This window comes from Micromys minutus (assembly GCF_963924665.1).
Source record: "Micromys minutus genome assembly, chromosome: 10".
NCBI lineage: Eukaryota > Metazoa > Chordata > Mammalia > Rodentia > Muridae > Micromys > Micromys minutus.
In genome coordinates this window covers 47,250,771-47,319,632 of record NC_137979.1, presented here as the reverse complement: position 1 = coordinate 47,319,632, position 68,862 = coordinate 47,250,771, and the positions used below count along the sequence as shown (strand labels likewise).

The window sequence follows — 68,862 nt, the reverse complement described above, 5'->3', positions numbered from 1 at the left end:
TGAACGGTGAGTTGACAAAGGAGCCAGCCTCAGGAAACTCAGTGACAGCGAAGCAAGATCTCAGGAAAGGAGAGATTCAGAGCCAACTGGTTTCAGAGCGAAACCCATTTGCGCCTTGTCTCTGTCCCCTTTAGGTTCCCTGGGCCACCGTGACGCTGCTGCTGCTGCTGCTACTGCCGCCGGCGCTGCTGTCGCTTGGGGTGGACGCACAGCCTCTGCCCGACTGTTGTCGCCAGAAGACGTGTTCCTGCCGTCTCTACGAACTGTTGCACGGAGCTGGCAACCACGCTGCGGGCATCCTGACTCTTGGAAAGCGACGGCCTGGACCCCCAGGCCTCCAAGGACGGCTGCAGCGCCTCCTTCAGGCCAACGGTAACCACGCAGCTGGCATCCTGACCATGGGCCGCCGCGCAGGCGCAGAGCTAGAGCCACGTCCCTGCCCTGGTCACCGCTGTCAGACCGCCACCGCCGCCACCGCTTTGGCGCCCCGGGGCGGGTCCGGAGTCTGAACCCGTCTTCTATCCTTGTCCTGATCCTAACTTCCCCCTCTGCTCACGAGTGTCAGTCTCTAGGTAAACGGCAATAAAGACGATTCTCTGTTGGTTGGCGTGACTAATCTTTGCTCCTGTGTGTCAAGTTCAGACCTCCAGGGGGCAGGAAAGCATCTTGAGAATTGTGATGAGTCTAGGGCCTGGAAGGACCTTGTGTTTCTAGTCCGAAATACTTGGTGGGGAAGAACCCAGCAAAGAACCTTGCAGAGCCCTGGGGTGTGTGCTGCGCACTTGGGAGGGTGGAAATGAGGTACTATGCCCTTACTTTGTTCTACTACCCACTTTATTTATTTGGAAACGGGGTGTTACATATCCTAGGTTGCCCTCAAAAGACCAGAATGACCTTAAACTTAAATGTCCCGATCTTACTGCCTTTTTCTCCCTGGCGGTGTTGATTTTGCAAGGGTATTCCACCACGCCTCCTTTATGCAAAGCTAGAGGACTGACACCTGATCTTCATGCATATTAATTAAGCAATCACCTTATCAACTGCTATATCCTCAGGCCCTACTGTTTTATAATAGGAACTTATGCAGAGAGGTCCTGGGAAATTGCTCAAAGGCAAAGAATCCAATCGGCAAGGGCTGAATGTAAGGTTGCAGAAAAGGCAAGCTTCCATGAGGAGCCTTCCAGAGCATCTGTAGTGTGGACCACTGACCCATGGAGTGTGAGCAATGCTACACTAGAAAGGAAGTGGGTACGTTTGTGCAGCCATTGCATATAAGCAGCAGATTTTACACCTTGTGATGGTTTGTATATGCTCAGCCCAGAGAGTAGCGTGATTAGAAGGTGTGGCCCTGTTGTAGTAAGTGTGTCACTGTGGGTGTGGGCTATAAGACCCTCACCCTAGCTGCCTGGAAGTGAGTCTTCCACTAGCCTTCAGTCTTCAGATGCAGATGTAGAACTCTCAGCTCCTTCTGCTCCATGCCTGCCTGGATGCTGCCATGTTCCTGCCTTGATGATAATGGACTGAACTTCTGAAACTGTAAACCAGCCCCAATTAAGTGTTGTCCTTATAAGACTTGTCTTGGTCATGTGTCTGTTCACAGCAGTAAAACTCTAAGACAGAACTTGTTAGAATGGGAAGTCTGGGGATGCTCTTAAACAGAGAATGGGTAAAGATTGGTCTACAGCTCCAGCCAAAGGTGCCTCTTGCAGATTGAAGTGTGCCCCCCCATTCACACACTGCAAATTTAACCCCTCAGAATTTAGGAAGTAGCCTTGCTAATGTAGTCAGCTAAGGTGAGATAGATAGGATCTGAGTGTGGTAAACCTGTAATCTGGTATAAATAGTGTTCTTACAAAAAAGGGGGGTTACAGTACACACAGAGAAACAGGAAGAATTCACATGATCATGGAAATAAAGGCTAGGACAATGCACCCTCCAGCTAGGAAATGTCAGAGGTCACCAGCAACCCCATTAGAAGCTGGCAGAGAACATGGAAGAGATTCTACTTCACAACTTTCAGAGGGACCCAGCCCTGAGTTCACCTTGAACTCAGATTTCCAGACCCCAGAATTGTTTAAGCCATCTGCTTGGTGTCACATTGCTGTAGCAGCCCTTCAACAATCAAGTAAAATCTTAAAGTAGAGAGAGACACTAGGGCTGGCAAGATGGCTCAGTGGACAGAGATCTTGCTGTCAAGTCTGAAGAACTGAGTTCGATCCTAAGGACTCACAAAGCGAAAGAAGAGACCTGGCTTCGGAAAGTTGGCCTCTGACCACCACACTGGCACAGGCGTGTACACACACATATGCAAAATAAATTAAAAACAACCTTTCTTTCTTTCTTTTTTAAGAAGGAAATATCTCAACTCCAGCAGGCGGCAGTGTCAACCAAACACCAGCCCCAGCGTGGGCCGCGCGGGGAAACCCGTGGGGTAGAGCTACCGGAGCAGCCAGGGAACCACGCGTAGGGGCGTGATCACCCTGAAAGAAGGGCGTGGCCACCGTTCGAGTCCCACCTCATCACCTCAAGCCTGGATGGTGGGCGTGTCTCCGAGTCTCTCCCCAAGAGACACGCGTGGGCCGCTCCCCTCTGGGAGGAGGGCCACAGAGGAGGGTTGCCGGTGTCTCTGGCGGCCCCTCCCGGTGCGGAGCCACGTGGTGGGCGCGGGCCGAGCCCTCCGGGAAAAACCTGACCCGTGGGGAGGTGGGGCGGGGTGGGGTGGGGGTGGCGGCTCCCGAAGTGCTGCGGAGCAGAGCTTAGAACTAACAGGTTCAGAGCACACAGGCAGCGGCGACGAGAGGAGGGAGGAGGCAGGCCGGCGCATGGGGCGCCCCGGCCCCGCCGGTAGCGCGCCCCCTCCGGCCAGGCCCCGCTGAACGCAGCCCGCGCAACGCCTCGAATTCGTACCCGGGGCCATGCCGGTCATGAAGGGGTTGCTGGCCCCGCAAAACACCTTTCTGGACACCATCGCCACCCGCTTTGACGGCACGCGTGAGTTGGGCCGAGCCTGGATCAAGTCTCCTTGGGACAGGGTGGATACCTGGATGTTGTGAGATCAGAGGAGAGAGAATGGGGTGCTGGCTCTCCTAAAACTGTGGGAAAGAAACGGGGTGCAGAGCCCTTGAGAGTGGAAATCAAGACATGGAGCTGGGGGGGGGGGGGACAAGGTTAGGGGGTGTGACTCAAGGCAAAAGCGACTCTTTGTGCCACAGACGGAGGAGGGGCCTTGGGAGCCATCCACTCCAGGGTAGAGCTGAGCTGGGAGTGTGTATAGAGGTTTCTGAGGCGTGGAGATGGGACAAAGTGGTCTGATGACTACAGCTGCCTCTGCCCCAGAAAAGAGAGAGAACAGACTTCGGCGAGACCTAGTCTGCATTAAGGTCACGCTCCCCCCAAATCGTGAGCTAACCGTGTGTGAGGTGGGTGAGGCAAAGCGGGGGCAAGTAGTTGAGATCGATTTAAAAAAAAAAAAAAAAAAAAACTCCTTGCTAGCCCACCTGAGCTTGGTTCCCAAGTTCAGCACCCTGGACAGCCGCACCGCTCCTTCCCGGCCTCTTCTCCCGCCATTCCCTCTCCCAACTCTGGAAACCCCAGGTCTTCCTTTGTCCCTCTTTGAAACCCTGGCCGGCATTAGGAGGGTGGGGGAGCGGTAGCCGAGGGCGGAAACCGAGCCGCCAGGGCCCTACCTCCCCCCCCAACCTCCCTTGTTTCCATAGCGCCAATCACCGAGGCAACGGGCCCTGGGATGGAAGAAGTAGGCTGTGCCCAGGACCCAGTGCTTCCTAGAAATCCTCAGTGTCCGGATCAGACACCCCATCCCCTAAAAGTACCCTCTCCTACGGTCCTTGGACTGTTTGTGTCTCCTACCCCATCAACTAAGCCTATCCCCACATGTCCCCCACCCCCAAAGCTCTAATCCACTGAAGCTAGAGGGAGCCAACTCAGGTCTGGTGCTGGGGTGGCTGCAGCTCACACCTCAATATCTTCTCCAGTGTGACTTTGAGCATAAGGAACAGATCCTTTGAAACTCCTTAAAAATATATATCAAAAAAGTCAGCATTTCCTGGAAGGCAAGAAAGAGGGATATGTCTCCTACAGCCTTCCCCTCACTTTAAGCACATTTATGAGTTTGGAAATTTTCTGCCTTTTTTTTTTTTTTTTTTTTGCTTTGTTTAATGATAAGAGAGTGTGATGTCATTAGAATTTTTGTCCTGCTCATTAAAAGAGGATGCTGGGGTTTATCCAAGAATGTGCTTCCGAAATTGAGTGAATGGGTCGGGGGATGGGGGGTTTGGATGCCTTGTCCTCATCAGAACATCTCAGAGGGAGATAAGGAATCTCCTGGAAGCTTCTAGCTCTCTGATGTCTGCCCAATACTTGAGGGAACTGTTGTTCATGTAAAAGTTAGCTCTCCTCTTGGCTTGGGCCTGACCTCGACCTCTCCCTCCTGTAGACAGCAACTTCCTTCTGGCCAATGCACAGGGCCCACGGGGTTTTCCCATTGTCTACTGCTCTGACGGCTTCTGTGAGCTCACAGGCTACGGTCGCACCGAGGTCATGCAGAAAACCTGTAGCTGCCGGTTCCTCTATGGCCCAGAGACCAGTGAGCCAGCCCTGCAACGGTTGCAAAAAGCCCTGGAGGGACACCAAGAACACCGAGCTGAAATCTGCTTCTACCGAAAGGATGGTAAAAAGCCTGACATCTGCCCGCATCCCAGGCTTCACTCAGAAGAGTCTACTAGGCACAGAGAGGCTGATGGGCTTACCCTTCCATGGCCGCAGCTACCTGTAGGACTAAGATCCTTTCTGGGCCTTGGTCTATTTGTAAAGTGAAGGAACCAGATGACAGTTCTCTGGGGGTGTCTCCCAGCTCTAAACGTTCTCCAAAGCCTTTGACAAATTTGAGAAACCTAGGAAACTCAAAGGGTTGCACAGGGATGTTCATGTACCTCTGCTTTCTCTCTCTCTCTCTCTCTCTCTCTCTCTGTGTCCACAGGCTCAGCCTTTTGGTGTCTTCTGGACATGATACCCATCAAAAACGAGATGGGGGAGGTTGTGCTCTTCCTATTTTCCTTCAAGGACATCTCTCAGAGTGGAGGACCAGGGCTGGGCTCACCAGGAATCCATGGAGACAATAATCATGGTAACTACAGGTCCGGGTTGCAGTAGACTGCACTACACACAGCCTCTTAGGATGCAGCACCCCCCCCCCAACTTATCTCTATTCACTTTTTTTTCCCCAATAGAAAACTCCCTTGGGAGAAGGGGAACTAGCTCAAGACTTAGGTCCACAAGGAGACAGAACCGAACTGTCCTACACCGGTTGACTGGCCACTTTGGTCGCCGGGGCCAGGGAAGTGTAAAGGCCAATAGTGTGAGTTCCACCCCCGACTGATATTACCATGTCCCCCTGCCTTGATTCCTTGCTACCTTTTCCCTATTTCCCTGTCTGTCCGTCCAGTCTCCTTCTGTTGCCTTGTCCTTCTGCCCACCCATTTTCCACATACTACTTTCTACTTCATCACATGTGCCTCCCACAATTCCTCCTCCAGTCCCCACTTCTTTTCTTTAGTAGGTGATTGACATTGTTCTGGTGATGTCACAGAGGTGGGGCTGTAGCAGTAATCCTCCTCCCCCCGCCCCGAGTTTAAGGGTTGTATCATGAGGGATGAACTCACAAGTTGCTGTAATCTTAGGGGAAAAGCCCCTGTTGTGGACCTGGCATCTCACCCTATGTGCCACCCCCAAGGTTCCTGACCAAGCCAGGGGATGAGTTCCCCACCCACTTCTATAGTCTATTATAGGCCAAAGGAATTGGGTCGGCAGAGTTAACTTCTTCCCTGTGAGAGCATGCTCACTCCTCACTAAGTCCCTAAAACTTAGAAAGAACTACAAAGAATTTACGACCCTTCTGTTTGTCTGATTGTCATTAGACAATCTTCAAGTAGGGTGAGGGCCAGTCCATACACATGTTGCTGATAAAGCAAGATTTCTTTAGAAGCTACCAGAGGATGCTTTGTAGAGATTTAACTGCCTCGAACCAACACAGCCTCTGAGTTAGGACCCTGAGCTACAGCCTGGTACAGATGCTGACCTGAGAATTCCCCGCCCCCAACCCCATATCTTCCATCTCCTTTCTGACTACCCATGCAATACCAACCTTCCCCTTTCCCCAATCCCCAGACTCTTCCTTCCCCCAGCCTTAACCTTTCTTTCCCCTAAGTGTCTCCAACCACTACCCTTCTCCCTCTAGAACGTGTTTGAGCCAAAACCATCAGTGCCTGAGTACAAGGCGGCCTCCGTGGGGGGCTCCCGCTGCCTCCTCCTCCACTACAGCATCCCCAAGGCTGTCTGGGATGGTCTCATCCTTCTTGCTACATTCTACGTTGCGGTCACCGTCCCCTACAACGTCTGCTTCTCGGGTGATGACGACACCCCCATCACTTCCCGACACACCCTTGTCAGTGACATTGCTGTGGAGATGCTCTTCATCCTGGGTCAGACCCTCTGCTCTACTGACCTGGAGGGCGGGCAGTGGGGACCCACTCTGGCAAGCCTCCCTCCATCCTGGGTCTGCAGGGCCCTTCCTTAGCTTAAAGAGACTTCTCTTTGTAGTTCTGAGCTCTAGAGACCTAGTAGGGGTGAGTATGCCCTCAGAGGGGGAGGAGGCTTACCCCCCAGGACACTGTAAGTCCTGTAGTACCCAGTACCCTGCAGCCTTCAGCCTTGCGGCCTCTTCTTCGTATAGATCATCCAAGAGTCTCAGCTTTCTTCATTTTGCCTCCTCCTCCATTCTGGGTCTCCAATGCTCACTCCTAGCTTGCCCCATTCATTAGCTACCTGACCTGAGAGTTCAGGCTATGATCCCTAGTAACAGCCTCTTGCATTCCTCAGACATCATCTTGAACTTCCGCACCACCTATGTGTCCCAGTCCGGCCAGGTGATTTCTGCTCCTCGGTCCATTGGCCTCCACTACCTGGCCACCTGGTTCTTCGTGGACCTCATTGCTGCTTTGCCCTTTGACCTGCTGTATGTCTTCAACATCACTGTGGTGAGTGGCCCCCATCCCATCGTGCACCCTAGCGTCTGAACGCCAACCCAGCCTCTCCCATTAGAGGAGCAACCACAAACCCAGCTCCAGTCCTATCCATTTATATGCAGATAGATGTTCCTCCGACCCTGCCATAGGCATAGCCCTGAGCCAGGCACTGGGAAGGAACCCAAAGGGTCTATGCTCTTGGAGAACTCAGCTCGCAGTCTTTGAGGGAAGCGGAGAGAACCGAATGCTAACTATGGCTACCAAGGCGGCGTTGGTCTGACGCCAAATGAGTGGTACTTTTCACATTTTTTTTTAAAATTTCACAAACAACTGATGAGCATTTAGCTGTCTGCAAAACACTATATGGGGTCTGGTCACTATGGTAGACAGAGACAAGGAATTGGCCCTCAAAGCCCCCTCAGATTGGTGAGACGGGCAGAAATATGGAAAGAGGACATTAGACACAGACTTGCTGAATAGGAGATGGCAGTCGCTGCATGGTAATGCTGCACAGGGTCTGGGATGGTCTTTGAGATCTAAGCTGGAACGCTGGTATATGCAAAAACATTCTGAAATCAGGCCAGCACCTGGGGGCAGAAGCATTCCAGCTGGGCAGGGGCTGAGGTGGTCTGGGAAGGAACTGTTCCTGGGGGAGGCAGGAGCAGAGCCAGGCCTCCAAGAATGAACAGGATTTGGCTAGCAAAGGATGAGACTCCAGAGAAAGAGAATAGTTAAGCCAAGCCAGCGAGTCAGAGGCTGGGCAGTGTACCTGGACCAGTGTCTTCACTTGGGACTGCCTGGAAATGCCCTGAGTGGTCAGTATGAAGGCCAGATAGTAGGTCTGTTCTACTCCAAGGTGAGGCACTCTTGCCCTGTGTCCCCAAGCCCCCTTGCCATTGTGGGGGAGGCGAGGTGGAGAGCAGTTTTCCTGTGTGCTCTCCCTGCTGCACTCAACTATAGCAGGAAACCACCTACACGAAGCCGGATTTAACTAGCCGCCAACGGGCTGTGGGCCCCTTCTCCTGGTTGTGCACATGTGTGTGCATGCTCCTACACACACACACACACACGTGTGTGTGTGTGTGTGTGTGCGCGCGCGTGTGTGTGTAAGTCTGCCCTGAAGTCCTAGCCATTCAGAAGACTGACTACCTGTCTTCAGGCTTGCAGCCATTCATGCCTCTATGCCCACCAGATAGTCAGCCAGGCACACAGCTGTCCTTATGAGAGAGGTGTGCTGCAGAGAGCCATCAGCTCCTCCTCTCAAGATGGGGAGAGGATGTCCCCTCTCCTCTGTTGTCTTCAGGAGTACTTTACAGACCAGTACTGTACTTTCACACATGTGGAACCCTTCAGGAAAGGTTCTTACATCTCTTATATGTTGATATGAAAGCTCAGTCAGAACTAGATCTCTAGACTCCTGGTCTAGTATTCTTTCCCATTTACAACTTGCTTCCCAGATAAGAAGGATCTCCAAATGTATGATGGCTTAGGGAAGATGAGGAGCAGTACCAGAAACTTCAGAGAGCTGGACACTTAACAAGAGTTAAGTAGAGTTCAAGGAGTCATGCCCCTGGCATTCTGAACAAAGGACAATGAGAGAATGGTCCTTAAAGGTACAGGCTGAAGATTGGTGTGTTAGGCCTTTAAAAAGATCCATGTGGGGAACCAGGGCTTCCTCCTTTCTAGCCCCTTTGTGAGGTAGTTCTGAAGCAGTGTGATGCTAGGGCCCTGGGGTAAGCTCTTCTGTGCAGCTCCCTGAAAGGGTGGTGAGAGCCTTTCTATCAAGCCCTAGCTGACAAGCTGTGTGTGGGTAAGGAGTGGATACTTCTTGTTTGCCATATTAGAAGGCCTAATTGAAGTGCTAATTATTTTAATAAAACCAGCAGATTTGGGAATGTGGCTTCATGGTTTAGAAAGAAAGGAAGAAAGAAAGGAAGGAAGGAAGGAAGGAAGGAAGGAAGGAAGGAAGGAAACTTGTCTAGAATGTATAAGGTCCTGGGTTTGATCTCTGCATCTCTTTCCCCATAGCAGTAGAATTAACAAATGTTTTCAGGAACCTCCTAGACACGTGTCTCTAGCTCATAGCAGGTGTCCTTAAGCCCTGCTTTCCTCCTCACCTGTAGCTGATCTACAAGCAGAAAAGCCCCTTGACCTTTGGCAGTCTTCAGGCCCCTTATTCAACCCCATTCCGTTCATTACACTTCCCCATGGTAGTTGCTAACCCTGGTTGATGGTATCTAGGATGGTGGAGCTCTGAGCAGGGATCTTCAACAGATCATTCGGTTTACCCCCTCTCTGCCAGCTCTGACCAGGGTTTGCTTTTGTATCACTCTGTATAATTCTATGAGGCAGCTTACTCCCAAATAGACTTGGTGTCCATCACCTTGAGTCTGAGTTGCAGCTCTGTTATTTTCTTGGTCTGTGACCTTGGAGCAAGTCACTCGTGTCGTGTCTGTGAGTCTTATGCAGTTCATTCATTCATCAGCAAACCAGGCTCCACCTGGGATAATAACTTGAAAGGTTGTTTTGTTTATTTTAATGAGGACTATAAATGCTGAGCTTAGTGGTGGAACAATGCAAAAGAAGTCCTCAGTGGCTAAGTTAATTATTCTCTCCTGATGCATTTTAAAGTCACTTTCTCAGGACAGCAGGGATAGTTTTTTTTTTTTTTCTTCTTTGCAGCTTCCTCTGGCTCCAGGGTGTCTGGTGGGGACAGGACGGGCCTGGGTGGAGGTGGGACTATGTGAGAGCTCTGGGGAGGTGTGCCTGCTGACAGCCTCCCCCGCTGCCCTCCTGCAGACCTCACTGGTACATCTGCTAAAAACTGTGCGGCTCCTGCGGTTGCTGCGGCTGCTGCAGAAGCTAGAGCGGTACTCACAGTGCAGCGCGGTGGTACTCACACTGCTCATGTCCGTCTTTGCACTCCTTGCTCACTGGATGGCCTGCGTCTGGTATGTCATCGGACGCCGGGAGATGGAGGCCAATGACCCGCTGCTCTGGGACATTGGTGAGCCACCAGCCCTAGACTTCCCAGCCCCCACCCCCTATCCCCCCACTACTCTTCCCCCCCAACCCCCTCCCATACCCCACTTGCTACCTCTCACCTCTCCTATCTCCAAACTGCTGCCCAGAACTCAACACCTCCTCATCCCATAGTCCTCTAGCCACTGGATAAAATGCCCTGCGTTCCTTCTGGGTTAAGTGTGGAGACACTGGTTTGAAGACAAGGGCTCTGCCTAGGGGGAAACTTTCAGCCTAACAGGGAACAAGATCAGTGGTAGGGGAAAGACATTGATGGAGAAAGGGTATCCTGGACAGAGGAAGCAGCGTGTGTAATGGCTTAGAAAGAGCTTAGTCAGCTCAACGCCATCATCTGTTCCTCCTTAGATACAATTAACGGAACCACTGTGGAGGAGGCAGACCCAGGCCCTCAGTGTTTCCTTGGAAAGTAGGTCAGATCCTAGGTGCTGTTTTTTTTTTTATATATATAATTTATTTAATTTCTGTCTTCAGACACACCAGAAGAGTGTATTAGATCCCATTCCAGATGGTTGTGAGCCACGATGTGGTTGCTGGGAATGGAACTCAGGACCTCTGGGTGCTGTTCTTGACACCTCCCACTCTGTCAGCCCACACTGTCCCACCACTTGGATCTATCATGGTCCTTCAATCTCTACTACCTTGTCCGGTCTAATCCACCTTCCTCTCTCTATGACTCCTACAATGGACTCAAAGGTTAAGAGCATTCGTTGACCTTGCAGAGGACCTGGGTTCAGTTCTAACACCCCTATGATAGGTAGCTCATAGGGGATCTATCTCTCTTCTGACCTGTGTAAGTGCCCACCCCCACAGTACTAATACATAACATGCTGGTGAACACTCATACACATTAAAAAAAATCTATAATAATAATTAAAAAAAAAATTAGACACTGACCCCATTCCCTGCTTCTTTCTACTTGGGCCCATACATGACATATTAGCAAACACTAATACATTTAAGATGAAATAAATAAATCTGTAATAATAGTTTTAAAACATAATAGACACTGACCCACCCCAGTTTGACCCTGGCCTTTACATAAGCTCCTCAAACTCCATGCTGTGGTCATGTGTCCGAGGCAACCCTGTGTGATCTATGTCCCCACCGTCTTCTCCTGTACAGCCTGTGTACACTACCTGCCCTCCTGGACCTAGCAACCGCTGATTTTTCACTACGCGCTTTGTACATGTTTTCCTCTCTGGTAGGCCCAGTGTTTCTTTTTTTCCCCAAGGTAAATTTTCTAATCTCTCTGTCTCCACCAAAAAAAAAAAAAAAATACCATGTCCTAAGAGAGTGATGCCCCTAGGATCCATGTTGCCCCTGCCCCTGCTATGGTTTCTTTTTCTTTTTAAGGTGTATTTTATTTTATATGAGTACACTGTAGCTGTCTTCAGACACACCAGAAGAGGACATTGGATCCCATTACAGATGGTTGTGAGCCACCATATGGTTGCTGGGAATTGAACTCAGGATCTCTGGAAGAGCAGTCAGTGCTCTTAACTGCTAAACCATCTCTCCAGCCCTATACACTTTCGTTGCTTGCCTTCTACCTGTAATGGCTTGTTTCTGTTTCCCCTTGACACAGTTTACAGGTGATGGCAGGGGCAGCCCTGGCTGGGTCAGGTCTCAGCATTTTCCCTACCACACACACATACAGGAAACACACAGTAACATATCAGAGAGTTGAAGGGACCCCTGTGGTCAACGGTGTATGGAATGGGTAACCTTGGAGTCAACTGTAGGCAATTCTTGGCCTCCAGGCCCAACCACCTCTGCTCAGCACACTTCCTGTCTCAGTGGCTACAAACTGACCCTCTCTGTAAATATGTATCCAAGGCCAAACAGGCAGATCAGGGAAATGCTTTCTCCAGCGCTGGGGTAGCCAGCCATATTTTCTTCCATCCCGCTTTCCACAGGTTGGTTGCACGAGCTGGGCAAGCGGCTGGAGGAGCCTTACGTCAATGGCTCGGCAGGTGGACCATCTCGGCGCAGTGCCTACATCGCCGCTCTGTACTTCACGCTGAGCAGCCTCACTAGTGTAGGCTTCGGCAACGTGTGTGCCAACACTGACGCTGAGAAGATCTTCTCCATCTGCACGATGCTCATAGGCGGTGAGGCCAGACCCACTATTTCCAGGGAGCCTGTGAATCTGGGCTTGTGCACAGGGAAATAAGTCTCAGAGAAGACAAGGTGCCCACCCAAGTCCACACAGTCACGTGTTCACTCATATTCACTACCCATGACTATGCCTCAAACAGCTGTGTTCTCTTAAAAAATACCCAAGGTCATGGCCAAGGGGGTGATGAGAGAGGAGTATGGGTATGCCCCATCTATGGATTGCCACCTACTTCCCCCTGCCTCTGATTACTAGATGTGCTCACAGGAACCCGCTAGCTCTCCCGTGCTTCCCCAGAACCTCTGAGACCCATCCAAGGCAGGGTGATTCGAGGAGCACAAGGCGCAAATGTGCGGGGAGAGCCTCTGATACTCTGGGTTGCCACCTCTGTAGCGCTGATGCACGCAGTGGTGTTTGGGAATGTCACAGCCATCATCCAGCGCATGTACTCCCGACGCTCGCTCTACCACAGCCGCATGAAGGACCTCAAGGACTTCATCCGAGTGCATCGTCTGCCCCGCCCACTCAAGCAGCGCATGCTCGAATACTTCCAGACTACGTGGGCAGTCAACAGCGGCATCGATGCCAACGAGGTAGTGCTAAGCAGGGGTTCCTGCCACGTGGCGGTACAGTAGGGAAAGGCCTCCCCAGGATTGGAACAGAGGCAACCAGGGTGCGATGAGGCACAGGGCTCTCAGCAAGGAAGAAATCCAAAGCCCTTTCTTTGGTGCTTAAACATGGAGGTTGAAAGGAAGCATAATGCTTGAGTCTAGACTTGAGTGGACACCTTGCCTTCCCTGGGCCTCAGTTTCTCCTTCATGGTAGGCTTCACAGTTTCCCCCAGTACTACAGTGGGCTGAGGTATCCTTTCCCATTGGTTCTTATGTACTAACACAGTAGAGAACGGGACGGTAACTAGAGATGACAGGCAGCCTAGGCCCTAAAGGACACCCCAAGAAAGGTGGGAGAAGGAGACCGGTACAGAGAAACATGCAAGGAATGGAAACATACAGGAGTGAGTCCCTGCAGTAGGTCAGGTCATTGTGTCTGAGCCCAGAGGGGACAAGGAAGGTGTTACAGAAATGGATACATCATGGTCAAGAGAATCAGTCTGCCATGAGACCATTCCAGGCCGATTAAAAAAAGAAAAAGCAACCTAGGTGCCTGGTAAAGCAGAGTGGATGAGTTCAAGGCTCTAAAGTAATTAAGTGAGCTCTGGAGAGGGGAGGTTGTACTGGAAGGAGCGACTGTGCCGTGCTGTGCCAGTGTTGGGGCTGAGCAGCCGAAGCCCCAAGGGCAGATAGCCTTGAGTTTGCAGTTTTATCCTGTCAGATCTCTAAAAAGGGGTGTGGCAGAGGGTGAAGGAGGAAGTAGATGGGAAACATTTGCCAGGAAAGGATCCACAAGAGCAGGCAAATTCTAGTTGGTTGCAAGAGAGCAGCTCACAGTGCTACCCTGGTCTGGCTTGGAGTCAAGGGATGAGATGAGGTCACCTCGAAGGACGACTGAGTTTGGGGATGAAGGGGAGTGTCCAGGGCTGAGCCATCAGGAGATGAGTTGCTTATGGGAGACTCAGGTGCCCATCAGGTAGTAGTTGTAAATATACCTGTGAACCCAACGTTAGGGCTTCCAGGCATGAGTAGTGGGGAAGAGGGGGCTGGTTACCATGATGTGTGTGTGGGGGGAGACATAGAAATGAGAAGTGACTGAGGGGATTGTCTATGCAAGGAGACTGGGAAAGGAATGAGGAAGGAACGCCAGAGATGTGGGGGCCAAACTGGGAGGGAGTCTCTTCCAGGGGTCCAGGCAGAATAAGAACGAGATCAGCAAGACAGAGTTGCCAAGGGGCTCCATGGTTCTATGAGGGAAATGTGGAGAGCTCTGGTAATGTTCAAGACCTAGCATGAGCCTACATTTTACAGATAGAGATACCAAGGCCCAGAGAAGAGAAGAGGGACCAAGGCCCCCCAGAAATGTAGGAGCAAAGATGATTCCTACTTCCCCAGTTCCCAGTTGAAGTCTGACCCACCAAGGATGACTCTTGACTTAGAATTGACTAACCAGAATCTATGACTGTTCAGCGTGTGCAGCCATGTGTGGTATCCAGAGGGAAGACTTGGTCTCTGCCCAGGAGTTAGATTTGGTGATCAACATAGTAAAAAAAAAAAAAAAAATTGAGGCTACACAAGAAGTTTAAGGTCCAGTGGGAATTTTAAAGAGAGGGCAAGTTGGCACCCTTGCCTTGGGGCTCTCCAATTCATTTGTAGACTTGAGTAGTGGGGGCTAAGGAGTTGGCCAGAATAACCTCTGCCTCTTGTGACAGTTACTGCGTGACTTCCCAGACGAGCTGCGAGCTGACATCGCTATGCACCTGAACCGGGAGATCCTGCAGCTGCCTTTGTTTGGAGCAGCTAGCAGGGGCTGCCTTCGGGCCCTCTCCCTACACATCAAGACCTCATTTTGTGCTCCTGGAGAGTACCTGTTACGCCGTGGGGATGCCCTACAGGCACACTACTATGTCTGCTCTGGCTCCCTTGAGGTGCTCCGAGACAACATGGTGCTGGCCATCCTTGGTGAGAAACTTGTCACCTCACACTGCCCATCCTAAGACCTTCTTCAGAGACCTTGGGGATAGCCCGGGGAATGGGAGACCTCTAACAAGTACCTAGAATGCCTACTGAGCAGTAGTCTTCCTCAATCCTTTGACCCTATTACATCCCCCTTTATTACAGTTCCCCCTTGACCATTCCTCCCACTCTGCCCCAACTCTTTGGCCACCTGTTAACCCATGGGCCCTTCATCAGTAACTCCCATTCATACCAACTCACGCTTTTATATTGCATCATCTTCTGGTTCCACTGACCTGTTGCCAAAGGACTCTAAAACCTGTTGATTTTTACCGTTTAACTAACCCCTCTGGCTAATCTTTATTGATCACCCAATTTTATTGGTCATTTCTCCAGCACTATAAATATCTCCCGCTGGCTGCTGCCCAGCTTCACCTGCCATTCTCCACTGACCTGTCACAAGTTCCCCGATTCCCTCTTCCAATGCACTAACTCACCTTCAGCCCTCCTTAAGTACTCTGACCATCTCTCAGGTGTGCTGATCTCCCACTGATATTTCATCCATCCCAGTTGACCGTCCTCTTCCTCTACCCACAGGAAAGGGGGACTTGATTGGGGCAGACATCCCTGAGTTGGGGCAGGAGCCTGGGTCAGGGGCAGGTCCCACATGCGTGTTGAAGACCAGCGCTGACGTGAAAGCACTGACTTACTGTGGCCTGCAGCAGCTGAGCAGCCGAGGGTTGGCTGAGGTCCTGCGGTTGTATCCGGAATATGTGGCTATCTTCCGGGCTGGCCTACCCCGGGACCTAACCTTCAACCTGCGCCAAGGCTCAGAAAACAATGTATGTAGACAATGTATGGCTGCCACCTCCACCAAGGTACCTCCTTCCTTCAAAACAGATATCTTGCATATTTCTCCTCCCTAAAAACATCATCTCTAACTCCAACTACCTCCTTCTATTGCTTCATATCTACTCTCTTCCCACCCCACTCCACTTGGGCCTCACCCAGCCTCTGGGCAATCTCTTACAGCCTTCTACTATTGCCCAGTACCTCTCAGCCTTATCTTTATGAACAACTCCTTCTTTTAGGTCTCCCTCTGAATTGGTGCCAGTCCCCCAAAGTCCCTCTCCTTTGCTATTGTCTCAGTGGTTCCCACTCTGTTTTAGGCTGATGTGTCTTTTGCTACTTTGGGGTTCAATTTGTCATTCTGAATTTCCCTGAGTTGGAATTGGTGGTCTGGCTCAATTCCATAAAAAGGTCCCATGTACTCAGTCCTTTAACACTGTTCAGTAGAGCGAGGAGGGGCTGTACCAGAGGAGTGAAGAGCTAGGAGTCAGCTTGCGTTCCCACTGTCTCCACAGGGCCTCGGCCGCTTCTCACGTTCTCCTCGCCTCTCCCAGGTAATCGGCATTTCTGGGTGGGGCGAGGTTGTTCTGTGGAGAGGTTGGGAGGCAGGCAGCTTTCCTAGTTCGTCTGCCACAGGCAGAAGGGACAGAGAGTCGGAGTAGCATCTTGTACCATGGGTTGCATCCCAGTGAAGGGTCCTGTTGTCTACTGCCCAGTAACAACTGATGCTCCCTCTTCCCACAGGCTCGCTCCGACACTCTTGGTTCCTCCTCAGACAAGACTCTGCCATCCATCACAGAAACCGAGGGTGGCACGGAGCCTGGGGCTGGTTCCAAGCCCCGTCGGCCCCTCCTGCTGCCCAACCTCAGTCCAGCACGACCTCGGGGGTCCTTGGTCAGCCTTTTGGGCGAGGAGCTGCCCCCATTCTCAGCCCTTGTCTCCTCTCCTTCCCTGTCCCCATCTCCTTCCCCTGCCCTGGCTGGCCGGGGTCAGAGTCCCTCCCCGCACGGCCCCCCCAGGGGCTCTGCTGCCTGGAAGCCCCCCCAGCTCCTCATTCCCCCACTGGGAACATTTGGACCTCCGGACCTCAGTCCCCGGTGAGATGCCAGCCTTCCTTGCCTTTCCCATATCCCTGCTGGCTTCCAGAACCTTCTTTGGGCTCCATTCCCAGCGTTCCAACCAGTGCTCCTTCCTGTCTCTGCCCCATTTGCCAACCCTGCCTTTCCAACCACAGCTTGCAATCCCATTCTGCTTTGACCACTGTTTTTCCCCAGTTTCCTGCCTCTGCTGCCCTCATTGACCTGCCGCCTACTCTATTCTGACCCCGCACCCTCTGTATGGTGCTGATGAACATTATTCTACCCTCAGGATCGTGGATGGCATTGAGGACTCCAGTAACACAGCTGAGGCCCCTACATTCCGGTTCAGCAAGAGGCCAGAGCCCACCAGAACTCGCTCACAGGCTCCCCCTTCAGGTAAGGAACCACAGTGACTTCAAATCACAGTAATTTAAGTATCTGCCCATTTATCCATCCATCCACCTGCCCATCTATATCCACCTGTCACACACCCATCATCCATCCATCCATCCATCCATCCATCCATCCATCCATCTGTCCGTCCATCCACTTAATCTATCCCATCCATCTGTCCATCTACCCATCCACTTTGTGTCACGAGTGTGACGTGCCATTCTAGGGATACACAGTTTAACTAGTTCTTGCCAAAAGTTACATACAACCAAACCAGATCCTGCCAACATTTTATCCAGGGGGAGTGGGCAATACCTGTGCACACAGATAAACAATTCTAGAATTCTGCGCCAAGTTCTACAACTGAGAGGAGAGCAAGACTTTGTGGTAGGGACTGGAAGGACACTTGGCTACTTCTTAAGTGAACTGCAAGGAGCCACAGACACAATGCTAAAGCCTCGTTAGCTGAGTGTGACCCCTAGAACCGTATGAAGGAAGGAGAGAACTGACTTCCGAAAGGTGTCCCAGCACTGTGAGATACACGTCTACACAGCTATAAATAAATACATGTAATTAAAAAGAAAAGGAGAGCGTGGCACTTTGGTAAAATGGAGCAACTGTTCCAAGGTATAAAAGCACGCACAGAAGAGACACTGTTTGAATGGCAAGAAGCCCTGTTGCCTAGAGCTGGAGAGCAGAAGACATGGAGGAAGGGTAGAGGTTGGGAGAGTCACAGAGCCACAAAACCAGCTGCTGGTGTTGGTTTCCCCATCTCTCTGACACTAGAGAATTCTATTCCTTGCTTCCTGCAGGACCGAGGCTCAGCCGGGAACTGGCCACAGAAGCAGCAGAGGAAGTGAAGGAAAAGGTCTGCAGGCTGAACCAAGAGGTGAGTTTGGTTTGGCTCTTTCCCTTCAACCCCGGAGAATATCGCCTTGGGATCTGAGAGGAGTATGCCATGTTCTAGAGCTAGCCAGACTCCTGTGTTCTGTTAGTCACACTAGCTAAATTAAATCACCCTGGGCAAGTCCCACAGCTATGCTGGGCTTCTGTTTCCTCACTTAAAAGTTAGAAAAATAAGATGTCTGTATGGGTGGTGATGGCCCACTCCTTTAATCCTAGTGCTCAGGAGGCAGAGGCAGGCAATGTCCCAGTCCAAGGTCTACAGAGTGAGTTTCAGGACAGGTAGGACTAGACGGATAAACCCTGTCTCAAGAAAACCAAATGATGGATGGATGGATAGATAGATAGAAAGAAAAATAGTATGTTCTTCCTAGAAGTGTGAGGATAAAAGTACAAACATCTGGTTCCCCCCCTCCTGCTGCATCTCAGATATTCACTAACACCTCCCCCTCCCACAATTAGGTGTCCATTTACAGCCCGAGACCATCCAACCAATTAAAAGTCTGATGCCTGGGGCTTAAGTCCTTTCCCTTTTTATCTTATCCAGTCTTAGGAAATGGTGTGTGTGTGTGTGTGTGTGTGTACATGTGCACATGCACACACTCTTTTAGCCTTAGAGGACCTATGTCCTTGTGGCTGAATACTGTCCAGGAAGAGACCATATTCTATATACTTAGGCTAGGCTAGGCACCGCCTCTACTTCTTCCCTAAGGGATCTCAGTTCTGTCGCCACACAGCTACCTAACCCAACCCCTGGGAGACACCTTCCCTCAGTTCTAATAAACAGTTTGCAGCCCAGAGAGGCAGCATCTGGGCCAGAGCAGGGCCTAGAGCTATCTCCAGTTCAAGGTTAATGGCAAGTTCTGCTTCTGCTTACTGCCCACAGCTCCAGGCCAATGATTCCCATACCTGAGTCTATATCTGTACCACCCTTAAAGTACAAGTTCCCTGGTTTGGAATGTCTAGGGTGGAGCCAAGAACTCCAATTTGATAAGTTTCTCAATAGATTCTGTACTAAAAACCACCTGTAAAGACAAGACACTTGGGCTGAGAGCTTTGCTGTGACTATGCTTTTTTTTTTTTTTTTTTTTTTCTTCCCTATATTTTAAGGGAGAGAGGCAAGGAGAATCAAAAATTCAGGATCATCCTTCCCTACATGGCCAATTTGAGACCAGACTGAGCTAAGAGACAGTCTCAGGGAGATGGTTTAATTGGTAAAATGCCTGCCACATAGGCATAAGGACCTGAGTTCTGATCCCTAGTGCACACCGAAAGCCAGGCATAGGGCTGCATTGCATGCCTGTAACACTGGCGATGGGGAAAGGATCTGGACAGAAAAATGCTGGTCAGTCAGTCTAGCTGGTTGGTGAGCTCCAAGTGAAAGGACTCTGTCTCAGTCCTTTTCCCGGCCTGTCCTGGAACTCTATAGACTAGGCTGGCCTCAAATTCATGAAGATCCACCCACCTCTGGGATTAAAAGTGTGTGTCATGGCCTAGAGAGATGGCTCAGTGGTTAATAGTACTGACTCCTCTTCCAGGGGTCCTGAGTTCAATTCCCAGCAACCACATGGTTAACACAACGACAGTATACTTGTTTATAATAAATAAATTTGAAAAAAAAGTGTGAGCCACCACCATTCAGTGAGGCTTTGTCTTAGAACAACCAAAACAAAACCAACCAAACAAAACCATAGAGAATAAGAGGAAGTTATCCAATGTTGACCTCTGGCCTAGAAGGACACACACACATAGACACACATGCACTGCACACAGACACAAATTAAATATGCAAAAAGTCAGGGAGTAGGGACAGCAGTGTCCGCTGTTACAAATAACTTTTTGGAAATGTACTAGGATGCTCATAGGCTATTATGGCTCCCTGCTCTTTCTTCTTCCCAGGTGGCTGTGACAGACTGTTAAAGAAGAATTTTGTAAACTGTAATGTGGGGGATGAGGGGTGACCTGGTTATTACTATGGCATCTGTGAGACATTTTGCTATGTTTTCAACAGATCTCCCGTCTCAATCAGGAAGTGTCTCAGCTGAGCCGGGAACTGCGGCAAGTGATGGGCCTCTTACAAGCCAGGCTGGGTCCCCCAAGCCACCCAGCTGACTCAGCTTGGCTCTCAGATCTTCCTTGCCCCCATCAGAGACCACCATGCACCTCTCCTCATATCTCTGGACCACCACCTAGTCTCCAGAATACTACACTTGCTGTAGTCCACTGTCCAGCCAGTGCTGGGACAGTGGAGATAGGGGTCACCCCCTCAGAGCTGAGATCTTCCATGGTGCCACCCTATCCCTCAGAACATGATCCTCTTGGACCCTCTCCAGTGCCAGAGGCTTCTCCCCTGACCCCAAGCCTCCTGAAGCACAGCTTCCAGTCTGAGTCAGACACATTCCACTGACCCTGGCCTTGGGCCCAGGCCTGTCTGGGGTGGGCTTTACTACCTGCCATCCAGGGAGGAGCTGGGCTCCTTGGCCTCTTGCCTTGGGGTCAGCAGCTGCCAGCTGGTCTGGTTCGCTCTGGATTCTCTGGACTTTTTAACAACAAGTGGCCACATCTAACCCCTTTCCATTTTCTAAACCATCCCCCATCCTCCTCTTCTGGGAGGGGAGTCACTTGAAGCCGTGGAATCCAGCAGGCATGAAATGGACCATGGCGCCCTGTTAGGCTACGCAGAGGAGATGTCTTACTTTCTCCCCAAGACTTGGAGGTAGGTATAGACTGGGTACAGAAGAATGGTCAAGAGCAAGGGTCTAACCTAGTAAATGAAGGCTGAGGTTAGACCAGGCAGAGTCTAAAGTGAGAGGGCATAATGTTATGGAGTTCTTCTGTCCCAGATTCTGGGTCCTTTGCAGAGGCCTCTGGGAACTAGGTCACCTTGAGAGGAGTGAGTTTGAGATTCTGGTTGTCATTTGAGAAACCCAGGACATCTTAGGCTTCCTACTAGCAGCCAAACTGAAGGAGTTCACTTCACCCCACAGCACACACGGAAAACAAACTGATGGCTCCAGATGTGGTTTTGGCTCTCAGAGCACCTTTTTTTCTTCTTCAAAATATGAATTAGTTACTAACATCAAATTCCAGATAGAGCCACCAAATATTCAGTATTTTAATTTCTCAGGAACCAAAGATGTCTGGCTACCAAGAGCCAACATTCATCTGGAACAATCAGTAGTCCCTAGTCTTAGGTGGCTTAGCCTTCCGCTTGTTGGTCATTTCTTGATGCCTAATTGGCTTCCCTTATTCTTTGGTCATTGTGGGTTTGGTTTTTTTTTTGTTTGTTTGTTTGTTTTGTTTTGTTTTTGTTTTTTGTTTTTTGCAATCCCTCTTAGAGTGGGCTCCAAAGGAGTCCCAATGTCAGCATCTGTTTCTCTTTACAGGCTGTCATGCAAGGTGGTCCCTTCTGCAGTCCCCACCTCCAAACATCGGCCAAATCTGCCCCCTCCCTCCCAACATGGTCTCAACCTCAGTGAGGGTCTGGGCAACCCACAAACCCTCTCTGGTTTCCAGCTCTCCTTTCTCACTCAACGCCCCAGGCTCACTTTTGGATAGAAAATAAATCCATATATTTTTGTAGACCTTGACTCTGGCTGTTTCTGGGGGTTAGTCTGAAAGCCCCAGGGCTTTGAAAGAGCTAACGCAAGCAGACACGCCCCACCATACCCCAGGGCCCTGTTGCTGTCTCTAGGAAGGGCAAAGGCGCCAGCCAATCCACTTGGCACCATATTCACGCCACCAGGGACTCCTAGGATAAAGGAGAAACCTTAATGAGTCGCTAAGGACCTGTTACATTCCTTCCACCCCACCACCCAGTTACTACCACAAATACACAATATCTCTAGCCTTAGAAAGAAATCCCAGGAATTTCCTTGCCCTCCTAAATAAGGAACTCTTTTTTTTCCAGAATAGGTGTTGACGTTAAGCTGGGTACAACACCTATTGGTGGGCAGGTCGGTGGAGAGAAGAGCATGCCACCAGTTAAGAACCTGCTAAGAATCCACTCTCCCAAGCTCTGTCTTCTCTCAGTTTAAATATTTCTGTGAAGGTCTGTGTATGTCATATGGTATATATATTGTTGGAAACTGGTACCTTGGTGACAAACTGAAGTTAGATGTGGGCACAGCTTTGCGGCAGGTTGTCCCAGACAGGTTTGTTCTTCAGTTCAAGCTTTCAGAGTATGACTGGTGTTGTCCTGTGTCCTGGGTACGACACGGTCTCTGGGGTGGGCTTTGATTTTATATAGGTTTTGAGTAGTATCCCTGGGAGAGCGATGTAGAAAGAGGTCAGTGTGTTGGACTTTGGGATTAAGCAGAAGTAGTCCTAACTCATATAGAAGGAATTAGAAGAAACAAAAATAGAACTGACCTGTGGTAGCAGGGGGAGTGGTTTTCATCTATAGTGATGGGTGGGGAGAACACAGGCAGTCTTTGAAGTAGAGCTAAAATTCTGATTGGGGGTGGAGGTGGCCCTTGTATGTGTGGGAGCAGAGCCTAAGGAAAAAAACTTAGTCCATCTTGGTGGTTGCACACATGTTTAATTCCAGCATGCCAGAAGTAGAGGCGAGCGGGTGTTTGTGAATTCAAATACAACTCATGTACAAAGCAAGTTCCAGGGCAATCAGAACTACATAGTGAGAGCCTATGTGGAAGAAAGGAAGAGAGAGTGAGAGCAAGTCTGTGGCAGCAGGTTTACTTTTCATCCCATCTAGTATCATTAGAGAACTCCTGGATGTAATTTAAAAATTGCATTTCTTCACGTATTTAGGGGGAGGGTGGATGAGTTCTTAAATGCCTTGGCACACACACAGGTGGATGTCAAAAGACAACTTGTGAGAGTCTGTCTTACTCCATGTGTGTCCGGGGGTTTGGTCGCAAGCACTTTTACCCGTCCAGCCATTTCGATAGCCCCCAGAGAGCCCATTCTACAGAGCTACAGAGCTTTCATCACCTTTTTCTTTAAAACCAGGAACTTACTATATAATCCTAGCTGTTAATCACAGAGGTCTGCCAGCCTCTGCCTTCGGAGCGAGCTCCATCGCCTTTCCTATAATAGAATGTCCTCAATAATCAGCCTCCTGGACCGGCCTTGGCTTCTCTAGTTGCCGAGGGCACACGACTGGTCTACGCGGCTGCAAGAGGGATTACATTTTTCCTTTCTCAATTCTGCATCAACAGCCCTGCCTACCCTCTTGGAAAGCTCAGCCACACGCCTTCCCTCGCGGCACCTGGGACTGGCAGTGACGCGATAAGCAGGCCTGGACCGGCTCCGCCCCACCGGCAGCCGGTTCCACCCTAAACCCAAGTGCCAGGCAGCCACCGGCTCCTCCCTGTGCTGAGAACTTCAAGTCCCGCCATCCCTCGCGCGCACTTGCCCTCCTTTCCCGCGTTGATTGTGGGTAGGATCGGAGTGTCTCCCATTGGTCTGTCTTTTCTGTCAGTTACCTGGGAATATAGAGAGGCGGGGCAGAGCTGAAGATCCGGATCCGGAGCGGCTGAAAGGCGGAAGTGGAGGCCGGAGCCTGGGACACCGCCGGGGGGGTGGGGAGAGGAGCGGAGTCTGTGGGAGCCCCGGCCCAAGTAACGCTGCTGTCCCGGAGCCACGGTGAGTGTGCCTGTCCCAGGGCCAGTGTCTCACCTGTGTGGAAACCTCCCTGGGATACCCTTTCCTCCTGCCCAACCTTAGCTTAGGGGGACACTGACCCCTCCCCCGACCCGTAGCCCCCTCTCAGGGGCTCACCAGGGCGTCGGGCCAAAGGGGGAAGCTCCTCTTTCCTTCGCTAACCTGTACTTCGGGAACCTTTGGGAGTCTTTTGAGGCTTTCCTCTGGCCTGTCCAGTCCACTTGTGGGAGAGAGGGACTCTAAGTTCCGCTCCCCCACCCCCTCAGCTTTCAGAATCAAGGAGTCTTTACCAGGTGTGAAGGAACCTGACTCCCTTCTCTTTTAGGGGTGGCGGAGAGTGCTGTCTCTCCTGGTTTTCCTTCCTTGTGTCCCCACAATCACCACCACCACCACCAAAAATCCCAACCAAAAAACCAGTTGTCCCCTGCAGCCCTGAAAGAATTTTTAATCTCGATTTCCTTTAGGGTGTGCGGGGATGGGGGTGTCTGGATGAGAATGTTCTACACGCACAGAAGTGTGTTTGCGCTCTTACAGTTCCTTACTTCCTCTCGAGCCTACTAGGACCTCAGCAGAGTTTGAATTCTGGGTCACTTGGAAGGAATCGGCAGCCTTCTCCTTGCGCTGCACTTTATGCCCCCAGCCCTGTCTTAAGTTCTCTCAGTGTGTGTCCGTCTTCCTGCCTCTAAAGAATTTAGCTGAGCTTTGCTCAATCCCGGCGACAGATCACAGATCAGGGAGGATCTGCCCATTCATTATCTTCTGTCTCCCCTCCTCCTCCCCCCGCCCCCCCAGCTTCAGGCTCAGCCCTGTCCTTCCAGAGCATGTGAGTGGTTTCCTTAGAGGGACTGCTGTCTGCTTATCTATAGGGAGGAGAATAGATCAAATATGAATAGTGTGAAATGGAGGGACCATCTTTTAACCACCCTGAATCACACAACACAATACACTTGAGCAACAGGTCCATTCCTCACCAGAGTCTCCACTCCCCTCTTGGCTCGGACTTTACTGTAGAGCATTTCGTCCACATCACAGAGGCCGGTTTCATTTTTGTTGGTAAAGGAATTGCTTATATGTGCCAGAAAGTGTTATCTCCGACCAAGCTGGAAGCTTCTCGTTAATGTGGCCAAAGTACAGGTCAGAGATTGCCTTCCTGAGGAGTAGCCTGAATCTGAGGCCACAGCTGACCCTTGCTGTCTGGCAGTTGAGGGAGCGTGGGAAAGCCATTCAGTCCTTGGGCATCTCTGATCAACTTAACATTTTTGAAATCTTTCCAACCCACTTCCAGACAGTTGCTGGTGTCTAGTCAGTATAACATGTTAAGCTAATTTTGGGATGCATTTATTTCATTTCTTACTGGATAACAGGAACCCCTTCCTACCTCTGACAACAGGTAGATGAGACACAATCTCTCCCCAGCCCCCACTTTCTCTCTCTTTGTGGGCTCCAAGACTCTCTCAGCCAGCCTAGTTTTCCTGATCTGTTCAGCATGTGCCTGCTTACAGGAATTGGTTTCTACTAGACTTACCTTCCAAAGAGTGGATTGATTCCTGGGCTCCTGGCTAAGGCAGACAGACCTTCTAATGGGCCTTTCTGGCATTTATCTGGACATCCCCTTCTCAGCTCTGACTATACAAGGCAGGAGGCACTAGAGTTCTGTATGATTCTACAGCCATTTTTGGCTTTCAGAAATTGTAGAGGCCCAGCAGAAGGCTGTTGCTGTTGTCAGGATAGGGAGGGCACTGAGGAGAGGAAGTCCCTCCTCTTTAAGGCTGCTGCTCACCTCCCCTCTTGCTTCTCACACCTCGTTGGCCTTTCTGCCTGTTGACTCCAGGAGAGTGTGAGAGCTAGTGCTTATAAGATATAAATCCCCAGAGTTCTTCCAATGCATATTTCTTACCTGTGTCCTGGAGATGGTGGTATTTGTATCCTTGCCATAGAGATGATTCTTCCCTAAGACCATATAGTCAGAAGTGGCCAGACCCAGTGTTTGTAGCATAGGTTCAAATGTAACCTTACCTTTTCTAAAAGCAGGGTCCCCTCCTGGTCTGGTGCTTGTTAAGTGAAGGAGCCTTCAGGAAGGGTGAACAGGGACATGAGTACAGACTCTTAGCCTACTATCTCTAGCATTTGCCTTTGCTTCCCTCTCTTACCCAACGTTCCACCGTCTTCCTTTACCCTCTTCCTTTGTCGTGGACTCCGTGACAGTTAAGAATCCAAGCCTGTACTCTTCAGGGCCTAAGAGTTTGCTATGTCTCTGTGCTATTAATTTCTCCAAAACTTAACTCATGATAGCTAGAAAACGAAAGTAAAAGTGGCAGCCGGAGAGGTCCTAGGCAGGGTTGAAAGGCTGTGCTTTCTGATTTCCCTTTGATACTACCTGCTTATTTTGAGACAGGGGTCTTACTGTATAGCCCTGGCTGGCCTGGAACTGCCTTTGTGGACCAGGCTGCTCTAGAACCCATAGAGATAGGTCCACTTGTCTTTGCCTCCCAGGTGCTAGGGTTAAAGATGTTCATCACCATGCCCAGCTTCAAACTCACAAATTCAAATAGAGCTCCACTAAGTAAGCATTCATTAAAAAGAACCTACATGTATTCATTTACTTTCTGTCTGTGTGTGCACACACATGCTACTGTGTACATGTAGAAAAGAGAAGACAACTTGTGAGAGTCAGTTCTCTACTTCTACCAGGTGGAGCCTGGGATAGAACTCAGGTTTTCAGACTCGGTGGCAAGAACTTTCACTTGCTGAGTCATCTCACCAGCTCAGAAAGAACCTTTTGAAATTTATTTTTTAAAATTATTTTATTGGATATTCTCTGTATTTACATTTCAAATGTTATCCCTATTTCCCCACTCCTCACCCCTGCTCCCGTCCCCCCTTCCCCCTCCACTTGTTTCCATGAAGGTGCACCCTCTTCCAATCACTCTCTCCATCTCAGTGCCTTGGCATTCCCCTACACTGGGAAAACACACTTTCACTGGACCAAAGGCCTCTTCTCTCACTGATGCCAGACAAAGCCATCCTTTGCTACATATGCAACTGGAGCCATGGGTCTCTCCATGAGTGCTCAACAATTGGTATTTTAGACCATGGGAGTTGTGGAGGGTTTGGTTGGTTGATAATGTTGTTCTTCCCATGAGGTTACACACCCTTTCAGTTCCTTCAGTCCTTTCTCTAGCTCCTTCATTGGGGTCCTCGTGTATAGTCCGATGGTTAGCTGCAAAGAAAGAACCTTTTTAATGGGCTGAGGATTTGGCTTAGTTGGTGATTGCTTGCTTAACATGTATGAGTCTCGCCTCTCTGCACTGTATAAACCAGGTGTGTAGGTACATCTGTGGTTCCAGCATCTTGGAGATAGAGGCTGGAGGATTAGAGTTCAGAGTCATCCTTAGCTACTTAGAAAGTTGGAGGTCAGTCTGGATTACAGAAGACTTTTGTAACCATTGCTCAGCAATCAGGAAAGCAGTATAGGTTGGTAGAAGGCCTTAGAGGCTTAGACTCAGAGAGACTTGACTTCCCGTCCTCAGTCCCTTGCTTACCATTTGGATGACTTGGGCTCATTTTTTCCATATAACAGAAAAACTAGATCTCTTGCAGAGTTAGAAACAAAGGGTAAAGGAGCCAGTCCAGTGCCATTCTAGGATAGATCTTTACCAGCGGCCTCTTCTGGGCAGGTGGGGCTTTGAAAGTTTACTTTACTTCATCTCTACAATTCTAATCAGTTTTAGTGTCAAAATCTGCTACATTGGCTGACCAATGTTTGGATGATGTCCCGTGTTTTCTCGTGTCATAGTTACTGAGCAGAATTGATACAGGTTGTAGTAATTTTTTACAGGAGGAGTGCTGGGCATGGGGGCTCATGGTTTCATCCTAGCACTTGGGAGCAGAGGACGGAGAATCTCAGTGAGTTCAAGGCTAGCCTGGGTCATAGTAATACCATGACAAGAAAGAAGGAGCATGGCAGGCTATAAGAAACCGTTAGGGGCTGGCTCAGCGCTTAAGAGCACTGGCTACTCTTCCAGAGGTCCTGAGTTCAATTCCCAGCAACCACATGGTGGCTTACAACCATCTGTAATGAGATCTGATGTCCTCTTCTAGAGTGTCTGACGACAGCGACAGTATACTTATAATAAAAAAAAAATAATTAAAAAAAAAAAGAAACTGCTAGGCAGTCACCATGATTGTCCTATTGGGAGTCATGCTATTTGTTTTTGAGGCAGGTTTTTTTCTACTTATCCTTGGCTGTCCTGAACTCACTATGTAGACTAGACTGACCTTGAACTCAGAGATCCACCTGCCTCTGCCTCCAAGGTTGGTATTTAAGGCATGCACTACCAAGTCCTTGGAATCCTTGGGCCTGTGTAATCCTAGCAGTTTGGGAGACTAAGGCAAGAGGATCCCGAGTTCAAGGCCTGCCTGTATTGTATAGCAAGCTTGAGATTAGCCAGAATAACTCAGTGAGACCTTGGAATAATCTTTTAAGGTATTCTCTGTATTGAGAACTTGACATAAAGGATTGGGTTTCAAACTACCACATCTATCCACTGGGGCATTGATAGCAGCTAACGTTCAAATTAGTTTCCTGTTTTGTTTTTTCAGTTTTCAAGGCAGGGTTTCTTGTGTAGCCCTGTTTACCCTGGAACTCACCCTATAGACCATGCTGACCTTGAACTCAGAGATTTACTGGTCTCTGCCACCCAAGTTCTAGAATTAAAGGCGGGCACCACCACATCTGGCTAAAGCTCAGCTACTGAGCTTTGCTGACTTGTACCAGGCACTCTCTCCTGAGCTCTGTGCTTACTTTTTTCATCCCTACACCACTGGAGAAAGGCCCATGTCACAGTGAGTGACAGGACAGGAGCCTGTGCTCATTCCATTGTGCAGTATAGCTTCTCCTCTCTAGGCTAAGTGTGTACTGTTCTTTTGTCTAGAGTATTTGTCTCTACCTGACCTGCTTGGAAGTGGCTTCCCCCATCTTGTTTCCAGACTTGTTTTGCAAGTCACTTTCTTGGTAAAGCTTCTCATTAGCTGAGGAGATACTGGCTCATCTTTCTCTCTACTTGAGCTTGCTTCTCAATGCTGGCTCCCTGATCATTCAATCTCAGACAGACAAGCACTTCAGGCCACAAGATGGTCATGTTATAGGTCCCTTGTTGCAGCTGCTAAAGGAAAATCAGAGGCATGGAACCCTGCCCTAAAGTACCTGTCTACCAGCCTTCTTAGCACTCTCCCTGGTTAAAGCTGGGATCTGAACCTAGCTACCCTCAGCTCATTGTAAGACTGAGCCCTCTCTTCAGCTGCTCACACATGGATACCAGAACATACCGGTAAGTAGAGTAGTTGATACCAGATGGATAATGCAGGTCAGGCAGGTCAGGGTAGAGCTCTCCAAATCTCCATTTCCTGTGGTTTTTAGTAGGAGAAGGTGGACATGTCTCTGGCTGGCTACAGGGTGCTCCCCCTCCGTCTGCTTCTGCAGGAGTGACTCTGATAACAGGACAGTATTCTGTGCTTTGTGCAGTTGTGCACAGGGTGAAGTTCGAGGTCAGTGCACAGGTGCTTGCCTTGCACTTTCAAGGCTCCAGTTCTAGTTCTTCTCCAGAAGAAAACAAAGCAGTGGTGAGGGCAGCCCCCCATCAGCCTCCGACTGCCGCAGCCTTTAAGTTTCCTGCTCTAGTCTCAACTGCCATGTCGGGTGTGCTCTCTCACATGCAGCCCCTCTTCCCCCTGCTTCTGCTCAGGTTAGTTAACTCATCTTCAAAATCTCACCTGTCTCAGCATGAGCCCCTGCCCAACCCCTCTTTTTATTTCCCTTTAGTAAACTTTTCAGAAGAGTCGTAGAGAAATTCTGAGGGTAGTGCAGACTTTCTTCAAAAGCCCCAGACCCTGTTCCCCTGTTGGTAGCATGTTGCAATAGTGTTGATGCATGACAGTCTGTGCTCTGCCCACATTACTGTGGATGACACCTGACTACTGTCACATCTCAGACTCCAAGTGGGTAGCTTCGCAGACCACACTTGTTTTCAGTTACCTTGATGGTCTAGAGGTCACCAGCCAAATACTTTGTGTGGTGCCAGTCAGTTTTCTTCATTGACTAGACTGGGGTTAGGAGTCATATGGGTTAGTGGGGAGATTTAAAATACCATTTGCATCCCATTGTATGAAGGCCCACATAATCGGTGTGATGCACCACTGTCTCTGGCAGCCGGACCACATTTGTTGTCCTTGGAAGAATGTCATGTGTAGCCTACACTGAAGAGTGACCGGTCAGGACCTCTTCTTGGAGGGTGGAGTGGCTACATGAACTATGAATGCCCTTGATGCAAGAGATATGCTTATTCTCTCTTATTTATTCATTTAATTATTCATCTGTCTATACTGACAGTACCTAATTTTACACTTTAGTGTGTAATCTGTGGTTCTTCCTCACATTGTTTCATCTTTGACCATAGGCTTTTCTTTCAGCTCCCTTTGACCTACCGGTCATTATGAAGTTTTCTGATTTTTTTTTTTTTTTTTAAAGCATGTCCTTACTTTTTGGCACAAGATGCTCTTCGTGTATTTCCTGCCCAGGCCATGGAATCAGCTGTCCTTCCAAGGCCTGTTTAGCAAACATTTTTTTTCTCCAGTTCTCTGATCTGGAGTTATAGGCATAAATTCAAGTTGTCCCTTTTGGTGGTGGTTGGTGCTCCCCATATCTGGGTAAGGAAGCAGAGTAAGCACATAGTGAGAACCCCTCCAGTCCTAGCACCTGGTCCTTGCAGCAGGTTGCTGTCCTCTGTTCACCAGTTCATAGTCCACATCTGCCTGATGCTGCACCTGAGCTAAACAGTGATCACGTTTGGTCTCTGCTCTGGAGTTTATGCTCCGAGTGTGGAGAGTTGACTGGCTGTAGCCATTGTCTGGTTTGGGTATTGAGTTCTCCAGTCAAACCTTTCTGAACTTTGAGCTGAGAGTCCATGTGAAATCCCAGGTGGTCTAGTCATGAGTCTCTTACTGCCATTCCTAAACAGATAAACAGATCTCTCCTTTGGGAAGGCTTGTGTTGTAGCCTTTGTGGCTCTGGGCAGGCTCAAGGCAGACTATCACTTGGAGCTGTGATCCTGAATCATTGACTAGCTTAAATCCTTTGTTGGGCTCTAAAAATATGTAACCTAATCCCTGAGCCAGCCCTTTGCCTCTGTTTGTAAGTCTGTGTGTGTCCCTTTCAGGTGACTCTGTCAGAAGCATCCCAGGCTTGAGGAGGCTCCCTTGCCCTGGATGTTCTCCTAGTCATTTCTTTGCTCTCTGTGCTGTGCAGACTCTGTGGCTGTGAATGATGCCAATTTGCAAACCTCTAACATTTGCAGCCTGGTTGTTAAAAGGAACTCAACTCTGGTTTTGTCATCAGCTGCCCTGTTCTCCTACCCTTCACCCTACCCCCCACCCCAAGCTGAATCACTTCTTCCCCTTCCTGAGAGGCTTTGCAATGGAAGCAAGGGAATGAATGAGGTCTTCAAGATGCCTCGTGTTATAGAAGTTTTTATCTTTATATTTTTCTTTTTTTGAATTTATTTTTTTTCAAACTTAATAAATTAGAGTCAGGATTTGTTAAAGCATTTTAATATAGACTAAAGGATGAGGATTAAAATACACCCCAGAGCACGGTTGTGGGCTTCTCAAAGAAGAGTCACCCTTTTTTGTTGTTCTTGAAGGGGTGATGATAGGTTTTAGTAGGGGAAGCTGTAGTGGGTAGTAATAGATAGTTCATTCAGTCAGTGGCATCAAGACTATCTCCAGAGAATTCAAAGTTGGGCTGTTGAGAGAACATCATGAGTCTTCTAGGAAAGTAGCCTCATTCCAGGAAACTAGTGAAAGGCTTCCTCTTTCTTGCCTTTCTTTTTTTTTTTTTTCTGTTCTATTTTTTAATGATTTATTTATTATATATGAGTACACTGTAGCTGTCTTCAGACACACCAGAAAAGGGAATCAGATCCCATTACAGATGGTTGTGAGCCACCATGTGGTTGCTGGGATTTGAACTCAGGACCTCTGGAAGAGCAGTCAGTGTTCTTATCCATTGATCCATGTCTCCAGCCCAGGCTTCCTCTTTCAAATAAGGGGTATCGGAGAATGAGGTTCCTTGGGAAGCTGAGGTGAAGGTGTCTGAGCACAGGGGTTGGGATGGTGGGTTGAGGCTCTACTTGCTTCTCGGGGTTTCTAGGGTGGGGCTTGTCCCAGCCCACTTGGATTGCAGAGTATTTCTAAGGGCCTTTTTTCTTCTGCATCCTCCTCCTCAGCAGCCAGCCCTGGATGAGGGTGCTACTCACCAATTCAGGATACATTCATGGTCACAGCAGGAGGCTAACAAAGTAATGACCGAAGGACTTGCTATTAGTCTGACTTAACTCCACTGTGCACCTGACTCTGCTTCATTAAGTTAAATAAGAAGCAAAGATAGGAAAGGCATCTTGAAGACCTCATTCATTCCCTTGCTTCCATTGCAAAGCCTCTCAGGAAGGGGAAGAAGTGATTCAGCTGCGGGTGTCAGGAGATCTGTTAGACTTCCTCTTCCCTGTCCTGGAGTGCACTTGTGGTGGGGTCAAGGCAGCTGGAAGATGGGTGTCGATATGAGCTCTCGATGTCCCTATCTATTTGCCACACATAGGCAGTCTGGCCCGTATTGCACGGTCACCATATTTATGACTCCTTACCTTATACCAGGCTCAAGCTTAAAACACAGGAAAACTATAGTCCAGCCTTTGGGAATTCTGTAATGTGCTCCTTTACCTGAGACAGTGCCCTAGATCCACTTATCTTCTCATTCTCAACTCTCAAGCTCCTAAGGTCTCAAACCTCCTCGTCTTTGTAGAATGTGGCTCTGGAAACAGAAGTGTGGCTAACTTATTGAAACGTGTTTGTACCTGTTTATTGTCTGATTGGATCCTGTCTTGAGCTGACACCATCATATATTTTAAGAAAAAAACAATTGTCTGAAATACTGTTCTCTGGCTTTGAGAGCCATGTCTCTCGGATCTCACCTTGAGGAGAACTTTTCACCTTGTTTTTGTTAGCTGGGCAGCTTCTGATCACAGTGTGCATGCGCTGTTTGGGCAAGAGGAATTTGGCTTACTGCTGTCTGACACCCCTGCTCTCCCTTTAGACACCACCTCTTCTCGCTGCCTGGGAGCTAAGGGCGAAACAAAGAGGGCAGTGATTTAAGCTGGTTTTCTTCTGTTGGTTGTTTGTGGAGACAGGAAGGGTTTGTGAGAAGTGTCAGTTGGAGTGAGCGCCTGGGAGAACAGGTGCCGCTGATGATCCTGACTTGAGTAGGGGTTCTTGGAGTCCTGCTGAGGCAGGGGCAGGGGCAGCAGAAGTGGCAGCTGTCTTGGCTCACACTCCTGGCCTCTGTAGAGCTCCTCCTGAGACTGAGAGGAAGACAAACCCGGCATTGATGAGATTCCAGTTAGTAACATCCTAGTAAGTTTATAACTGCACAAGCAAAACACACAGGAAACCATCGTGGCGGTACACACCCGTGATTCCTTTTCTTGGGAGGTTGAGTCAGGAAGATTCCAAGCTCCAGGTCAGTAAAACTCTTGTCTCTTAAAAAAAAAAGAAAGAAAGAAAGAAAGAAAAAAAAAAAGAAGAAGAAGAAAAGAAAACATTCAAAACCAACCAAAAGTCCCAAATCCCAAAACCAAACTAGAATGTGAAACAGTAGTAAGAGGGTTGTGGGCTAATGGGAATTTCACATCCATCTTACCTGCTATCCAGAAAACCTGTGCTCCATGCCAGAACAGCAGCAGATGAGGGCTGAGGCATGTGGGTTGGCTGAAGAGAGGAAAGTTTCATCTTTGCCCGACTGTGCTTCCCCTATGGCCTCCAGAGACCCATTTGTGGTGGGGAGCTGAGAAAACACCCTGACAGTCAGGGAAGAATTTCTTCTCTCTATTATTTTTAAATCATGTATTTGTGTGCGTATGTGAGCACATGTTTTCACACTCACCACATGTATGCGCGTGTGGAGGTCATTAGACAACTTGTAGGAGTTAGCTTTTTTCTACCCTGTGGGTCCTGGGGACTAATTTCTGAGTGTCAGTCTTGGTGGCAAGAATCTTTACCCACTAAGCCATCTTGCCAGTTCTCAGAAGATTTCTTACTATTACTAGGACAGTACTCTAGAAGCTGGGGTATGTCTCCAAAGAGATGGCTACAGTCCAACTTGTTATCTGTCCTCAGTACTACCCAGCACTCGAGGGAAAGGGATTCAGGAGTTCACCATGCTCTTTTGTGGCAAAATGTTCCACTTGGCTACACAGTGATGTTTCCAGATTTTTTTTTTCTTAAGATTTTTATGTATGTGAGTACACTGTAGCTGTCTTCAGACACACCAGAAGAGGGCATCAGATCTCATTACAGATGGTTGTGAGCCACCATGCAGTTGCTGGGAATTGAACTCAGGACCTTTGGAAGAACAGTCAGTGTTCTTAATTGCCGAGCCATCTCTCCAGCCCTGATGTTTCCAGAATTTAAACCCCTTTATGGGGTTAGCAGAGTAGGCGCTCATAGGGATTCCATGATGCTTCACTGTGGTCTTTTCTAGAATGGGGACTTCATTGAGACTAATCTCAGACAAGGACTTGAGTGGTCTGAAGCAAATAGGGGTTCTGTCTGTCCCTGGCAAGGAACCCAGCTGACTCTGAGCACACCTCTAGGCTGCTCACATGCTTCCAGATCGTCGGCTGTAGCTGTGTAAAGGAAGCCCCTTTATTTCCTGCAGCTCCTCTTCTAAATCAGCTGTTTAATGGCTTTCCATTAAAGTCTTTCTCACAGCTCAGTCTGGACTCTAGAGTGCCCGGCTCCAGGGCAAAGGTTTTGCTCTCTGGTGAGACATGGCCCTGAGTACTGTAGTACTGAAGTCCTACCACCCTATCCAGTTCTCCTTTCCTGACCCCCAGACTTTCCCATTTCCTCAGAGAGCCTTACTTGATGGGATTGTAGGGTATCACACCACTGTAGCCTCTTCCTGCTCATTAAAAACATGTTGGCTTTTTGCTTTTGGGAATATTTTTAAAGTTTTACAATTCTTTAGCCATAGTTAAGTCTAAGCAGTAAACATAGGTTTAACATACATTAAACAAATCATTTTTATACAAAAGTTCATCCTGTCCCTTATTAACATTTGAGTATCTTTGTTTTCTTGATTGTTTTCCTATTTAGGCAACATCTTTTTTTGTTGTATTGTTCTGAGTCTTACTAGAGAAAGGTTAAAATTGCTATATAAGAAAGATAATTGGTTCTATATATTTTTTGTTTTGCTTTTTAAATTTTTGTTTTTAATATGTAGTCCTGGAACATGCTGTGTAGATGAGGCTGGCCTCAAATTCATAGAAATCCACCCACCTCTGCCTTCTAAGTGCAAGGTTTAAGTGTCTTGTTACCACGCCCATTTCTAATCTTTAGTTTTTCATTGTTTTATGCAAATTCCATACCATAAGTAGTTTATTAACTTGTAACTTTCAGATACAAAGTGCTTCGTTAAATTTATGACTAGCTAAAATTTTAACTAATTTAAAAAAGTGTTTCCCTGCTAAAAGCCATTGTTTCACTGAAGCATACGTAGGGGCTAAGGAGATGGCTCAGCATGTTGTTACCAAGTCTGATGGTCTGAGTTCAGTCCCCAGAACCCACATAACAGAAGGAAAGAGCCCACTCCTGAAAGTGTTCTCGGACTTCTATATACATGTGATGGTTTACACACATCCATGATAAATAAATTGAAAAACCACCTCCTGCTGTGCAGTCTTGGCACACGCCTTTAATCCCAGCACTCGGGAGGCATAGGCAAATGGACCTCTTGAGTTCAAGACCAGCCTGCTCTAAAGAGTAAGCTTCAGGATAAGCCAGGGTTACACAGAGAAACCCTGTCTTGGAAAGAAAGAGAAAAACAAAGTGGAAGGAAGGAAAAGAAAACCAGCTCTTTAACTTGTTATCCTTAGTAGCTGTGAGTATGTTAATAATCTTGGTTTCTCTGATAGGGAAGCCTTTCCCAAGTTACAGTCCTAAGTTACATGGGTTTGGGCTCTGCCTTCAACTTGCTGTGTCCCTTACCTTTGTAATTGACATAGTTAGGATTAGGTCTATATTGCCCTTTAAGCTATGGCAACCAAGTAGTCAGAGTTAATTAAATAACTAGCGTGCCACTTGGAACTTTACCTTACTCTTAACTCTATATTGGCTACCCCCTGTTTATTTAACCTTTACAGTAATCCAATGCAATTAACATTAAACAATACATTTTGTAGATAAGGAACTGAAGCTGAGAATGACCTCTTGGCCAATAACTTGGCCAAGGTCACAGAACTAACCAGCTGACCAAAGCTGGGCCCAGCACTCCTTTCTGCACCCTAACCTGATCTTGCTGAGGTCAGGGGAGGGAATAGGAGACTCCAGGCTGCTACTGTTGCCTCTAGCTCTGCAGTTTAGCAGTCTTGCCAGACTGTCCTGGGCTCCAGTGTGTCTTAACAGTAGTTTCCCCAAGAAGAAAGGTCCCTCTTGAGACTATGGGTCAGTCATCACCTCAGTGTCCTGAGGCCTCTGTATCGATCCTTGGCTCCTTTTGGCTTCCTTTGATACCGACCCCCTTAGCCTTTGAACCTGATGACTTTTGCTCAGTCCAGTGCACCATTCTCTTAAACTAGTAAGTTTCAGGAGGTGGCTCTGTTTTCTCAAGCTCAAGTCTCTGGTTAGACTACCTTCCTAGAGTGCTGGGCAAAGCCATTTGATTCTTAGTTCTGTCCCCACCACTGGCCAGCAGCTAACCTTAAGTGACTGCATCTCCACCCACCCTCTGGCCTACAGTCTGGTTTCTGTGCTCACTTATAGCTAGAGGAAGTCTCTAAAGCAAACAGGAAGCACCAGAGACACCTACCAGCTGGAATTGCTAGACCTTGTACCAGGAAAAACAGCAGTGTGAAGTCAGGGTATGCAGTAGAGAAAAGAAGCAGGAACATTTCTCACAGGGACTGAGGAGGGATGCCATTGCCTCAACACTTGATGTCTTGAAGGCTTCAGCTTAGGAAAGTGAGGCCCTTAACCCTCTTGATGGTTGGTGGTTTGTACACGGTATGGATGTGTCTGCCTTCCCTTCTCAGCTGGAGCTCAGGTGTTTAGGCAGCTACTTCTGTTTATTTGAGACAGGGTCTCACTATGTAGTCCTGGCTGGCCTCTGACCTTACAGAACTCCCACTGCCTCTGCCTCCTAGTGCTGGGATGGAAGGCATATTTCACTTGTGCCCCACTGTAAAGCTTATTTTAAAGCCTTGAGTTCTAGACTCTACCTCTAGAGGTTCTGATGTAGATGGTCTAATGTAGATTCTGGTGAGAAAAGTGACCACAAAGCAGTGGCATGCAGAGTAACATACAGGCAACACAGCACAGCGAAGAACAATGTTCTGATCATCCTGCTTCTTGTCCACTCTTGGCCTGTGCACAGAGCTGTAATGTCCAGGGCCCTGGGCTTCTGCCCTTTTGTGTATGCATTGGGAAAAAATCATGCTAACTAGGGTGCCCCCAATTCCTTCCACATGCTCCCCTTTCTATGAAAGGAATGACGTTGGGGCTGGTGCTCACTACTGGTGGTCTGTGAATGAACCAAAATTCTTATTAGAGGGTTGGGAAATGGATCTTGAGGGAATCCTTTGTCATGGGCCTGAAGTTCCACCATTGCCAAACATTCAGGGGAAAAGATTGCTAACTCATCCTGTCTTCTACAGGCAAGTTTGATGGTGACTGGCTCTTAAGGATTTGATTTTTGACTCCAGACAATTTAAAATTATTCTGCTACTTGGTTTAAAATATGGAATATCAGAGAGAAGGGGAACTGGGAAAGAGGATAGCATTTAAAATGCAAATACATAAACTATCCAATAAAAAATGTAATAAAATAAATGCGGGAATATCTTTGCTATTCAGGAGGAAAGGTTTCTTGCACACATACATATACACCACGTATGCATACACATATACTTACACACATACATGTGAAATTAATGAACTTAATATAAATATTAGCAGTGAATTAATCGGCATCTGTTTTTCTTTACCTTTGCTAGCCTTCAAAAGCCATACAGAGAAACCAAGATTTATTTTAAGCTATATCTCAATAGATAGGCAATATTGATTTATAATAATTCCTATGCAAATCTGGCTACCTATTAACCATGATCCCAATTAAACTTGCAGTTTAATATTGTTCTAGCTTTGTCTACTTGAGATGTTTCTTTCCATGGTATCTTCTCAGACTCCTTCCTTCTCTCCCAAAACTCCAAAACTCTTGCTTCCCTCTCTCTTTCCTTGGCTGGTGGAAGTTTCTGCCCTATTCTCTCTTTTGCCCAATTGTTGGGTGATAAGCATTTATCGACAAGGCAGAGAATAAATTGTAAGAATTGTTTACATAATTTGAGACAGAAGACTCTGGACCTAAGCTTTACAGTACTGTGTCTGGATTGGAACAAGATATGAGGGCAGAGAGATCAGTGTTGGAACAACACAAGGATAGACTTTACACAGTACTCAAAAACATTATGCCTATCCACACACACATACACTACATATACCCATACACATACACCATGTGTATATATATATATATATATACACTGTACATATATCATACACACAAATACCACATGCACACATACCACATGTACATGTAGAGAGAATATCTTGTGTATTACATGGATGCATCTCCTGTCAATTAAAAAGAAAAAAACATGACCTACAGGAAAGGATAAATAGAGTGTGGGGCATCCAGTAGGCAGAAAGAATTCTAGGATACAGCCTGGTAGAGGAAGAGTCACCAAGGAAGATATGAGGAGGACAGATATTTGGTACTGGAGTAGAGGTAACCAGGCATGTGGCAGAATGTAGATTAGTGTAAATGAGTTATTTTAAATTATTAGCTATATGGCCTAGGTATTTGTAAATACATTTTGAGTCTGAGTTGTTATCCCAGAGAACTTGGAGTCAGGAGGAAAACAGTCTGTTACATATACCACACCCATCCCACATAAACCATGTGTACATATACACACCACATACACATACTACATACACACATATCCATGCATATGCCACATGTACATACACACGCACAACACAAATGTGCCACACACACTCATACCAGGAAGCAGGACAGCTCAGTACATGAATTAATTCACTTTTACCACCCGCCAGGTATATATCTTCTGGTTCCATGTCTTAGGAGTAGAAGATGTAAGCCTTCCTGGGAACCTGGGTATGGCCTTCACCTGTTTCAGACATGCTCTTATCACAGCATTACTTCATAACAAAAATTGTCTTGCTTAGTGCTTTATTGGCTGAAAAGGTCAGACTCTTCTGCTCATGTGATCCTTCTTGGGGCCAGGAAAGCCTTGAGGCAGCAGACCATAAAAAGGGCTATGATTACCTGCTCAGGGGTTTCTGGATGCAGGCCAGGGATAAGGAAGGACCTGTCAGCAGCCAGTTTAGTCCAGCTGGGTAGAACTTGCTCAGTGTACTAGCAAAGCCAGGGCCTGCCTACCAGTCTATGGAGAAGATGCTATGCTCTGAGTAGACACTGGCAATAACCATGATATGCCACATCACTAATTGTCCTGGTTTGACTTAGCTCAAGTGACTTGTGTGAGGTAACCCAGGAATGGGGTGAGACTGTCACACTCATGGCATCCTAAGCTGTGTTTTGTTTGCTCCATGCTAGCTGCTTGAGGATACTTGTAGATAGTTGGCTAGCTCCGTTCTGAGCCTGGATGAGCACTCCCGGCTGGCCCCACAGATGGCTTTGACATACAGATAAGGTTGAGAATTGTTGGTAAGAACTCATTTTCTCCCTTTCTGGCTTAGAAGAAGAAGAAGCAGATCACATTCTGTCTAGGCAGGTTTACAGGGTTGTGGGTTTGGTAGGGATGACACTTAGCTGCCTCTCTCTCCTCTCTGATGGTAAGTGAGAGAAGGTTGCTGCTCATGCCAGTAGTTGTCTCTCCACAACTACTGTGGTTTCTTGCAGTCAGGGTTTTGCCTGTCTGTTCCCTTGCCCCACTCCTTCATACTTCTCTGTGCTTAAGCTGAAGTCTCTGCCCTGTGCCATGTGCACTTGGGGTAATCACCAACTTGTAAATTCCATTGTGTATCAGGGTCACTTTTGCCAGGTCTAGACCTTGATGAGCTTGTGGAACTGCTGCAGCCACTCAAAACCAAACCCCAAGGGTGGGCGTGGCCCTCATTGTTCTTCCCCAGCAGGGAGAACAGCCTGATAACAAATGAGCTTGTGTGTAGGAACCCTAGTTGCATCCTGGCTGTCACTTGTATACTGAATGGCCTTGATCTGGGCACTCAATACTGTCAAGTTATGTCTATAAAAATGGAAGGTTATGTTAAAGCTCAAAAGAGATTAACAGTGCAGTTCTCCATGAGTGCTAGCTCTGTCTTTCAGAATGACTACCTGAGGTAAGCACTCTGTGTTCCTAGAACATGAATGGGCATTGTGAGGAAGCTCTCCCGATGAAACTGTACAGGCCTTGTCTTTCCTGTCTAGGGTGAATGAGAAAGCATCTTACCTATAGCATGTCTAAATGATGTTTCTGGTTAGTAATCATATTGAAGATTGCTCCCCCCGCCCCACTTCCTTCCTTGTACTTTTGGGGAAGAGGTGGCCCCCATTTCAAAGCTTTTTTCCTTTGGTGCTACCCAGAAAGGAAACGGTTGCTCCTGGTTAGTGAGTCATTCTTCCTGAAGCTCACTTTTTAAATGAGTTGCTGGGAGATTCTGGGTGTGCAAAAGGATTTGAGGCTGAACAAAGCAGGCCCTTTGCTGACAGCTTCTTACAGGGGCCCAAAGCTTCCCACAGGCCTCTGTTCATCACACCCCTATCTCTGGACTGTAGGAATACACTCCTTCTTTTCAGGGGCCAGTCAGCTCTCCCTGTGTGTGTTCTGCTACCTTTTGGTATATGTCTTCTAGAGGTGTCTCATCCTTCTATGTAGTTTGGAAGCTTCCAAAAAGTTTGAGTTTCTGAAGCTGAGTGGTAAACTCAGGAATGGACCACCAGCTGCCGAGGGTGTGGGTCTCAGTGTCATGTTTGCCTCCACCCCTGCCTTCCCCCTAAGCTTTCTTTGTGTCACCCCTGCCTCTGCCAGTAGAGAATGGAAGCTAGGTCTCTATTTAAAAGGGAGAGCTGGCAGCAGAGACTTGGGGCAGAGCTCCGGCCTCAGGGCATGTTTGGTTTTCTGTGTGGTTTGTTTTTTAATGTGTGTGAGACTTCAAAATGAGAAGACGGGAGAAAGAAGGTGAGGAAGAGCAAGGGAGCATTGCTTTGATTCTGGTATACACAGTCCAACCTCAGAAAGACATAGTCAGTTGTTCTACTGTGTGGTACAAGTCTGGTCATTCTAACGAACTTGCCAGGCCTTGGTCTCTGAGTGCCCATAAGCACCTTATCTGAGGAGCTAGCTGCCAGGACCTGCTGTGCCTTCACCCACTTCCCCACACACTGCTCCTGGGCAGAGTAAGCTGTGGGCCTAACATTAGACTACAGTCTTATTGTTTAATAACCTAAATCCTAGTTGTCATCCTGGGCTCTTTTTTTCAGGGGTTGGGGGAGGTGGAACCTAGTGAGCCTTGTTGACTTATGCTGGTATTCATTCCTCTCCTGGATTTTATCTGAGTTTTTGCTCAGGACCAATGAGCCTAACATTGGGAAGCCACTTTGCTTGGTACCGCTCTGCAGGAGAGAGTATAGTTCAGTGTAGTGAAGACTTCCTGTTCAACCCTGTGGAAAGGGCTAGAAGTTTAGGGGCAAAAGCAATTACCCAGGTCATCAGGGAGGGCACTTTTGACAGTCTCATTCTAACTCCCTACTTCTGATTTCTCCCCCTGCAGTTGGAGGCCTCCCTTCCCATTAAGTGCCTCTTTGCATAGCATCGGCCCCACCCCCACAGTCACTGGTACTACTACAGAGCAACGCATCGCGCCATGGCGGGTCGAGGAGGTGCAGCACGACCCAATGGACCAGCTGCTGGCAACAAGATCTGTCAGTTTAAGCTGGTCCTCTTGGGCGAGTCTGCAGTGGGCAAGTCCAGCCTGGTCCTCCGCTTTGTCAAGGGGCAGTTCCACGAGTACCAGGAGAGCACAATTGGAGGTGAGTGAGCAAAGAGAAGCTGTGCACGAATGCAGAAATCGGATCTGTCTGGCCTGGGAACACTTTTTTTTGTCAATGAGCCCTGGAGTTGAATCCAGCAGTCAGTCTTCATGCTTCATCCCAAAAGGCAAGAGTGCTAAGAATTACCTAGGGGTCGAAAACTGGCTTCCTGCTCTGCTCTGGTCTCTTTATTATTTGTGTGGATGTGAGGTCTTTTTTTTTTCCTGTAGGGCAGTATGTGTATCCTGTCCTCTGCTGCTGACCTTTGCTCTTTCTGGAGCTCAGAAGGTATCTTTGATTCCCCATTGGTCAGCATTTAGGATGTGAATAAGGGTCTGAACTCAGTCTCTGGCATCCGTAGTCAGTGTGATCCTCAAGAAACCAGGCCACCCTTGGACTTGAGTCATCCTTCTGCTCTCTTGGTTGGTAGGAGATTTCAAGGCATCTGGAAACAGAATGGGCCGTGTCAGCAATCTTCTCACTGCCTCCTCAGCTCTGTCAGGAGCTAAAGACGGGGAAGTGAGTTGGCAGCCCAGGCTCCTCAGTGGGCTGGGGAGGGGAGAGCAGCAACAAGGAAAATAGCTTCCCAAGTCCAGGATATGAGGAACCCTGTCTATCTACCTGTCTGTCCCAGCTCCAGGATTCTCCTTCAAAGCATGTTTGCCACAGCTTCTTACATCCTCAGGAGGCCAGGGATACCCTTGGACTTGAATCTTTCTTCTGCTCTCTTGGTTAGGAGATTTCTAGGCAGCAATGTCCTGTCTCAGGTAGCATCTGTATTCAAACCACAGGTTGGCTTTACAAGAACAATTCTGGGTCACAGTGGGGATGGTGGCTAGCTGGAGTGCCTGGAGGTGGCAGGGGTAGATAGGAAGCCAGCTACCCAGCTACAGCCTGGCAGTGTGACAGTGTGTATTTCCCAGAGAGAATGCTTTCCGGAAACTGAAGGTCACAGTCACCCCTGAGCTGAAATGGGTCTGTGAAGGGCAGTAGAAGGAAGTCTAGGGGGAATGAGGGCTTACATTTGCAGGGTTGGCATCAGGGTTCCCCGTGCCTCCCTTGTCTGGCCCTGCTGTGCGTTGCAGGGTGGCTATGAAATGGTACAAGTGCAGGCACTTCCTAGACAACATAGAGGAGCGAAAGGCCCATCTGCCCTGTGTGGACAGCCTTCTACTTGCCAGAATCCACAATGGAGAATAAGTCAGGGTAGTTTCCAGTTCTTCCTTACCTAATGGCGCCACCTTTTCTCTTGCAGCGGCATTCCTCACACAGACTGTCTGCTTAGACGACACAACGGTCAAGTTTGAGATCTGGGACACAGCTGGGCAAGAGCGATACCACAGTCTGGCCCCGATGTACTATCGGGGGGCCCAAGCAGCCATTGTGGTCTACGACATCACCAACACGGTAAAGATTTTCCTTCTTTCCGATTTGCCCTCCATTTCTGTGAATTCCCAAGAACTGGGTTAAAAAACTCATTTTGGGGGCTGGAAAGATGGCTCAGCAGTTAAGAGCACTGACTGCTCTTCCATTGGTTCTGAGTTCAGTTCTCAGCAACCACATGGTCGCTCACAACCATCTGTAATGGGACCTGATGCCCTCTTCTGGAGTGTCTGAAGACAGTGACAGTGTACTCACATAGATGAAATCAATGAATCTTAAACAAACAAACAAACTTCATCTTAGACCACGCAGCCTCCTGTTTCAGGGTTGTATATGGTCAGATTTCCTGTTGACTGGGGTGGGGTGCTCTCATGAAAATCTTTAGGGGTGTTATTTCAGATGCTTATGGCATTGCCAGTCTGCATTTGCAACTAAGTAACCCTGAGTAGAATATTTATTTCTTCTGTCCCTTTGACCTTCTGATCCTGTCTCCTCAGGATACATTTGCACGTGCTAAGAATTGGGTAAAGGAGTTACAGAGGCAGGCCAGCCCCAACATCGTCATTGCACTAGCGGGTAACAAAGCAGACCTGGCCAGCAAGAGAGCCGTGGAGTTTCAGGTAAGATGACAGAACTTGGGGAAGGATGAACTGGCTCAGTGAGGAAGGCTTCCCCAGGCTGCCTGGGTACTGTAGGATGGCAGGCAGTGGCAGCTCTTATCAAGTGCCCTCAGGACTCAAGCACAGGCTATAAAAGAATTGTCTTTGTGTTGGGGGAGGTGGCTGGATAGGTGATGCTTCTGCACCTTTGCTTAGGACTGAAGCAGTCCTTTTTAAGGCAATGCATGCACATAGTAAACTTTAAATAGTCCAACAAGGTATAGAGAATGAATGAGTTCCAGACTATAAATGGCTCACAGGTTAAGAGCACTGTCTGCTCATTCCGAGGTCCTGAGTTTAATTCCCAGCAACCGCATGGTAGCTCACAACCATCTACAATGGGATCTGATAAATGCCCTCTTCTGGTGTGTCTGAAGACAGCTACCGTGTACTCATAGACATAAAATAAATATTTAAAAAACTCAGCCTCTCTTATCCAGAATTCCTAGGTTTTTGTCTTTCCAAAAATGTATTTATCTTTTTCTTTGCGTAGTGGATGGGAATATGCTATATACCATATGTTATAGTGTCATGTATTTATAGGGGTAGGGAGCAGGAAGTATCTCATACAGTATGCAGCCCAGGCTGCTGGCTTTAAACTCCTGAACCTCTTGCTTCTCCTGGGATTATGATCATGAGCCACCATACCCCCTCCACAGTTCATCTTTTACCAGTGCCTAACTTGATGGCCTCCTGAGTTGTATCAGCTGAGGAAACAGTGCTGCAGGGGGCATCCACATATTCTTACACTTTTGTCCAGATGTGCAGGGTATCTCTCTAGAAGGATTTGTCACCTAGTGATTTGAGAGTAAATAGGCAGAGAGGACCTAGGGAAACTATTGAATAAGAATCTGCCAGTGTTTGTGAACTGAGTGGGGTAGCGTGAGAGTGGAGAATACATGATGTTGGTGTTTGGGGAAACCCAGAACAGGGAGCCCTAAGCCCGAAACCTCTGCATTTGCCCAGTCAGTTAAGGGCAGAGACCAGGGAAGATTTTATCCTGGGTCTTAGCCCCTGCCATCTGCCAACATTCCCCTTCCACCCTCTTCCTCACATGTCTGAATCAGGAAGCACAAGCCTACGCAGATGACAACAGTTTGCTGTTCATGGAGACATCTGCAAAGACTGCAATGAACGTGAATGAAATTTTCATGGCAATAGGTAAGTTGCCTCTCCTTGCCCTTCCCCTGAGTAGAGTAGAACCCTGTGTGCTGGTCTCTGGTGGGTCTGTGAGATATTTACCCTAACAGTTCTTACCATTTAAACAGATAAAGTTGTCTAGCTGACTCCCAGATGCAGAACTTTCTAGTGCCTGAACCAGTCTCAGTTTTATACTCCCTGCCCATGTCAGAGCCTTCCATTGCCATCTCTTTCCCCATAGGACTCAGGAATCCTTCATGAGTTCAAATCTTGGCAATGCTGATTGCCACTCTGGTTTTGGGCAAGTTCTTTGCTTTAGTGTCTAGAGACACACAGTATACCTGGCACACAAACCCTCCAGTATTCTGGTTGTCACTGATTAGGGGAGAGTGTTAGGTAGCCCCATGATGCATTCTCCCTTCTCTCCCAAACAGCTAAGAAGCTTCCCAAGAATGAGCCCCAGAATGCAGCTGGTGCTCCAGGCCGAAACAGAGGTGTGGATCTGCAGGAGAGCAACCCAGCCAGCCGGAGCCAGTGCTGCAGCAACTGAGCCCCCTTACCTGCCATTGCCCCCACTCCTCCACCAGAATGACCCGACTGGAATCTACTCTAACCAATCGCACTTAACAACTCGGGCCACCACTGGGGGCAGGGGAAGGGTCCATCATGAATTCTCCCCATAACTTTGATTCTAGGCCGGAGGGAGTTATTCCACCTGCACCTTTCTGTACAAATACTAATTCAATTTTAAGTCTTAAGTCACTTTTTTAATATATATGATCTTCTGCTCTTCCCAGTTCCCTTTCTACTGCTCCCCTACTTGCCCTTTGCTGGTAGTAGCCATGCTCCTGTACTCATCTGTGGGGGCAGGGCTTGGAGCGGTTACCCTTTCTTTCCTTCTTGCTGGAGAGCGGACTCAGCAAGAGCACCCACATCTTACCTTATTGGGAGCAGTCTTGGGCTGGGGCAGTGGGCAGGCCCTGGGCTGGGGAAGGGACAGGCAGCTCTTTCCTCAGCTGGCTGTCAATCAGGCTGCAGCCCCCTCCCCATCTGACTCCCAGCTTGGGAGAGAAACCGCAGCATTACTTAAGCATCATTTTTGACAGCCACACACCCATGGCCCAGGACCCCTCCACCCTTGGTCACCCTGACCTCTGGCTCTGAGCCCTGTTCTGACCAAATCAAGATGATGAGTATTTGGGGGTGGGTGGGGAAGGGGGGAGTGGGAGGGATGGAACCAACTTTTTCTGTATTTTGTATTGTATGTTTTCTTCAACATGTAACCAATCAGTATCTTGTCAATATAGTCAGCCGATCGATCGACCTCACACTTGTCTTCCTCGTCTTTCTCTGGCAGTTTATCAGGCCATGCATATCCTCTCTATTTTTCTTGAAGTTAATTTAAAATGAATCATCCAATCTGATTAAATGGCTCTACTCCCTGTGTGTGAGAGGATGCTGGTGGTCATGGTAACCAAAAGAAAGAGGCCCTGCTATTGGCAGCTCTGATGGTGGAGGATAGGACTGACGTGGGGCTGACACCTGGCTCCCCTCAGCTTACATTAAAGGATATGCAACCTGTATTTGAAGATTGTTGGTGTCTAAAGTGGCCTGTGAGGGTTTTTGATAGGACTACATTAGGACTCAGACCTCTCTTTTTGTCCTCTCCCTGGTGAAGAACACTGAGGACTGGCTGTAAGGCTGGTGCCATCACCCATCACTCCCTCTGTCCTTCATGACATTTCTGTGCCATGTTCAACACTGTCCATCCTGCTTCAGAACCATCTGCTTATTCTGAACTAGAAACAGCTAGGCTAGCCCAGCTCTCTGCTGCTCCCTGCTGGAGCTGTTGCTATTGGCTAAATCCATACACACCTCCAGTTTATCTCAGGACCAGAAACCTGATGTGCCTCCCCTGGTCACCCCACTCCCTATATTCCCAACCCTTCACCCTCCCCCACAGCTCCAACACTTCACTCTTTGGAAAAATGCAGAGGGACTTCAAAGCTGTTGCGCACCTCGGTTGTTTAATACATTAGGGTAGGTTGGAGCCCCTAGGGCCTCCTCTCTTGAGTCTCATGGCCTGGCCTGTTTGAGCTTCAGAGGGAGGTAGCTACTATTTCCGACTCTTCACCCTCAGCAAAAAAAAGCTGAGGGACTTTAAGGCTACTGCACACCTTGGTTGTTTAATACGTTAGAGTACGTTGGGGCCCTTGGAGCTTCCCCTCCTGAGTTTCAGGGCCTGGCATGTTTGGGTTTCAGCAGGAGGTAGGCACTTGGTTTGTCCCCTGACCCACAGATGACCAGAGGGGGTCAGGCTGCATGTCATGGCTGCAGGATCTAAGGCCGTCGGGAGTTCCATTTGTCTGTGCACACTCTGCTCCATGCGGTAGCGGCCTCTGGCTGGGTCATTCGACTCCAGTTGCCGTTTGCCGGTCACCATCAGGTTCGGTCCGTCTATCCGCACCACCAAGTCCTCCGGAGCGAAACCTTGGGCGTCCACCTTCATCTGGAAACTTGGTTCCTCACAGCCATTGCCGGGCGCCACAACCAGATCATCCTTGAGCAGCCTCACTGGCACTGTGGCCACTTGATTTCGTTCAACAAGGGCCTTGCTGGGACATCGGGAAGCCGCCCGGTTTTCCGCGGGTTCGCGCTGCCCGGTGGAGAAACTGCTCCCTACCCGATGCATCTGAGGGTGCAACTGTTGCCTGAAGGCACGAGGGCTTCTCCCCACCCCCCACTTTCCATCCTCGGGGGCGGGTGCGCAGAGGAAGGGCCCGCCCACTCTTTACCTCCAGAGGGGCGAACGCTCAAGTCAGCTAAGTCTGTCTTCCTTCCAAGAGGTGCTGCTTTTGTCCAGGACCTGCTTCTCCCTGGGCCCTTCCTTCTTAAGAATTGGGCCTGGGGCAAGAAATACTGTTCCCCGGACTGAGCCAAAAGAGGAGGCCTTCCTGATCTTCCAGGAAGAACTATCTCTTCCCCGTTCACTGAACTAATAATACATGGGGAAGAAACTGGATATTTCTCTGGCTGCCCCTACCCTGACACTAAAGGGTAGGTAGGGAAAATGGAGATAGAGAGGATAGAAGGGAATGAGGTCAGGAATCTTCACTCTAGTTTTAAGACTGGCTAGACAAGCCATATTTGCCTATTCATAGAATAAAACTGGGGACCACTCCCTAGCCTCTGCAGAGTTGGGCTGAGGCTGTCTCTCTGGTTCTTTAATTTTCTGCCCCCACCCCCAACACATACGCACAATTTATCAGCAACATGGCCCACATCTATGTCTTTGTTCTGTTGAAAATAAAACCGTTTCTGTTTAACAGCAACTAAAGTATAGAAAAAGCGGTTGTCAGAGTTAATTCATATGTGTGAACACCACACAGTACAAAATGTAGAATTAATGTTACATTTCATCCCTATTGTATCTGCAAGCCTTAGTCGGCAGCCACAATGGGGCAGGCTTTTGCAAAGTAGACTAACCCCAGGTCCAGGCCTGTTCTTCCACCTATAGACTTTAAAAGCGCAGTGCCCACAAATCTTCCATGTTGCCAGTGTTCTGGGGTGCCTCTTGTCCCCAAGAGGATAGCAATTGTCACTATCCAGGATGGCTTAAAAAGATTAGAGTGAAGTAGTGGTCAACCCAAGATGCTCAATCAAGCAACATTTGGTTGTCTGAAACCCAGAAAAGAGAAAAGTCTGCAAGGCCGAAGGATGGGAAGCGGCAAAGGAAGACTACGACTCCCATCGTGCGCCGGGGCAGCGACGCCTGCGCACTGTGCGCCGGTTGCCCATGCGGCCCTAGGGCTGGGAGCGCGGCGCCGCTCCGCTGCGGGGGAGGCCATGGCGGAACCTTCCCAGGCCCCAAACCCGGCCCCGGCAGCGCAGCCCCGGCCCCTTCAGTCCCCGGCCCCTGCCCCAACTTCGACTCCTGCGCCCAGTCCGGCTTCAGCCCCCACTCCGGCTCCTACTCCGGCACCAGCTCCTGCCCCAGCTGCAGCCCCAGCCGGGAGCACAGGGACTGGGGGGGCAGGGGTAGGAAGTGGGGGAGATCCGGCTCGACCTGGCCTGAGCCAGCAGCAGCGCGCTAGCCAGAGAAAGGCACAAGTCCGGGGTCTGCCGCGTGCCAAGAAGCTTGAGAAACTAGGGGTCTTCTCAGCTTGCAAGGTGGGGGCGGGGCCTAGGGCGAAAGGGGCGGGGCTTGGGGCATCCTAGGGCTCCGGGTGGGAATGGGGGCGAAGCTCTAGCGTCAGAGCCGCTCCTGCGCTTGGGGTACAGCATCAGCTGACTGATCCTTCCGCCTCCAGGCCAATGAAACCTGCAAGTGCAATGGCTGGAAAAATCCCAAGCCCCCCACTGCACCCCGCATGGATCTTCAGCAGCCAGCTGCCAACCTGAGCGAGTTGTGCCGTAGCTGTGAGCACCCCTTGGGTAAGGTGTGCTCTTTGGAGCTGGGGTGGAGAGCAGGAGCCAGGTCCTGTTTGAACAGGGTGACATAAAGCTTCTTAGAGAAACCAGAGACTTTCTCTAAGGACAGATTGGGTAGGGAATAAATGTGAATGTCCCATGGAAGGAAAAAAGGAAATCTGCCTTCCCAGAAGAAGCAGGGAGCTACCAAGGGCTGATGGGAGAACTGAGAACACTGGGTCTCCCTGTCTGTCAAGAATTGGAGAATCAAAGGTGTGTCTGCTGGTTAGGAGGAAGTACAGGAATGAACCCTGGTGAGTTCTTCTAGTCTTCCCAACCCCAATGTAACCATCTTGCAGCGGACCATGTGTCCCACCTGGAGAATGTGTCAGAGGATGAGATTAACCGGCTCTTGGGAATGGTAGTAGATGTAGAAAATCTGTTCATGTCTGTTCACAAGGAAGAGGACACAGACACCAAGCAGGTCTATTTCTACCTCTTCAAGGTGAGCTTTCACGGAATAAAGATGGTGAAGCGTTTGTGTGTGTTGGGGATCTTGCTCTCTGAGCTCTCCTAGCCCTATTTCTCCCCATTCCTCCTCCTTACAGCTCCTGCGGAAATGCATCCTGCAGATGACACGGCCAGTGGTGGAGGGATCCCTAGGCAGCCCCCCATTTGAGAAGCCTAACATTGAGCAGGTAGGACAGGCACGTAGCAGAATTAAGGGCAACTTAAGAGGGTTCATAGTCTGTTTTACTTACTTAAGCTGAGAACAGGAGAGGTTCGAAGAAGGGACGTGGTATTTGCTCGCCTCAGGGTGGGTGTGGAGGTTGGAAGGGTCAGAGGTTCTCTTCACAAAGGCCCCTGCTGGCTGTTCAAACCTCCTCCTGATTTAGTCACCTCCATACTCCTCAGGGTGTACTGAACTTTGTGCAGTACAAATTTAGTCACCTGGCCCCACGAGAGAGACAGACAATGTTTGAGCTCTCAAAGATGTTCCTGCTCTGCCTTAACTACTGGAAGCTGGAGACACCTGCTCAGTTCCGGCAGCGATCTCAGTCTGAGGATGTTGCTACCTACAAGGTCAATTATACCAGGTAAGCCCAGGCAGGGCCTCACAGGGGAGGCTCGTACAGCCAGTCTGGTGGTCCCCGCCCTCACCTACCACTCTGCCTTCCCCAGGTGGCTCTGTTACTGCCACGTGCCCCAGAGCTGTGACAGCCTCCCCCGATACGAGACCACTCATGTGTTTGGCCGAAGCCTTCTGCGGTCCATCTTCACTGTCACCCGCCGGCAGCTACTGGAAAAATTTCGGGTGGAGAAAGACAAACTGGTGCCTGAGAAGAGGACCCTCATCCTTACTCATTTCCCCAAGTAAGGCTCGGTCTGGCCTGTTGGGATTTTGCCCCAAATTCATGTCCTTGCTGTTGTCCCCTTTTTTCCAGGAAGGCTTCCTGGATTGGTCCCTCCTCTCCTTCCATGGGCCTTCTGGGATCTGGGTGTCTACCTGGCAGATTTGCCCATGGCCCAGAAGCTACTTGCTAGTATGTGCTAGTCTGGGGATGGTAGGTACATGGCCCAAGCTAACGCTACCCCCCTTCAATCCTCTAATAGATAGATTGCTACTAATAGTTTCCTGTGGGCACCTGGATACCGCCTCAGAGCCCCTCCTACCACAGTGCTCCGAGAAGTCAGGGTGTACCTATGAGGTGAAGCCGTCATCCATCTCTGTGCTTGTCCTTTATACGTTTGCCTCTATTGTGCCGCGTCTTCTTCCCATTTGAGTCTGGGTTATGGCTCCCATAAGTGTGGAAACAAGCATGTGGGAGCAAGAGGTGGCAAGGATGGGTAATTCTAGACCAGTTTGATAGAGGAATAAGGTGATCCAGGTGACTGGGTGCCCTGTCTAGCCACACAGCGTAGGATGGCAGCAGTTCATTCCCATTCTCCTTGGCCATTCATTCCCATAATCTCCTCGATTACTTCATGACAAAATTGGGTCTCTAATCTCGATCCTGGTTGTGTCCTATCCTGAACAGGAGGGGGCCTGATCCCCACTCTACATACTAAGCTTTCCCAGACAGCTGCTGTCTCCTCCTACCCACTGAGAACAGGGTCTGTCTGTCTGGCCTCTCTTCCCTCTGGGGTTTGGCCCAGGCTAGTCCTAATTGAAGGCTGGAGTTGTGGGACAGTTGTATCCTCCCTGTAGGTTCCTGTCCATGCTTGAGGAAGAGATCTATGGGGCAAATTCTCCCATCTGGGAGTCGGGCTTCACCATGCCACCTTCGGAGGGGACACAGCTGGTGCCCCGGCCAGGTAAGTGGCACAATAGCTCCACAAGGTCTGCTTGGCCTCCATGGCCTGCTGTCTCTGGGATAACAGTGGTGGGGTGTGGTAGCAGTGGGAAGGTACCTTGAGGCTCAGATAGGACTAAGAAGACTGGATGCTTCTGAAGGCCCTGCCACAGCCTCTACGCTTATACCCTCTACTCCCCGTCCTCGATTACTTCTCTCTTGGCAGCAACAGTCAGTGCAACAGTTGTACCCAGCACTCCCATCTTCAGTCCTACTATGGGCGGAGGCAGCAACAGCTCCCTGAGCCTGGATTCCACAGGGGCTGAGCCCATGCCAGGTGGGTACTTAACCACTGATGTCTGGCCCCCATTCACTCTTCCTTCCACATTTCCTGCTATCCCGGGGTGACCTTGTCATCCTCCTCAGCAGGAGAGAAGAGGAAGCTTCCTGAGAACCTGACCCTGGAGGATGCTAAACGGCTCCGAGTGATGGGTGACATTCCCATGGAGCTGGTCAATGAGGTCATGCTGACTATCACTGACCCTGCTGCCATGTTGGGGCCTGAGGTAGGCATCCCAACCTGCTGATCTGTGGGGGAAGGAATTCCCACACCCCAGCCCCCGAGGCCTTTGGTTACCATCCCTCTTCTGCCTAGACGAGCCTGCTTTCAGCCAATGCAGCTCGAGATGAAACAGCTCGTCTGGAAGAGCGTCGAGGGATCATTGAGTTCCACGTCATTGGCAACTCTCTGACGCCCAAGGCCAACCGGCGTGTGCTGCTCTGGCTTGTGGGGCTGCAGAATGTCTTCTCCCACCAGCTGCCACGAATGCCCAAGGAATATATTGCCCGCCTTGTCTTTGACCCGTGAGTCCCTGGGGGCCCCAGTCCCAGATCACCTCAACTTCCCCATCCCTCTACACTGGGCACTTTGCTAATTCCAAGGCTCTACCTTTCCCTCTGTTCTTGTCCCTGATGACACTTCCCTCTTTCAGGGCTGAGGGACCTGGGGAGCAAAGAGAGCACAGGTGAGTTCCATGACATGTCCCTTCTCTCTTAGGAAGCATAAGACCCTGGCCTTGATCAAGGATGGGCGGGTCATCGGTGGGATTTGCTTCCGCATGTTTCCCACTCAGGGCTTCACGGAAATCGTCTTCTGTGCTGTCACCTCAAATGAGCAGGTCAAGGTGAGCGCAGTGCCCCTGACCATGACCCTGTTTTATCTGCCTGTGACTATGAACCAAACCAGCCAAAACGGCGGGATATCTGTGCCCCAGCCCTTCTTGTGTCAACATACTCCTACAGGGTGGCAGCTTCATCTTAATAGATGATCAGTGAAAAAATACTGGTTTAAAAAAAAGGAATACGCTGGACAATAGTTGTGTACACCATTAATCCAAGTACTAAAGAGGCAGAGACAAGCAGATCTTTCTGATTTTGAAGCCAGCCTGGTCTACAGTATGAGTTCCAGGATAGCCAGGCTACACAGAGAAACCCTGTCTAGAAACAACAAAATAGTGGGTGTCGTTCTGAGGGCTGGGCAGATGGTTCTTTTGGTAAAATGTAAATATGAAGGCCTTCGTTAGAACCTCAGCACCCGCATTAAAAAGAAGAATCCCTGTCTTGAAGAAACAAGTACCCAGATCAGCAATGATTTTTTTTTTTTTCCTTTTCTGATGTTGGGATGGAATGCAAGGCCCTGTGCACACTAGGCAAATGCTCTACCATTGAGTTCTTCTCCCAACATTGAATATATTTATGTTAACCTTAGGGATATGTTGTTTCAGAGAGGGGCCCATATAGCCAGGTCCAGCCTTAAGCACACTGTGTAATCCAAGGGGGTCTTAGATTTGTGGTCCACTTCTCCCTGCCTCTGCATTGCTGGGGTTACAGGTATGCACCACCATATCAGGTCTTACCCATTGCCAGGTTTTTGTGCACTGGGAGTGAGTGTTCTGCTAACTGGGCTCCACTCCAAGGCAGCAACACTGTTAGAGTGAACCTTTGTGTCTTTGCAGGAAGGTTTAAGTACCTTGGGGAGTTGATAGTCCCAGCTACTGTCTGTTTTCACAACAAATTACTTTTGGGCTTTTTGTTCTCCTGTTTTGTATACATTGTCTGTGTGGTCCTGACATGAGTGGGCCTCTGGGACCCCTTTCTGTTCTTCCCCAGGTGTGGGGCCAACAGCTGTGATAGGTTGGAGCCCAGCTCTGCTGTGTCCGTGGTCCACTGACCTCAGATCGTTCTTTGTACACAACCTGGCTTTCAGGGTTTTTTGGTGGTGTTTTTCCTTTGAGAGGAGCTTTTGATACCTAGTCGTGGGCTAACTGGGGAATGGGTCTTTGAAGAATTAAGTGCTGGATGTGGCTCTGAGCAAGCATGTAGAAATCCTTTGCTTTCTCTCCATAAACTCTGATCCTCTGCTGGCCACCTGTCCTCTTTGCCTTGGCTTCTTCGTCTCCTTTCCACTCTGTTCCATCTCCCCCATAGGGCTATGGCACCCACCTGATGAACCACCTAAAAGAGTACCACATCAAACATAGCATCCTTTACTTTCTCACCTATGCTGATGAATATGCCATCGGCTACTTCAAAAAGCAGGTAAGCCTTGGGATCACCATACCTGCCCTCTGGGGCCCCAATTTGTGTGCATAACATCCAGTAGTAGAGTCCCTTTTGGTCCCCTATTGCACTTGGCACCAGTGAGGAAGCCCCTCCCCCTTCCTGTTTTCTCCCTACCTGTTGCCACCCAGTGAAGAACAAGGCCAGGGATTGGAAGGTCTTTTGGGGATTGGAAGAAGTGAGGAGCAGCCGGCCTGGAGCCTTTGCAGAGGCAGGTGGAGTTCTCATACTGCCACCCTGGTGTTCAGAGGTGTGAGAGGAGACATGCACTGTGTCTCAGCTACTCTTGGACAAGTGGCTGTGAAAGTTGGAGGATCCTTGCTGATGGATTGGGTCTTAACTCTCCACTCACCTAGGGTTTCTCCAAGGACATCAAGGTGCCCAAGAGCCGCTATCTGGGCTACATCAAGGACTATGAGGGAGCGACGCTGATGGAGTGTGAGCTGAATCCCCGCATCCCCTACACAGAGCTGTCCCACATCATCAAGAAACAGAAAGAGGTGCACGTGTGTCTCCATAGGGATTTTGTGGGTGTGCATTGGGGAGCTAGTGTACTGAGACATTAGTATATGTGTGTTTATGCGTGGTGGAGACAGGCCAGGTCTGAAGTTCTTGCCCTGCCTCTTAGAAAAAGCCAGAAGTAAATGTTACCATTTACTGACCATGGTCTTGGGGGTGATTGGGCCTGAGTTGGCTCCCTTAGACCCTTGCTTCCTCAGATCATCAAGAAGTTGATTGAGCGCAAACAGGCACAGATCCGCAAGGTCTATCCTGGACTCAGCTGCTTCAAAGAGGGAGTGAGGCAGATCCCTGTGGAGAGCGTCCCTGGCATTCGTGAGCAGGGGCCTTGGCTGAAAGGGCAGGAGGGCATTCTCAGGGCATGGACAGGCATTCTGAGGGATGTCTTCTCCCCCTTTGCAGGAGAGACAGGCTGGAAGCCACTGGGAAAGGAAAAGGGGTAAGTGTTCAGTCAAGGGAAATGAACATGAGAAATGGGGGAGGGGCACAAGGACCCAGATCTCAGACTTGGTATCTCTCATTTCCAGCAAGGAGCTGAAGGACCCGGACCAGCTGTATGTGACTCTCAAAAACCTGTTGGCTCAGATCAAGGTGGGAGGCCAAGGTCTTCTTGTTGCTAACTGAAGTGGGTGGCAGTCTTCAGTTGGGTAAGTGAACACTGGGCCCATCCTTAACTCATCTGTTCTCTCTAGTCACATCCCAGTGCCTGGCCATTCATGGAACCTGTGAAGAAGTCAGAGGCTCCTGACTACTACGAGGTTATCCGTTTTCCCATTGGTGAGGACCCTCATACTGACTTCCTTAGCATGGGCCCCCAATCTGCTCCTGTCTGTCCTGGGTCAGGTGCTCACCATGGTGGGCAGCCCCTCTTAAAGTCATGTGCCTCCTCCCTTGTGACCCAGACCTGAAGACCATGACAGAACGGTTGCGCAGTCGCTACTATGTGACCCGGAAGCTCTTTGTAGCTGACCTGCAACGGGTCATTGCCAACTGCCGGGAGTACAATCCTCCAGACAGTGAATATTGTCGCTGCGCCAGTGCCCTGGAGAAGTTCTTCTACTTCAAGCTCAAAGAAGGAGGGCTCATCGACAAATAGTGCCCAGCTGGGATCCACTTCTGTCTCATCAGATGCGTTTGGGTGCTCCCAGCCCCCCTCTCCCTGACTCAACAGGAGAAACTCCAGCCAGGGACCGGAGATCTTGCAGACCTTTCGGCCAGCAAGCTCTCTTCCCACCTTCATTGCATCCGACCTTGGGGGGATGTCTGGTCTGGGGCCAGCCCCTTGTAGAGCGTCTGGTGACCAGGGAATAAACTGCTGGTCCTTCCAGAGTTATGCAGGTTCAGCATCAGGTGCCTGTTTCCCAAGGCCAGGACTACTCAGAAGCCTCGACATGGAAACAGATCAGACTGGAGGAACCACGAGGGGCCTTGGCTTGTCCTACACTGTTGTCCACTGTCCCACAGGGTTGGGGGCAGGAGGACCATTCATTCCTTGGCATTAATCCCTTGGAGGGAACAATAAAGCTTTCTTTTTTCCCTTGTGTGATTGTTTTTGGGGGGCTCCACCTTCAGACTTAGCAGACTCACCTTTGTTCTTCCAGTCCTTCCCCTTCTAACCGGGAAGCCTAACTTCAAGCTACAATGGTGCCACCAACCCCTGCAATATATAGTGGGGGTGATGGGCCTGTCTGACTGCCATTCCTCACCTCTTCTGCTCCAATAGCTTCCAGCCTGTCTCACCTACAAAAGGAGAGCAAGAGCTTGTCCTTAATGCCTGTCTACTTCCTGACTCCTGGTCCAGGGAACAGGCAGCCAATCAAGGTCAGCACCTTCAGGTCTTTAGCTCAGCCCAGATGGGCAGGGTTACTGTCCACTGGAAACTAGGGACTAGGAAACCCAGGAGCAGTGAGAGAATATTCCTGTCAAGTATCTCCCTTGCCAGTTTTTTATTTATTTGGTGGCTGGGCTGGGCTGGGCTCCAGCTCCGTCTGGCTCCTCCCCTTGTTTTCGGTTTCATTTCTTATCCACTGAGCTGCCAGCCCGGGGTTTCCAGAGCTTCAGAAGCCTCAGCAGAGACCAGGCCAGTCTGCTACCCATTTCCAAACCCTGTCCTAATCCTGGCCAGTGCAGGTTCCAGGTAGGTATCTATGAGTTCTTGGCTGAGAACATCCTGTGCGGCTGCTGATTGGGTTGGCTGGCAGGAAGGGGAGGGTACGTGTTCTGATCCCTCTGCCATTCCAGAATGGAGTTGCGACCCTACCAGTGGGAAGTCATCTTACCTGCTCTGGAGGGCAAGAATATCATTATATGGCTGCCCACGGGTGCTGGGAAGACACGGGCAGCTGCCTTTGTAGCCAAGAGGCATCTAGAAACAGTGGACAGAGGCAAGGTGGTGGTACTGGTCAATAGGGTGAGTGGTCTGCCCTTCCCGAAGTAGGGGTCTCCCAACTCATCTCTTCTAGACTACTGTTCTGCCAGGTCTTCTCACCTTGGTTCAGGAGATGGATGGGTCCTGAACCATGTCCTGGCCCCTTGCTCCTCCCAGCTTCCCCCACCCCAACTTCCAACAACTGCCATTTTCCACCCCCACCCCAATCCAGGTTCTCACCATTATTCTTCATTCCCAGGTGCACCTGGTGAACCAGCATGCCGAGGAGTTCAGGCGCATGTTGGATAAACACTGGACCATGACAACCCTGAGTGGTGACATGGGATTACGACCTGGCTTTGGCCTGATGGCTCGGAGCCATGACGTGCTCATCTGCACAGCAGAGTTGCTGCAGCTGGCACTGTGCAGCTCCGAGGAGGATGAGCATGTAGAGCTCACAGGTGAGGAAAACCCTGTAACCTGGTTAGAGGACATGCTCCTGGACTAACAAGCCCCCTTCCTCCGGCTGAGACTCAGTTTTCCAGTCCGTCAATTGAAGATAACTCATTCCTGCCTGCTCCCTGTCTGGGACCCAACCCAAAGTAGGGAAGAGGAAGTCTTCAGACAAGAATGGGGACTTTCACAAAACTGCTGGGAGGAAGAAGTTCCAGATGTAGCTTACAACTGTCTCTCATGTGCCCCCAGAATTCTCACTGATTGTGGTGGATGAGTGTCACCACACCCACAAGGACACCGTCTACAACACCATCTTGAGCCGGTACCTAGAACATAAGCTGAAGAAGGCAAAACCCCTTCCCCAGGTCCTGGGTCTTACGGCCTCCCCAGGCACTGGAGGGGCCACCAAGCTCCAAGGAGCCATTGATCACATCCTACAGGTCAGCTGAGCCCCCTGAGCCCCTCCCGCCATAGACCCTTGCTTGTCCTACTTCCTCGTTCTACCAAGTATACCCTTCAGACACTGGTCTCTTCAACTATCTTGAACATATGAAGCTTGTGGGACCCTTTGAACTTACATTCCTTTTGCCTGGAATGCCCTTGCTTTTGAACCTCCATCAGATTCCCTCCCACCATTCAGCAAGCAGCCCTGTCATGTCCCAGTCTCCCCCCAGCCATCCCCACTACTCTGGCATAGAGCTTGCTCTAATTATTTAATTATTTTTGGAGTTTGTTACAAACTGGAAGCTGTTTGAACTGGGAACTATGTAAATGGGAATTGTAGATTGTCCTGAAGCTGTTTGTATTTTAATGTTAATTCCACTTCCCTAAGAAGGGCTGCCTAGTTACATGCTCCTGAGGTGACTTCAACTGAACCTTCCCATTTTAATTAGTAAAATAAAGGAAAGCTGGTGACTGGGCATGGTGAGGGAGGTGGAGAGAAGGGAGGTCTAAGAGGTCAGAGGATGAGAGAGGAAGATCGTGGCAAGATGGAGGTTTCCAAGGACCAGCTAGACCCAGGTGATATTGATTGGTGTAAATAGCTACAAACATTAAGGATTTTATAGGTCTAGTATCTTATATAGAAGGGCAGTTTGTATCTTTGTCTATTTGATGTAATCTTGTTGTGTAGAGGGTCTGTGGATTGAGGGTTGACTATATAAACCCGTATGAAAAGCTATGGGGCTGTAGAGTTGTATCACCCCCGGACAGAGGCAGAGAATAGGTGGTGGAAAACCGCCAGGGAAGGGAGTTGTGCAAACGGAGTGAGATCCAGGTGGCGGCTTGGACCAGGTACACAAGGCTCTGTATCAGGGTGGAACCTGAGGAGTGAGACCTCAGGGCCAGTAAAAAGATAAAATTATTATAATATTTAATAATCACTGCAACAGGGAACTGCTTTTCTTTCCTTTCTTTAATTCATTAGTTATATAGTGTCCTGCCTGCATATATGCCTACAGGCCAGAAGAGGGCACCAGATCTCATTATAGTTGGTCATGAATCACCACGTACTTGCTGAGAATTGAACTCAGGACCTCTGAGTTGAACTCAGCAGCCAGTGCTCTTAACTGCTGAGTCATCTCTCCAGCCCTCTTTGCTGATTCTCAATCGTTTCTAAATGGACACTTGAATGTTCCACTCTCATCAATTCGGGAGGATTAGTGACTCAGACACACACTCTAGGCTTATTGAAATGAATCCCCACTTCCAGTGGCCCTGCCTCAGGCTTTCCTGTCCTTAGCCAGGACCCCCATCTCCCTCAAATTCTGCCCGACTCCTCTTTCCGTGATGCCTTTCTGTTGCCTCCAGCTCTGTGCGAATTTGGATACCTGGCGCATCATGTCACCCAAGAATTGCTACTCCCAGCTGACAGAGCATAACCCAAAGCCCTGCAAGCAGTATGACATCTGCCAAAGGCGCACACAGGTAGGTGAGGGGTCACAGGGCAGGCTTGGGTCTGGTGCTGAGTCGGGACACCTAGGCTTGGGCCCTGACTCCACCTTCCTCAGCTCTTGCCACTTCAGGCCCCTTGCCTACGCCTCTGCTGCTTCAACCTGACTTTTCTGTGCTTTGAGGCACCCTCAGCCCAAGTCCATAGCCTACTGTTCAGATTGGCTTGTGGTACTGCCAAGCCATGAAGCTGGGGTACTTGGTGTCGAGGCTGGACCGATTCTCTTCCTTAGCAGTGACAACTCACTGATGTCTGTAACAACAGGGCTGACCCAGGGCTCTCAGTTTCACTGTGCCCAGGCCACAAGGCAAAGGTATAACGAGGAGAGACAATAGACTCTGCATACGGGGATCTGATCCCTGTCTCCAGCCAGGATGTGAAGTTCTCACTCTCAAGGAAACAGACTTGAGTCCTACATAATGCCTAACCCTCCTCCCTCATCTCCTCTCTCCTTCTTGCACAGGATCCTTTTGGAGACTTGCTAAAAAAGCTTATGAACCAAATCCACCAACAACTAGAGATGCCTGACCTGAACAAGCAATTTGGAACACAGATGTATGAGCAGCAAGTGGTACAGTTAAGCAAGGATGGTGAGAGGGGCCGGCTTGTGAGCTGGGTAGGGCCTTTAGGGGCAGAGTTTCTACACTTGAGGGGTGGCCTTTCTGGGTGGAACTTTTAGGGATGGAAGAGCCTCCAAATTGACTCTGCACCTCTTTCCTGCAGCGGCGGAGGCTGGGCTTCAGGAACAGCGGGTGTATGCTCTGCATTTGCGGCGCTACAATGATGCTCTATTTATCCACGATACTGTTCGTGCATGGGACGCTCTTGACATGTTGCAAGAGTTCTATGACAGAGAACGCACCATAAAAACACAGATGATGCATGCTGAGCGCTGGCTGCTGGAGCTGTTTCATGGTGAGGCACAATAGGGTTAGAGCTGCTTGAGCGCTTAAGGTCAGTTGTAGCTGGGCAGCCGGGAGGGTCCTGGATCTCTATTTTTCTAACTAAACCCCAAGGCTGCTAGTATGGCAAACTTGTTTCAAGTGTGACAGTTTGCAACAAATAAAATGGAGTCGGGTTATTAGCAGATATTTTAATTTCTTATTATTTATTTATTTATGTATTTGGGAGAGGAGGTGAATTGATGTGTATCTATGCACCACAGTAGCACATGTGGAGGGCAGAAGACACCTTTTAGAAGTTTTATTCTCTCCTTCGAACGTGGGTGCCGGGGACTGGACTCAGGTTTTCAGGCTTAGCAGTGAATGCTTTTTTCTTTCTGAACCATCTTGCCAGCCCCCAACAAAGATATTTTAAAACATAGGGTATAAGGGGACTCTCTCAGACCCACCCATGAGATAATCACACAGAGGCCTTTTAATATTTTAAAGCTTAGGCCTCTGAGTTAGGGCAGTCTCCCAGCCAGCAGTCTGGCTTAACCCAACTAATCCCACACTATGTCATGCCACATGGCTGGCTAGCCCTACCTCTCTGCTTCCCTCTGTTCCTTCACCTATGTGTCCCCTGCTGAATCTTCCTCTTTCTGCCCAGCTACTGGCCATAAAGCTTGTTATTACAGCCAATCATATTCAATTCTAGGTTTCCTCTAGTCTATCAAAGGAAAGACAAATAATTATAAAATGTGAGAACTAACAATACCAAGACCCTGCCAGCATTCAGCTCTCTGCTGGTACAGAATTAACAACTGAAAAGACAGAGGCACCTCGTACCTCAACAATAGATAGCTCCATGGACCTGAATTCAAATCCCAGAAACCCACTTAAAAGTCAGGTGCAACCAACTTGTCATCTCAGCACCAGGGTCCTGGGGACACCAGGATCCCTGGGGCTTGCTGGACAATTCATCTTAAAAAAAAAAAAAAAAGATTTGTTTTATGTAGCTGACTACACTGTAGCTGTCTTCAGACACACCAGAAGAGGGCATCAGATCCCATTACAGATGGTTGTGAGCCACCATGTGGTTGCTGGGATTTGAACTCAGGACCTCTGAAGAGCAGTCAGTGCTCCTAACCACTGAGCTATCTCTCCTGCCCTGGCATATGCCTTTTATTCTACCACTTGGGAGGCAAGAACAAGAGGATTACTAAGAGTTCAAGACCTGCTATATGTAGAGTTTCAGGGTAGCCAGATTTATATAACAAACCCATGGAGATGCTCAGTGGGTAAATGTCCTTGCTGTAAAACCTTTTTGATCTCTCAAACCCATGTAAGAGGGAAGAGAAGAATACAATCCATACCTCTACACACATGCCATGCACACACATGGTAATAAGATTGAGAATTATAGATGCCTGGCATGGCCCCCCACCACACATACAAACACATGCATGAACACATATTTACACACACACCCTCAAAAAAAGATGGCCAGGAAAACCTGTCTTGAAGCTTGAATATCGGAGATCAGTTTAAAGAGCTCAAAGACCATATGGTCGTGGCACACACCTTTAATCCCAGCACTCGGGAGACAAAGGCAGGCAGATCTCTAAATTAGAAGCCAGCCTAGTTTACAGAGTAAGTTCCAGAACAGCCAGGGGCTATTACACAGAGAAAGCCTGTCTCAGGGGAGAAAAAAGGAAGGAAGGAGGGAGAAAATCCTCAAGGGTGGAGCTGGGATGGTGCAGTACGTCTCAGTGGTTAGAGCTCTTACCTAGCACGTACAAAGGCCGTTTGTTTCCCCAGCATGCAGTGTAGTGACCCATGTGTTAGGGTTTTGCTGCTGTGAACAGACACCATGACCAAGCCAACTCTTACAAAGGCAAACATTTAATTGGGCCTGGCTTACAGTTTCAGAGGTTCAGTCCATTATCATCATGGCAAGAAGCATGGCAGCCTCCAGGCAGACATGGTGCTGGAGAAGCTGAGAGATCCACATCTTGGTCTGAAGGCAGCAGGGAGAAGACTCTCTTCTGCACTGGGTGGAGCCTGAGGCTAGGAGACCTCAAAGCCCCCCCTACATGGTGACACACTTCCTCTGACAAGGCCACACCTCCTAATAGTGCCACTTCCCTATGGCCAAGCATTCAAATACAGGAGTCTGTGAGGGCCAAAGCTATTCAAACCACCACACCATAACTGTAATCCTAGGATTTAGGAAGTGAAAGCAGGAGAAAGCAAATTTAAGGTTAGCCTGGGCTACATGAGACATTACCTAAACAAACTAAAACAGATGCAAAGGTCCTAATGGTGGTACTGAGGGCTGCTGGTCTGGTGTTTGTGAGGGATGGGTTCGATTCTGACTGTCGCCTGTAAGGCTGGCCTTGAGAGTAAATGGGAAAGCATTCTTAAAGTATGCTTAGGGTAGCCCAAGGAATGACCAGGATCAGGTGTCCTCTCTGCCAACAACTCTGCCCTGTGAGCACCCTGTCTACCCAGGCCTGAGCCCTGTGCCTCTGCTTTGGTGTTTTCAGACCATAAAAGTGTGCTGGCCCAGCTAGCAGCTCAGGGGCCTACGAACCCTAAGTTGGAGATGCTGGAAAGGATCTTACTGAAGCAGTTTGGGAGTCCTGACCACACTCGGGGTATCATCTTCACCAGAACCCGGCAGACTGCCTCCTCCCTCCTGCTCTGGCTTCAGCAGCAACCTTGCCTACAAGCTGTGCACATCAAGCCTCAGATGCTGATTGGAGCAGGGAACACAGGCCAGAACACACATATGACCCAGGTAGGTGGTTGGCTGTGGCTGAAGGCAGTTCACAGGGGAGAAGGGGAACAGGGTCCTCAACACAGAGATAGCAGGAAAGTTCAGGGGAAGAGGGATTGAATCTTCCTAGACAAGAGACCAGAGGGCTGGGATTAAACAGAGACCCACCCCCACCCTCATCCCCATCCCCACCCTCATCCCCACCCCCACCCCCACCCTCATCCCCACCCCCTCTTGCTTAAATTTTCCCCTGCCTGAGAGCCCCAGAGGATGGAGTAGCAGGGACCCAGGAGCCTGTAGAAAAAAAGACTAAGTAGTGTGACTTCTCAGGGCAGAGGACCAGGAATACAGGATCCCTTATGGGGGAATAGGAGCTAGGCGGGGACTTTTAGTCACTAGGGAAGGGCTATACTGGTGTAGCTCAGTAGTAGGATGCTTGCCTAACAAACACAAACAAAGACATAAGCCAGGTGTGGTAGTGCACTGTAATCCCAGCACTCAGATGATGAAAGATAGATGCACTAGACCCAGGAGGTCAAGGTGGTTCTTGTCTACAACAGCATGTTCAAGGCTAGCCTGGGATATCTGGAAAATCTGTCTTTAAAAGGGAGGGAAGGGAAGAGAGGAGGAAGGAGGAGAAAGTGTCCTAGGGATTGCGGGTCACTAGAAAAGACGGGCAGGATCTTGGAGATAAACTTGGGACGGAGTTGGACTCTGGGTTCCCATAAACCTTTTCCTTCTCCCTGAACCCTCCAACAGAAAGACCAGCAAGAAGTGATCCAGGAGTTCAGGAATGGTTTCCTGAACCTTCTAGTAGCCACAAGTGTGGCAGAGGAGGGGCTGGATATTGCTCAGTGCAATGTGGTGGTCCGCTATGGCCTCTTGACCAATGAGATCTCCATGGTCCAGGTACACTTATGCCCTCCTCCCCACTACAGCATCACTGGAAGGATCCTGTATAGATCCCAGCCCACGTCTCCCTCACCTTTGTCATTCTTCCCAGGCCCGGGGTCGTGCTCGAGCTGGTCAGAGTGTGTACTCCTTCGTGGCTACAGAAGGCAGTCGGGAGATAAAGCGGGAGCTAACCAATGAAATGCTGGAAGTGTTGATGGAACAGGCAGTAGCTGCTATACAGAAGATGGACCCTGAAGAGTTCAAGGTCAAGGTCAGTGGCAGCCTGCAACAGCCTCTGAGAGCTTAAGGCTCTGACTGCATCCACACACTCCTGGGGTCCCCTCCAGCATCACCTAGGGAACTTTTATACCACACAGAGAAAGATCAAGGCCACAGTAATGTTGCCAGAGAGGACTCTGTATGACCTTAGAAACAGGCCTTGTCCCAGGTGTGTGCCCTTATCCTTGGTTACAACAGCAAGTTGGAGGCCAGCCTGAATTATATGAGAATTTGTCTTTTAAAGTATGCTGGGGATAGGGACGGGCGTGGGGGAACAGATACTTTGTATATTGGTGAGAGCCTTTTTGGAAATAGAAGGGAAACATAGACACAGGCAGAAGGTAAGACTGGGACAGATGATGTAGTAATCTCTGAAGCAATAGCATCCAAACCATTTTCTTTAGTCCTGCTGTCCCAGCAAAATGCTGTCCCATACATTTCTCCTTTTTCAAAGGGAGAACACAAAATTTAAGGGAATGGGGAGATAGCTCAGTCAGTAAAGGGCCAGACAAGGACAAGGACCTGAATTCCCAGTCCAGTAAAAATCTGGGCACAGCAATGTGTTTCTGTGATCTTAACTTTGGGAATACAGGCAGGAGGATTTCTGGGCTTGCTGACCAGCCAGCTTAGCTGAGTCAGGGAGCTTCAGGTTCAGTCAGAGAGCCTGTCTCAAAAAACAAGTCCCTTATGGGTCTGGGTACAAATGATCTGGGATCTTTGGGAACTCGAGAGATTTCCTGAGGTTGGGTCTCTTGATGTCCATGTCTAAGACCCATCCCCTGCCCCCTCCCCCAGATCCGGGACCTGCAGCTAGCATCTCTAGTTAAACGAGCAGCACGTGCAGCCCATCGGGAGAGCCAGCAGGGACAGTTCCTACCAGAGCACGTGCAACTTCTCTGCATCAACTGTATGGTGGCCGTGGGCTATGGGAGTGACCTGCGGAAGGTGGAGGGCACCCACCACGTCAATGTGAACCCCGACTTCTCGTGAGAACCACGGGAGGGCTGGCGGGATGCGGAAGGGCTTTTTACCGGCTGTGGCAAGCTAAAGTGCATTTCAGCAAGTAGGTTTTATCCCCAGCCCCATTCTACATCCTGCAAGTGAGGAAGCAGAGGTGTGGCTGTCAGGTGAGGTAGCCTGCCTATGTTGCTCAGGAGGCTAGGGAGGAGAATTATTTGAGTCTAGGAGGTCAGAGTCAGCCAGGGAAACCGAAAGACCTCCATCTCAAAAGAAAAAAAAAATCCGGAGCTACTGGGTGTGGTGTGTGGTTCTTAGTGTGCTTGTAGTTGTAGTAGCTGGGAGATAAGAGTTAAAGGTGTCACCTTGCCTACACAGGGCATTGCAGGCCAGGCTGGACCCGAAAAGAGAAGGGACATGATTTTCATAGTGAGTTTCAGGATAGCCAGGGCTACTTAAAGAGACCCTGTCTCAAAAAAAAGTAAGAAGAAAGAGAAAAGGGGGAAGAGGGAAAGCTGGGGATGTACCTCAGTTGGTAGAATGCTTACCTAGAATGCACAAAGTCCTGGGGTGCCTTCCACACCCGGAGACAGACGCAGTAGGATCAACAGTTGGGTCATGGTTACCCTCAGGTACAAACCGAGTTGGAAGCTATCTTGGGCTACATGAGACCCTGTCTCAAAATTCAGATGGCCCAAGCTTGGTTCCCACATGTCCTGGTTAAGGAGAGAGCCTCCCAAAAATTATCTTCTGACCTCCAGAGGAGTATGGTTGTACACACACACACACACACACACACACACACACACACACACACACACACAGTTAAACATATCCAGCTCTCGCTCTCCTGCTGAGCCACCCCCATCCTGCCCCCTAAAGATCACCTTACATAACATTCATGAAGTAACTTTTTATTAGACACCTCCTGTGTCAGGCCACAGTGCCAAAGTTCTTCACACTGGTTCTGAGAGGGTGGGAGGAGGAGGGTGGGGTTTGAACCTGGGAAATGAGTCTAGGCAGAGCTGAGGGAGCACAGTTACCCTGAGAATGACAGGAGGGATGGGATTCAGGATCCAAGGATGTTCTTTAGAGGCAGGAACAGGCTGCAGACGGGGCAGGCTGATCCTCCTGAGGTCTAGACTTCCTGATTCTGGGTATTTCTATATCTTGACAGGCAGAAAGGCCAGATGTCTTGGCAGGGACTTAGTCAGCTACAGGGCATGGAGTCTGGGGTTCAGGGGCTCCAGAAGGGTACCGTCTACTTCATCCTTTCTAGGGTCTACTATACCACTTCGGAGAAGCCTGTGGTCATTAACAGGGTCTTTAAGGACTGGAGACCTGGAGGAACCATCAGATGCAGTAACTGTGGGGAGGTAAGTAGAGGCTAGCCCAAGGCAAAGAGCTCCCAACCCCAGATTCCAGTGGCCCTTGGCTTGGGAAAAAAGGCCTAGCTGTGCCTTCAAGCCCTTACCCCAAGTGGGAACCATGCCTGCTGTGAGAGACCCGCAGTCTGTGCTGTAGCCCCGTGTAGCCGACTTTTTACTATTTTGTGGGTTCCTTTTTCTTCTACCTTTCTTCACTCCTTTATCTACCTTCTCAACTCCCTAACCCTGGGTAGGAGAGAAAAAAGGGATAGAGGGGAAAGGGAGCGACATTATAAGTTGACTATTTCCTGCTGATTAGGGGCATTGAGTTCTTTGGGGCCAGTCTGATCTTCACTGTCAGGTTATCTAATTTCTTCTTTTTGTCTCCTTGCACACGGTATCATTCAGCATCATCCAACCACCCCTTTCTACCTGTGCACTAGCATTTATATACCCTCTGAAGGGTCCCCAGAATTCCAAACATCACACAGCTGCAGAAACTATCTGCGGCTGTCTAACCATGCCCCTGCTAGAGCACGAAGCAAATTAGCAGTCATCGTGGACAATCCGAAGCAGCCCCATATTGCACACCTGGGATTAGTATTAAAACATTCTCATATTTCTATGTTTCTAAAGAAATCAAAATTTTCACTATAGTCCTGTCTTAGGGAGCCCACTGCATGATGGCCTCTGGTGGTAGATACAGGGCGGGTCATCACAGAAGTCCGGCTTGAGGACAGAAAGCCACATGCCTCTGTCTGTTCCATCACCAGGTCTGGGGTTTCCAGATGGTCTACAAATCAGTGACCTTGCCGGTGCTCAAAATCGGAAGCATGCTTCTGGAGACCCCCCAGGGGAAGATCCAGGCCAAAAAGTGGTCCCGGGTGCCTTTCTCAGTACCTGACTTCGACATCCTGCAGGACTGCACCCAAAGCCTGTCTTCTCTCTCACTGGACTGACCCCCTGTGGCTGCAGTACCTAGGTCAAACTGCAGGGGGCATGAGAGTCCAGCAAGCCATCCTCCTTGCCCTGGCTAGCACTGTGGTACACTTTTACAGAGTTCTTAAACACGTTGGAGACGGATGCAGAGTTGACATTCTATTCTGTGCTAGGAACCACAACATCCATCACTTGCCCAGGCAGCTTGTGGGTTTTTTGTTTTGTTTTTCTGAGGCTCTTCATAAATTAAAAATGTGGTAGAGAACATGTAACAATTTTTATTTTAAAGTGTAATTGATGGAAAATAAACCTCACTAATGTGCCATGTTTCCTTCTAGTCAAGATATAGACACACCCTTGCAAGTGTCTTTTCCCCCCACTGTGAGCCTTATCTTCTACCCCTTCTTGCATACTTATCTGCTTGAGTAATTTTTAATGTTAAAATATTACCCTTGGGATTAGAGATGAAGCTCAGTTGTTAGAGTGCTTGCCTACCATGTACAAAGCCCAGGGTTTGATGCCCAGAACTGCATAGGCCAGCATGGGTAGTGCCTACCTGGAATCCAAACACTGGAGGGGTAGAGACAGGAGGATGCTCTGATGAGAGCGTTCATTAGGTAAAGTATTGTCTACAAGCCTGACTGACTGAGCTCAATCTCCAGGACCTACATGGTGGAAGGTGAGGACCGTCACTTGTTTCTCTGACCTCCTCTCATGCACCCTAGTACACACACACTCACTCTCTCTCTCTCTCTCTCTCTCTCTCTCTCTCTCTCTCTGAATAAAAACTGTAGCTAAGGTAAGTTCAAGGCCATCCTTGGCTACATAGTAAGTTTGAGGTCTGCCTGGGATTGTCTCAGAGGGAGGGAGAGAGAGAGAGAGAAAAGAAAAATGTCCTCCCTGTCTGTCCAACGCTCATATAGATCTCTATAAATCTGAGGTACCCAAGACATGGTTCACAGGCAGAGAACACACCTATCACAAAAGAAGCTCTGGGTTCCGTCCCCAGATCTAAAAAGCTTCAATTTGAGGCCCTTCAAGAATGTAAAGACCTTGTGTCCTCTCCACCCTATGGGAGATTCTAGCCCCTCTGCCCCCTTGCTCCCCCTTTTCACCTGGGGAGAAGAGAAGATGACAGCATTTGAGGGCTGGGGTCAGGTAGGCATGGA

The 68,862-nt window shown here is 49.3% G+C and overlaps 6 protein-coding genes across 10 annotated transcripts in view; 5 read left to right on the top strand and 1 right to left on the bottom strand.

Moving 5' to 3' along the window:
• The window catches only part of HCRT (hypocretin neuropeptide precursor), a gene marked incomplete at both ends in the record, with an annotated part of 1,059 nt that extends 550 nt beyond the window's left edge, over positions 1–509 (top strand). Inside the window, one exon of the mRNA XM_080922271.1 lies at positions 135–509. Within this exon, the coding sequence (XP_080778397.1) occupies positions 135–509 (375 nt within the window). The remainder of the gene's footprint in view (positions 1–134) is intronic.
• Positions 510–2,915: 2,406 nt separating this feature from the next.
• On the top strand, positions 2,916–20,396 carry KCNH4 (potassium voltage-gated channel subfamily H member 4; the record flags this gene model as incomplete). 2 transcript variants are annotated; one of them, XM_080922595.1, is made up of 16 exons in its annotated part: positions 2,916–2,991; positions 4,454–4,687; positions 4,997–5,143; positions 5,247–5,374; positions 6,254–6,497; positions 6,895–7,052; positions 9,840–10,047; positions 11,999–12,193; positions 12,592–12,791; positions 14,522–14,771; positions 15,363–15,607; positions 16,130–16,168; positions 16,359–16,711; positions 16,983–17,089; positions 17,899–17,975; positions 20,001–20,396. In XM_080922595.1, 16 exons carry the CDS (start codon positions 2,916–2,918, stop codon positions 20,394–20,396), a joined length of 3,057 nt encoding a protein of 1,018 aa, XP_080778721.1. The 2 variants fall into 2 exon arrangements, with proteins under 2 accessions (XP_080778721.1, XP_080778720.1); XM_080922594.1 differs by having other exon boundaries at positions 16,983–17,102; positions 17,912–17,975.
• A 3,085-nt stretch (positions 20,397–23,481) lies between these two features.
• Positions 23,482–46,166, top strand: RAB5C (RAB5C, member RAS oncogene family). Its single transcript, XM_080922776.1, has 6 exons — positions 23,482–23,596; positions 41,537–41,795; positions 43,051–43,202; positions 43,676–43,798; positions 44,905–44,998; positions 45,412–46,166. Exons 2-6 carry the CDS (start codon positions 41,630–41,632, stop codon positions 45,525–45,527), a joined length of 651 nt encoding a protein of 216 aa, XP_080778902.1. The 5' UTR covers positions 23,482–23,596; positions 41,537–41,629; the 3' UTR covers positions 45,528–46,166.
• Positions 46,167–47,171: 1,005 nt separating this feature from the next.
• HSPB9 (heat shock protein family B (small) member 9) lies at positions 47,172–47,669 on the bottom strand (the record flags this gene model as incomplete). The annotated part of the gene is made up of 1 exon (XM_080922450.1): positions 47,172–47,669. One exon carries the CDS (start codon positions 47,667–47,669, stop codon positions 47,172–47,174), a length of 498 nt encoding a protein of 165 aa, XP_080778576.1.
• A 1,100-nt stretch (positions 47,670–48,769) lies between these two features.
• KAT2A (lysine acetyltransferase 2A) lies at positions 48,770–56,305 on the top strand. Of its 4 annotated transcripts, none has more exons than XM_080924456.1 (18): positions 48,770–49,147; positions 49,288–49,411; positions 49,747–49,892; positions 49,996–50,085; positions 50,303–50,484; positions 50,570–50,761; positions 51,597–51,703; positions 51,908–52,018; positions 52,108–52,247; positions 52,337–52,545; positions 52,739–52,865; positions 54,169–54,279; positions 54,657–54,800; positions 55,020–55,134; positions 55,222–55,258; positions 55,347–55,410; positions 55,512–55,596; positions 55,722–56,305. In XM_080924456.1, exons 1-18 carry the CDS (start codon positions 48,824–48,826, stop codon positions 55,913–55,915), a joined length of 2,502 nt encoding a protein of 833 aa, XP_080780582.1. In that variant the 5' UTR covers positions 48,770–48,823; the 3' UTR covers positions 55,916–56,305. The 4 variants fall into 4 exon arrangements, with proteins under 4 accessions (XP_080780582.1, XP_080780581.1, XP_080780580.1 ...); XM_080924455.1 differs by having other exon boundaries at positions 48,791–49,015; XM_080924454.1 differs by having other exon boundaries at positions 48,791–49,147; positions 52,111–52,247.
• Positions 56,306–57,061: 756 nt separating this feature from the next.
• DHX58 (DExH-box helicase 58) lies at positions 57,062–67,713 on the top strand (the record flags this gene model as incomplete). The annotated part of the gene is made up of 12 exons (XM_080923351.1): positions 57,062–57,229; positions 57,447–57,648; positions 57,893–58,083; positions 59,453–59,569; positions 60,058–60,184; positions 60,318–60,509; positions 63,025–63,278; positions 64,017–64,166; positions 64,261–64,422; positions 65,226–65,416; positions 66,667–66,763; positions 67,528–67,713. The coding sequence occupies 12 exons, from the start codon at positions 57,062–57,064 to the stop codon at positions 67,711–67,713; spliced, it is 2,037 nt and encodes a 678-aa protein (XP_080779477.1).
• Positions 67,714–68,862: the final 1,149 nt, after the last annotated feature.

Coding starts and splice junctions, on each gene's coding strand:
- KAT2A (XM_080924453.1), top strand. CDS start 48,824: ATGGCGGAACCTTCCCAGGCCCCAAACCCGGCCCCGGCAGCGCAGCCC. Junction 49,412..49,746: donor TAGCTGTGAGCACCCCTTGG/GTAAGGTGTGCT, acceptor ACCATCTTGCAG/CGGACCATGTGTCCCACCTG. Junction 50,762..51,596: donor ATCCTTACTCATTTCCCCAA/GTAAGGCTCGGT, acceptor TCCTCCCTGTAG/GTTCCTGTCCATGCTTGAGG.
- RAB5C (XM_080922776.1), top strand. CDS start 41,630: ATGGCGGGTCGAGGAGGTGCAGCACGACCCAATGGACCAGCTGCTGGC. Junction 43,203..43,675: donor TCTACGACATCACCAACACG/GTAAAGATTTTC, acceptor CTGTCTCCTCAG/GATACATTTGCACGTGCTAA. Junction 43,799..44,904: donor AGAGAGCCGTGGAGTTTCAG/GTAAGATGACAG, acceptor TGTCTGAATCAG/GAAGCACAAGCCTACGCAGA.